General features: G+C 36.8%; 1 protein-coding gene and 1 long non-coding RNA gene across 2 annotated transcripts; both read left to right on the top strand.

Annotated features, from left to right (window-relative positions):
• The first annotated feature begins 18,519 nt into the window (after window positions 1-18,519).
• Pdha2 (pyruvate dehydrogenase E1 subunit alpha 2) lies at window positions 18,520-19,846 on the top strand. Its single transcript, XM_090356785.1, has one exon. It carries the CDS (start codon window positions 18,594-18,596, stop codon window positions 19,764-19,766), a length of 1,173 nt encoding a protein of 390 aa, XP_090212911.1. The 5' UTR covers window positions 18,520-18,593; the 3' UTR covers window positions 19,767-19,846.
• Window positions 19,847-22,749: 2,903 nt separating this feature from the next.
• On the top strand, window positions 22,750-30,401 carry LOC150047377 (uncharacterized). Its single transcript, XR_016539391.1, has 3 exons — window positions 22,750-23,015; window positions 27,744-27,842; window positions 30,130-30,401. It is a non-coding gene; the product is annotated as an uncharacterized LOC150047377 (long non-coding RNA).
• The last annotated feature ends 30,547 nt before the right edge of the window (window positions 30,402-60,948 follow it).

The following is a 60,948-nucleotide window of genomic DNA, read 5'->3' as shown; positions in this document are numbered from 1 at the left end:
CATCTCAATGCTTACAAAAGTATTGTTGTTTCTGTTTTGTGTTGATAAGGTCCCTATGCTGTTCATATCAGGGCCTGTGAAGGTGACTGAAGGAAGAATTTAACATAAGAAGCTTTGAATGGAAGCTGTCAAGGAAATACTGTGCCAAGCATCTAGTATTAAATGTTCTTGCCCCGTATTTCCAGTGGTATCTATGTCCATGAGAGTTGCGGCAGGATGCTTTTACCATTTAACTGATACTGAAGTGAGCCGCTTGATATTTTCATGTGAAATGTGTGGGGAAGCATTTTTGATTTAGCCTTGGGTGCGCAATTTCTTCCGTGTAATTTTATTTCTTTTCCATTTAAATTGGCTTACAAAGAGAAGACCATTAAGACACACTGGGTAGCTGTCAATCAATAGGCCCAGAAAGTTCCTAAATAATAGTGGTTGATTCAGCACACTAGCTGGTTAGAGCTCTGTGCATGGGGTAGATGTCAGCATGCCATTTCCAAGCTTGACTCCTGCAAGCGAGGAGTAACAGAGCATGTCCCTGCCTCTTCTATGTTTCTCTGGAGAGTGGCTGAGTGGCACAATCCGTTCTTCCAAGCCTTTGTATTTTACCTGCTGTTTACTCTCATTGTACCTTTTCATAATCTATTTCCCTTTTCCTATTTATTTTTCATGAGGATAATATCTTTAGTTCAAGGTCATAGAACATTTAATTAATTGCTCATAATGTTTTCCTTCTCCCAGTATGTACAAGCCTGTGCAACGTTGTTCTAATTACTGAAGTCTTGTCAGGCTCTGAATGGGCACAAAATAACCTTCTCTGAGTCAATACTGAGAGAATTGAGACTTGTCAGGTAGCGTTCATGCTGTAACTTCACTGGTCAATGACATGTACTTAAGAGAGATCAGGCAGAAACTTAACATCTTTTGCTTTCTGAATATCAAAGTCAAGGAACTCTTTCATAAATGAAAATAGCTTTAACCTTGCTGTAGACAATTCAAAGATTAAAAAAAGGAACTCCCAGGTTTTTCACAAATGACTAATCTGTTTATCCTTGGGTTTGTTACATATATCTTGTAAGTCACTTAATTAACAAGATAAGAATATCATTTCTGGGAGTTAAAAGTGGCAGTAAGGAAACAAAGCAGATATTTTTCTATATATTCTAATCAATATCAGCCACTGAGAGGAATGGTCACTCAGTCTGTGGCTTCTTTTGCAATAACATTGGCTCAGTAAATTATTTTTCATGATGATAACTGAAAAAAATTCCAAATGGTGTGAAGTAAATGTCATATTCCCATAATGCAATATAAATGGAATTTCATAAAGACCCTCTGATTCACAAGACAGGTTAATTAAAGCCACCATGTGGTATGTGCAACTTAGAACAGAATGGACTATGTATTTTCATAACTGAATAGAATGAATCATTTATTAAAATACCTGCCAGAGTCTATGATCTAGTATTAACCTGTTATTTGATCTACTTCTCACTTCCAGGAGGACTTCCTTATTGGCTACTTTTTAATATATACAATTAAGTGTTGACAAGAAAAACTCTATGAAATCTCTATCTCACAGAAGTGACAGTATCTACAGCCAGAGTGTCATGTGAGTTCTAGAGCCAAAATGAAGAAAGCAGCAGCTTTTCAAAATAGACTGTCACTTCTTACAATCTCCTTATGGAAACACACTTGGGAATCATTATTCCTGGCTGTTAAAAAAAAAGGTCTAAATGAAGTATTCTTCCCATGTAAATACTTATTCCTTTTCTGAACTATCTCTTCTGCATATTGTCTGATATTAATTCCTATGTTTAACTCATTTGATCTTATGTGACAGGACTTCTGCCTTGATCATCTTTCTATATTTTATTCTCTTGAATATTATTGATCATTTCTTATGGTCTCATTCTTCCTCTTATATTACTTTTTGTCATCTGTGACACTTTTATGACACATAGTACTGTCTATGTTTCCTTGTTAATAAGTTTTCTAGAACAAGATATCAGTCCATTCACTTACTAGGATAACCTGATTTTCACAATTAACCATGTATGTAGATTACCTTATCTCCCAATTCTAGTTCCCTGTGGTTAACTGGCAAATATATAAGAAGTGCCCACTGCATGGCATAGACCTCAGTGTTAAAGATAAGATCATAAATAGTTCAAAGCATGTAACTCTTCATGTCTGAAAGTATTCAAAACTCATTTACCCACTCGACATCAGTTAATAGGACACAAAGTATATGTCAAAGTTACATACTGGAAAATTCTGTGATAAAGGAAACAGAAGTCATTGTGTCCATAAGCTTTATGAAGCAGATAACAAACAAATGGGCAATAGAAATAGAAATGTACATTAAGAATACTAAATAGATTGATGTTTGGAGGATAAAAAGTATGGATGATGCTGTTTTTGTTTCAGTGGTGATCAGTAGATTTATATACTGTCAGCACAAGAATGAAGTTAGCATACGGATCAGCTTTCAAGGCTTCCCTCCTCTGTAGGAATGGTATATAAGGGAGGTGAAAAGTCAGACTGGAAAAAGACTCATCCAAGCCTATTCTACTAACTCGGGCATCTGAATGAGATGAGGCAGAAGAGCAGACTTCATGAGAGAAATCTCCTCAAAACACTCTCTGATGCTTGAGGGTCAGGCAGCAAGTACTTTTTCTCTTCCAAGTATTCTATTCCTGTTAGTAACAGACCCATAGCCTTTGCCCTTGATGATAGTTTAGTACATTTTCCCCACAGAAGAACTGACAGAAGAATTAAGTTGTCAATGTTAATCGTTGTTATAAACCTGTGAATAGTACACTATTCATGTATATGAACGCGTTAAATTGTAAACCCATTGTCCAGCCATTTGTAGATATTCTTAAGCAATGGAAAGCTCCTTGGCTTGGAAGAGGTCTTAAAGACAAACCAATGGCTGGGAAGCAAGTGATTCCTGTGACAAGTCTTCACCCACTGGGCTTGTAAAATTGATACCTAAATCCAAGCATTCTATGTAAGCCCCATGCACAAAACCTGTTTCAGACGGAAAGTTTCAGCTTCTTAAAACTTGAAACTTGAAATGTGGGACGTCTGAGAGAAGGAAAAAACTTTTAGTCCCTAAATTGAGCTTGGTCTAAGAAAGGAAGAAAGATAATAGGTCTCAACAAGAGTTCTTCTGCAAAAGAAGAAAAAGCATCCAAGGACCACTTTCTACTTGGTCTCACTGCAAGGCATTGAAAAGGAGATCACATCCAAAGTCAACTTCCTACAGAACTTTTGAGCTTCGGGGAAAGACGTCTTCAAGCTTCTTTTATGTGAAGCTCAGCTTCACTCGACCCCCGCCGGCCCTTTTCCTTTTCTTTTTGTCGGTCGTGTGACTTGAACTCTGGGCCTGGGCACTGTCCCTGAGCTCTTTAGTTCAAGGCTACGGCCTACTCTTGGAGCCACAGCCCCATTTCCGGTTTTCTAGTGGTTAATTGGAGATAAAGAGTCTCATCTACTTTTGTTCCCGGGCTGGCTTTGAACCACGATCCTCATAATCTCAGCCTCCTGAGATCTAGGATGCCTGGCTCAGCATCTCGGTCTCAGTCTATAGTCTAGAAAAAGGAGCAGAAAGGCAGAGCCAAATTCCTTCCAGGTTGTCTCATGCCTCTCATCTTGGGAATGAGAGAAGACCCTTCCTTCATGCTTTGCCATTTAGACTCAAATACAAGTAGGTATCACTACTGGAACAGCATTTCTCTTTTCTTTGTTTTTCTTCCAGAAACCATTCAGGCCCCTTTACAAATGGGAATGCACTGAGTTTCCGATGGAAGGAAAATATTTTCAGGTGAGAACTAAGCAGCTAAGAGATATCCTTATAGCACAAATTCTAGTTTTACATATGTTCAGCTTGTTTTCTGAAAACAATTTTTAAAGTAATTAAAAAAACTTCAACAATTAAAATAATTTTCTCCCAGCAAAATAATTTATTTGTTCCTTTCAAACTTTTGAGCAAAAATATAAGAACAACAAAAAAAGTCAAAGACTCAACTCAGTCCAATTTTCTGAACTGCCAATCTATGAGAATAGTGTCCTTTTAAATGTGAAAAATATATTCTCTTACTATTTAACTTAAATGCTGCTATAATTGTAACCATCTCAAACTTATTCCTCTAATTCTTTCTGTAGCATATGCAATTAAAATAAAGTGGTAATCTAAACAACGAAAACAAAATGGAACCCTGCAATTACAAAGTCAAATTTTTCTCTTGTTAGAATAGAATGAAGGAAACGTTGAATTTAATTAAAATACCAAATTCCATGAGTTAAAAACAAGCCCGTGGTTAAGCATAGGAGATAGAAGGTGACATTAAAGAGAAAACCACATGTCTAATATTTGACATAATGTATAAATATGAATTTCTCCCCAAAGACACATTCCTGTTCTCCATGGCAACTGCTAGGGACTACATTCTACTTCATTTTCAAAATATAGCTCAGTAAAAGCAAGTGTTGCCTTTATCTGAATGGTAAAGCTTCTCTCTCACCTGGACATAAGTTCTCAGGATCACGAGATTCAAGTTACAACCTGATGTTTGACATATAGCTTACTTGTCTGCCATAGTGTCCCTTTGAGAAGTTAATATTATTATTGCATCAATAATTGATAGAAGAGTCTAATGTCTTTTGTCAAATGTCTTTTGTATCTCATTTGAAGCAACATATTGTTTGATATTATGAATTTGTGGTAAGTGAATTTGTTACACCATAACTTTTCAGTTATTTGTAGCAAAGTTTGGTCAAATAATTAGTCGTTCACACTTAATGTTTATTTAATAAGAATGTAAGACTTATTTCTAAAATTGCCTTACTTGAAACAAATCCTCGTTTATCTTAGCGTAGGAGTAAATATACAAATACATACAAAAACTAGAACTATCTTGGCTAAAATGAATACTTGCATATTCTTGAGGTAAATATAGATTTTTCTGTTATGATATGCATACATTCCATTCTAAAAGACTGTAAAAATTTTAAATATTATATAAACTCATATATACTAAAATATTGTAATTAAAGTATATGAAAGTGCTTGTTTTGAATAAATGCTAACTGCTCAGAAATGGTGGCTCATACCTGTAATCACAGTCACTGAAATATGACTAATATTATCTCAGTTCTTTGTTGTCATGAGGTATGATTCATCACATTTTAAGGGTACATTCCACATTTGTGAGTTTATAATAGAAATTTGCTCATATACAATGACCAGCTCTTCCTGAACAACCCACCAGAAACCTATACACAATCACACCTTTGGTTACATTGGTAGTTTGCTTCATTTCTTCAAAACTGGTTCATGATGTTAAAGAAGATTGTACAGGGGCCGGGAGTTTGGCCTAGTGGTAGAGTGCTTGCCTAGCATGCATGAAGACCCGGGTTCAATTCCTCTGTACCACATACACAGAAAAAAGCTGGAAGTGGTGCTGAGGCTCAAATGGTAGAGTGCTAGCCTTGAGAAAGTCCAAGGACAGTGTTCAGGCCCTGAGCCGAAGCCTAGGACTGGCAAAAAAAAATAAAAATAAAAATAAAAAGAAGAGTGTGCAGCGACACATTGATCAAGTCTGAATAGGCTGTCAACTTCTATATATAATTAAGCGTACATGTTTTCAAAGCCTATTTTCATATGGAATATTTTCAAATTCTGCTTTTTTTAACCTATCCCTAGCAAAATTTCCTGGGCACCGATGGCTCATGCCTATAATTCTAGCTACTCAGAAAACTGAGATGTTAAGATCTTGGTTCAAAGTCAGACTGGGCAGGAAAGTCTGCAAGACTCTTATTTCCAACTAACCACCTACAAACTGGATGTGGAGCTGAGGCTCAAACTGGTAGAGAATTAGCCTTGAGGGAGAGAGAAAGAAAAAATAAAAAAAAGAAAAAGATGAAAGAAAGAAAGGAAGGAAGGAAGGAAGGAAGAAGGAAGGAAGGAAGAAAGGAAGAAGAAAGAAAGAAAGAAAGAAAGAAAGAAAGAAAGAAAGAAAGAAAGAAAGAAAGGAAGAAAGAAAGGAAGGAAGGAAGGAAGAAAGGAAGAAAGGTAGGAAAGAAGAAAGAAAAAGAAGCTCAGAGTTCTAGCAACATGACCATTACCAATAAAACCTACAACAAAGTTCTTAGAATAGCTTTTACTATAAGAAGGGGGTCAAATAATCAGTTCTGGTGATGGAGAAATGTGAGAAGAATTTGTTTGGGGAATCGAGTTCTATTTAACATAGACATCAGAGGAAAAGCGTACAGTGATGGTTATCTCTCATTGAAGAATTACCAATTTAATGACATATTTTCCTCTCAATTCCAAGAGTAACAAAGTATAAATCCAGCATATTTTCAGCATAAATCTGTAATTACTATAATTACATCTTTTCAAGTGAGATTAATTCACTTTTTGTGTTTAAGGCTCACTATAAGCAATTGTATAAACAGACCTCTTAAAAAATTCAATTTGTCAGGTTTTTTCCCCTCAATTTAAAAATGAAATCCCAAAGGCTTTTCAATCTACAATGCCAACATGATACACCTTGCCTGTGTCTCTGTAATTGCTTTTTTTCACATACTATTTTACCAACAAATATTACTGAATAAGTAAACTGTTGAATGTGCTACATTTTCAGCATTCTCGGAGAGGTGACATGCGAAGTTGTACTGAAGCCTTCCACAGATAAAACAATAATTGCTTTTGTTCTCTGTGGACCTCATTTTCTGCAAGGTTTGGGCACAGATTTTAGCAAGATGCTGTCTTGGGTATTTTCTTTGCAAGAGAAAAAATTGTCTCAAAATAAGAATTCCCAAATACAAGTTTGTAAAGTTTCCATGCACTGGATAATTATGATGGGGAAGACATATATTGGGAATTAAAATATTTTAATGTAAGTTTTAGGTCAACATTTACTATATAATGATGAATTTGATTCCCTAGAACTGAGCGAATGAAAACATAAGGCTATGTCAGGTATTTATTTAAATGCCTTTGTACACTTCAGAAATCTAGTGTAGCTATTCAGTGAAGGATGAATTTGGGGCCTTTAAGAAAAGGAATACTAACAGGTGACTATAATGAATTTAGTTAAATGGAGAAAAAAATTAACCTTGACCTTGCTGTTTTGTAATTGGTAGATGAAATTATAACTTTGCCATTCAGCATAATGACTTCATTTATGCAACTCAAATAAGATTTGGTTGTATACATTGTACAAGTGCAATATAATATAATATATAACATTACCTGGCTAATCACTACCTTTGGTTTTAAATAAAATATATGTTCCATTTCCCCCAATGTATAAAGGAATATGCATTGTTGAATCTATGCCTGCACATCTCTTTTGGAGTAATTATATTCCTCATATTCCTTCTCTTCTTTTGATAAGCAAAGTGTCTTTTTGCAAAAGACCTGTCCTTAGGCCGTACAAATCAAGATAAGTCTTTCCCACTTTACTGTTTGTTAATTAACTGAATACTTGTTAATTAACTGAATACTTTCATCAACAGATATTAAAGTTCTCCCTGTTGAAATTTTAATGACTAAGCAATGTGATATTGAGGCTTCAGTGCTTCTCAGAGTTGCCTGATAGCAAATGGGGAGATACCACAATTTAGAAACACTAAGGACATGCGCAAGCATACGGTAGTCCCCTCTTATGTGTGGGGGACACATATCAACAACTCAAGTAGAGGCCTAAAACCACAGATACCATTGAATGTATAAATACTATGTTGTTCATATACATATATATATACACATACATATGTGTAATTACCATGTTCTGTGGATAACATTTGAGTCTCTTATTTTTAAGTATAAAGTTTACAAGGATATTTCTAAGAATTAATACATTTCTCCTCTTCTCAACCTATCAGTTCACAGCACTCAATACCCACACAGAGAGAAATGAGTCTCCACTGCAGAAAAAAATCAGAAGCTGAGAACAACGAGATAGGAGCAAAAAAGATGGTCTCTTGGCAGCCTAGAACAGTTCCACAGGCTGGCCACGGAGGACCCATTGGTCAAAGAGAGGAGAACTTGGACCAGAGGCTGAAGCAGGAGCCTCTGCAGGTGGAATATTTTTAACACTTCTAGGTTTTCATTCATCTTACCCCAAAATAGTGGAGTGACATAACTCAGTGGCATTCTTGGGTAAAAACAAACACTTGAACATCATGTTCAGCTTCTACCTCTTCCCCCCTGACAGTTGGTGTCTATAGAAACATCCCTTTCTGTTCTTTCCACTCCTCAGCCCGAGGCTGGGCACTTTGGGCCAGGCATTGAATATATAGTAGACTGAAGGTAGGCTCTGAGTTCGGATTCTGTGTCCACAGCTGTTCTCCAAAAATCAGAATAATATATTGTCCTGAACTTGTGAATTCTTTCCTTATTGATTTCTTTTGAACTCACTCAGGAAAAGGTTAATGCAGAGAATGTGATTTGCTAGCCATTTAATAACAGTGGATTTTCATTAGTATAAGGTGAGAAGGGAGTCCTAAACAGGACTAGAACTTCATTAAAATTAAATGTGCAAAGTAATTTTAAGGCCCAATTTTTTGATGGAATAACTATAAGCCAGAGTCAGATGTGTTTTTTTGTCTATACCAGGATTTGAACTTAGGTCCTTAGGCTCTCATTCAACTTCATTCACTCACAACTAGCCTGCCAATACTTGAGCTAAGCCGCCAGGTGGGCTTTTTAATTTTTTGCTGATTATTTGGAGATATAAATTTCTCATATTTGTCTACACGGGCTTACTCCAAACTGCAGTTTTTCGTCTTTCAGCTCCTTGGGGAATTATTTGAATAGATAGGAAAGAATTGTGTGGCCGGGAGTTTGGCCTAGTGGTTAAAGTGCTTGCCTAGCATGCATGAAGACCCGGGTTCGATTCCTCGGTACCACATACATAGAAAAAAGCCGGAAGTGGTGCTGAGGCTCAAGTGGTAGAGCTCTAGCCTTGAGAAAGTCCAAGGACAGGGCTCAGGCCCTGAGCTCAAGCCCAGGACTGGCAAAAAAAAAAAAAAAGAATTGTGTGTGTGTGTGTGTGTGTGTGTGTGCGCGCACATGTGTGTGAAAATGAGTTTACAGGACTTCTCAATGGGAGAATCTAATAAATTGAACTTCCTATACAATGCAAGGAGAATTTGTTATGACAAAATGTGTAAATATACTTGTCTGTGAAGGTTTTATTTATATACAGTATATAGGTAATTTATGTGTATGTACTCATGTAGATGCATATTTTTTATATGCGTCCAGACTTCTCCTCTTTGAGAATACTCTCTACCTTGTTTAGGGAGTTGACTAGACTCCCAGAGGAGTTCTAGACTCACGGCAGAAACTTCTGTTGTACTGACAACTGTTGAACAAGCTTTGACAAGCTAATGCTCATGCATGGTGGGATGCACGTTGCAGAATCATAATTACATAACTAGAACTAAATAAAAAGCACTGACTAAATACAGGTGCAAAGAACTCTAAATCATTTCAATATAAAGACGTTCTGGAGACCAGACCTACTACTCGATGATAAATAACTGGTACTATCTCTTTCTTGAAAAAGCAAAAGAAAACATAAGCAAAAAAGTGATGCATTTGGCTATAAAGAACAGGCAAGTATGACTTTTGAGAAAGACCAACAATAGTCTGTTCCTACTGAACACTATCAAAAATCTTCATAAACTCTGATTGGACTACAAATAAAAGTGCTTTTTTAATCTATTCATTATTTTATTTTTGTTATTTAAAAAATTATCCCTACATACAAAGGGGTTTCAAGTAAATTAAATTATCATCCATAAATATTTCTATCCTACATGGAACCATGAACTTTGTAATGTATTTTTAAGTTCTACAAAATATATACATTCTTTGTGAGTTTTCACACATCCTGGAGTGGGTTTGAATGACTACATGCCAATGAATCAATTAAAAAGGACGTAATGTCAGCATCTTCATAACTATTAAAAAGATGTAGATATATTTTAACACATTTAAAGTATAGTAAAAATTAAATGTGGAACATTTACTTTGCCAAATATATGTCTGAATTTCAAAGTTACGTTTGTAGTTGTTGATGAAACATGAAAAGGTTTGGTTTATCTATGATTTGACATACAGTTTTTATTACTTCCTGAGTGCCTAGAAATACCTGCTATTAAAGTCTTGATTTTCTGATGTGTAACAACACAAAACAATTAGGCATATAGTCTACAGGATCTTCCCTGTAAGATGCTTAGCAAAGTACCTGAAACATAATAAGTCAACAAATCATTGTCAACCAGGATTTCTATCAATGGAGCTGCAAAACAACTTCACAGTGTATATGGGAAACTTATAAGAAAAAAAATCACTGAATAAAATTCTACAAAAGTTAAAAGCCGTGCTTTCTGGATTGGCACCACTAAACATCATAAAGGTAGAATTCTTTCTCATTTATATATCTAATGTAATCCAAACACAAATTTCCTAATTTAATAATATTAAAATGTATTCTGATCTTCATATGAAATAAAACATCCATAGACTGCATAACTTTAGAGGAAGCTTGGTATGGTAACTCATGCCTATGATTTCAGCTCCTCAGAAATAGAGATCGAGGGGATCCAGTTTCAAGGCCAGCCTGAGCAATCATTCAGCAAGATGATATCTCAATCAATAAGCCTTGGTGTTTCATGCCTGTCACTCCAGTTATACATGAATCATAGGTTAGCATACCCTGGTCTGAGGCTGTTCCCAGATGAAAATGCAATACTCTATCAGAAGCAAACCTGATTGTGGGTGTGCCTGAAACGATCCTGGTCCTGAGTTCAATCCTCAGTATTGCAAATTACAGCTGCAAGGACAACAGCCCCTTAGAAGATGAAATGATACTAGAATCACCTCACTGAAGTAAGTGCTTAACATTCAACTGACAGATAAGTAAGTTAAAAGGGCTAGAGAAGTGAGATGTCACATAGATGTAAAGACAAAGAAAAAGACATGAAGTGAGCACCACAGACAATAAAGACAAGGACTGCTCAGTACATGAAATCGGACAGAACTAAGTGGATAAATTAACACACAAGTCACTCTCGATGATCTACTAAGTTCTGTTTCTCAAAGAGAATGATCAGTGAAAATATAGAAACAGAAGATTGGTACAAATTAAAAAAATAGAAGGGTGAAAGTGAAGACTGACACAGTAAACACATTAAAGTTTATGTAACACCATTAAAAAACGAATTTCAAAATATCAATTCTTATTGTAATGCATAGTGTCTGGCACTTAGTATGAGCTCAGAAATAACCTGTTTTTAGTTGTAGTTCATTAAGGTATGTCACTATAATATAGATTTTTTGCAGTCAAATAATCTTTTAAATATTTATTGTTGATTTTAAAAATAATCATAAAATAATGCAATTCGCTGGGAAGTGCATGAAACTAGAGCAAATCATGTTGCGTGAGATAAGCCAAGACCAAAGGAATAAAAGGTATATGGTCTTGAGATGTGGATATTAGATCCAAACAGTACAAGAGCGATGATTCAATATTCATGTATCCAAGGTTATGGACATGGTCTTGGAGATATAAACACAATTACAAAGACATAAAAATCAAACTGCATAGACAATGCATTTTGAGTTAAATGAGGGAAAGGTAGGAAATCTTTCTTTTAAAAAGTACTTTGCAGTTGAAATAGATCTGAATGTTTAAAATACATTTTTTCTGGTAGAAAGAAGAGAATGAGAGGGAGCTAATGTTGAAAATAGAATTGGCATCTTCCTACTGGCAGGAATGAAATCAATACATCACAAAAGTCCCCATGGGTAATTGTTTAAGTTGGCATGAAGAGAACGCATATCATTAAGCCTTAGACCCACATTTGTTTTACTTTGGGTTCTGGATTATATATTAGGAAATGAAATCTGGGAAATAAGCAGCATACAAATACGAGTTTTAAAATCTGAATTGAGCGTTTAAGGAAATATCCACGGAGAAACATTTTATGTTGTGTGGTGGAGTTCTGAAGACTGATAATACTGAAGTTGTCATTAAATTTAGCCAAGTCCTTGATGTGAGAAATCTCAGTTCATTGTTGATGACACAGATTGCAGAAGCATATGGAAGTAATTAGAGGAAAGTAAATGGAGACTGTGGGTGCAGACTGCATATTTGTGGAGCTTGACTAGATAAAATGAATCATATAGGATGAGCTCTAAAAGAAGCAATGAGGACTCTGGTATCTGCTTTCAGACTGGAGGAAATTTGAGCATGAAAGAGAACCAGAGGAGAGGACAAAATGGATGATACACGAGTGGGGATGCAGAAGCCAGAGAATTTGAGTAAAACACCCTCATTGTGAGGAAATAAAAGATTCTATTATGAAGGTTGAGGGGTTAGATTTCCAGATAAAAAGATTCCTCCTCTGCTCAGATTAGCTGGAAGGACATTCTGATAGATGTAGCAGACAGCATGGGCCACGTATGCAAGAAGGATGGAAGATAAGATTCTGGTACCCCGTCAATTAAGTGCATGACTTGAGGACATGCCTTCCTGTTACTGGGCAATCACCATCAATGCATTTATTTCTCCTCTGATTAAAGGACATATACCTGACTCTACCATATAAGATGGGAACAATCTATACAAATGAAAGAAGTCCTTTGGAAAAGTTACAATACATACTATAAATGCTAATTTATTATGTAATGAGGTAGGAAAAGGGCTATATGGAATAAGGACAGGTTACAAATTTCTAGAATAAACTATGTCATAAATTTCAGGATAGTATTCAGGACTCTGGAGAGAGAGGAAGCAGCCTAGCTACATGGTAATCTCCAGATGCTAATTATTATTATTTAATTTGACAATTGTCAAGATCTTGCTTTCTGTATATGATCATATGAGTCACATTGGAGTGTAAAATCTCTTCTTACACACTATCTTATTCACTAAGGTGGTTGATGTGTAAATAAATGTGCCTTTATCATTGTCTCTTAGGCTTCCCTGTGGTAGCCTTTTGGATTCACAGAGCTGGGTACTACGGAAATACCTCAGAATCTAGATGCACAGTGGGTTCGTGGGAACAGAAAGATTCTCATTCAAGGAAAGCTCCATAAAGCATTGTCTTAAGCTGCTTGGAGAAACTTCATTCATATTCATAATGTATTGCATAATTATGAGATTCTGATTTTTGTATTTCCCAGCGTGCCTCTTCAGTTCTGCTGCATTGCCAAATTAAAGGAGACAACACAACTTTACAAAATTAGAATATTCTGTTTTGTATGTTGCAGTATGACAGTTCTCTATTTTTAATTTGCTCATCATTGATCCTAATAAAGACAAAGTGTCATTGTAACCACTGCCTGGAATGCAATACATTAGTTTTACTGCCTGGATAACAGCTGCTCATATGTTTCCTCCTCTGTCATTCATTGTTGATATACCATTTTCTCTAGGTAGTGCCAGAAGATCTGGGAGAGCTCATAGCACACCACCCCTGTAGCATAAGCATTCAAGAAAATGCTGGGAAAGGTCAATTTTATTGCAATTATTCCTTGGACTTCTGCGTTGACAGAGGAAGACAGCAGTGCATGTTTGTGATGCATTAGAACCCTCTTTCTGCAGGTTTTCTTTTTACCATAAATTCTGCCTAATACTCAAACACCCTAGGACTTGGTTTCCTCTTGTGGAAATTGTAGATGAGACCATTTGCATTACTGTGAGGGTCCAATGAGCAAAAGTTAGTAACTGCAGGTCTGTAGTAATGACATGAAGTTTATCACATGGATAGTCAATATAAGCAATGGTTTCCTACAGTCTCCAACTAATGCAGATAATAAACTAGAATTTTATCTTTAATATTTAAGTAGACTATTAACTTGTGGAAAAAAAATGTCCAATGTATCTATACATAATCATAGATACCTGTTGTGACCCTAGTATTATCTTACTAGGGTTAGAAGATGGCTAACAATGTATGCAAATTAGGCCCGTGTATGGCAAAGAAAATCAAATGTCAAAGAATATCACATCAAGGGTAGATTCTAAAGTGGTGTGCATAATTCATTCCCCGCCCCCCAGTCTTTTCCTCTAAATATTGTCTGTTGATTGAGTGTACTGCTTAAACATCCATCTAGGGGGCAGCAGTGTCCTGGAATTTTGCCAAGAACAGTTCCTTTCTAGTTAAACTCGGTGACTTCTTAGTTCTTACCAAAGAAGCAAAACCTAAGGAAGTAGATGTGCATACAGATAGTTGAAATAGGTAATTTTCTACCTGAAGCCATTTGAAGAAAGATTACAGGAGTATATTTATAAAGAAAAAAACCAGACAGTTCTGAGGAAACTAATATGTTCCAAAAGATTGGTTGTCTACAGGTGAGGAACCTACTGAATATATAAATTTCACTTTTGCTATCACATGAGCTGTATATTTATTGCTATTAAATTCAAAGTAGCTAAGGATAAATGCATACCTGTTTCCCAAATAAAAATTTTAGACATAGAATTTAAATATGAGAGAATTTAAAGCTGCTGAACAAAACATTTTCTTAACAAGTATAAATATGTTTGAACATCTTTATAACTCTGACTTGGGGTTGCTTAAAATTACTTTGATTTCTGAGGAACACTTAACAAATTGATGGTTTTTCTTTGGAATAAATGTTGTATCTTTTTAACATACAGAGTACAAGTCTATTGAGATCTCCTGACTTTTCTATTTGTCTTGTACTGATGGAGACTTTAGACCATAGTAAATATTGATACCAGATTTTATGTGGAATTTTATCTATTTTACTTTGTCACATTTAGTTATAGCTCTGAGAACAGTAGTACATGAAGGTGGTTGGAAAGTTGTCATTCATTTTACATTGTTACATATTATTATACTATCACTTTAAAACATGGTTTCTTTTTGTCTTCTATACTCTTGTCCCTAAGTTTAGGAATAGAAGTATTAAAGCCAGGAAGATTCAGCAATAGACTGAAGATGTCTCTTCTGAACTTAACCTTTTTCTCATCAAAAACTTATTTGGATAGAATGATGAGCACTGTTGATTTACCTCTTACTTCCAATCAGGTTTTCTACTCGTAGTAATATCTACTGAATTTTTAACTCACACCAATTCAGAAATCTAGTATCGACAATGGCACTTTCCCTTAATGTTCTTCTGCGTTGTGGAATAGTCTTGCTTATTATTATAATATCTGAGAGGAACCAAGGTTGTCAGTATTTTGCAAAATCTATGTTTTTTTCCTCTTTTGGAAGAAATGTAACAAATGGGAAAAATTATTTTCTGAGTTTCATATATATAACTTAATATTTGCACCAAGTTCTTACTCATAACCCTTAATTGCCAAATCTTAGACCTACAAAAATATACGTTGCTCCTAATCATATGAGGATAAAATCTGATAGTACTGATTTAGAAGATACTTTTTAACAGCTTTCATCACTTAACATTTGGTAAAAAGTACAATTATTGCTGAAGGAATGTAAATATCCACCAAACATCTTAACTGTTCTTTTTTTACATATATTTGTCTATTATTAAAAATATTTTATGTGTTATTGATATCAGGGAAATGATGCATTTAAAATAAACTCAGATATGTACCTGTAACATCTGCTCAGATATAAAATGGGAAATTCTGGCACATTGGAATGAATGACTGTGTCTCTGCCACTGACTCCTCTTTTATTAGGATTTTTATTAATTAAATCCAAAGCACACCATTGGCCTTATAAAGGGGCTCATTTGCTTTTCTTTCTGACTAGATTAAAAGTCAGATTTGGTATTAATTAAGCACTTAGGTTTATAGGGATATTAATTGCAAGCAATAGTTCAGAGGTGAACAGGAGAAGACCTCTTAGTTCTGTTAGAGAATTCAGTTCATTTAGAGCGATGGGAAGACAAAAGCTGGATTCTGTGAAGAAAAGATTACCATCACTGGGCTTCTAGTCCATGAATAAATACATCCTGTCTAAGAGGAACAGAGAGCAGAAGTTACTCAGCTGAGGATTTCTTTGAACACCTGTAAACTTTTTCAACTAATCTCACTTTCCCTCTGATAATGGATATGAGTTGGAAAGACAACGAAGTGTAAAAAGCCAGTTTAATGGAACTACTTCATGAACACATACTTTAAATAGCAATCCAGTCACCTACTATTAAATTGAATTTAGGATGTATAAAGTAACTAATGTCCAAGAGATCTCTGTAAGTTTTTTGTTTTATTATTTACTAACATAACCAGAGCTAGTTGTACAGAAAAAAGAAAAAAAAAAGCCATCTTCTGTGAGACCTACAGTACAGATATTTTCCAATTATCATCTTTACATGTTCTGCTCTGGCCTGACTCAGTTTTAGCCTTGTCATGCTGGGCTTTTAAGGGGAGCTCTATCTTTGCAGTCCAGGCTACATGTGACAAGATTAAATTGGCACACTTTGCTGTATAGCTCTTGTGTTGCTGGCAGAGCTAGGCTGCCTGATACCTCTGAGAAAAGGCTCAGCTGTCACTCAGTGACCCATTAACACTACCATTCCTTCCTGCAGTGTCATTTTTCTCATTCTTATGGAGATAATGCTCCCTGGAGATCACAAATACCTGCAGGAATGAAAAAGAACAGTGCAGACAGACTAAGTATCAAAGACAGAACAAACAACACAGCAAGACCATGAATTCCAACAGATGAATGTAAAATGGAGTAAAAAGTTGAAGTCCATTATGATGGCTGGGCTCTCATGGTGGGAAAGGGTCCATTTTTAAGAAGACTGGTCACCTCTTAACCGTTTTCTCCTCCCTGCCTGAAATATCAAAAGAAATGTCCAAAATAGCACAGGCAACTAGATACAGAGATGGCAGCTGCTTTGAATATGTACTAAAGGGGTAGAATTTACTACTTCCAAATCAACAGTGTCTATAAAGCAGAATAAATTGCTAAGAAGTGTACACGGAACAAGTTCCTGGGTTAAGGCTGGCTTATTGGTACAGGAAATCAATTTCCCAGTAAAGTACAAAATATGAAACAATAAACAAATAAAATAAAAACCTTATCTGATCTTTGTAGCCTAGGCCTAAGACATACTCCAGCTTATGACTGAACTGTCATCAGCGGTTTAAGCACACTCTAATTCTCTCACAGCTGAAACTGTAAATGGCTTCACAGTATGATTTTGTAAGAATCATGCTTTCTAATGGTGTCATAGAAAGGAATTGTAGAAAGAGAACATTATTTCTCTCATTTAGATCAACTTGAATGCCTAAATAAAAGCTTTTTGATGTTAGAGACACCTTGACATACACACCCCTCAAAAAATGGCAAATGAATCAGAAAGTAGGTACCAAACTGGGGAGAATCCAGAATTGTTTAAAAGAGAATGGAAAGGCAATGCATCACATTTTTTTTCATATTTTTTATTAAATGCTCAACATCTCTGGTCATAAAAGAAATGCAAATCAAAACAGCTCTAAGATTCCACCTCACTCCAGTTAGAATGGCCAGGGTCAAGAAAACTATTAACAACAGATGCTGGAGGGAATGTGGCCAGGAGGGATCACTAATGCATCACACCTTTTAATTCAGCTTATATATCTCAATCTCTAATTTTCCCAGGCCAATAAAAGTGTATTGTTGGGATTAGACAGCCGTCTCTGGCTGAAATTTGTGTCCCTCCAACCCTCCTTCTATTCAAGTGACACAATGCATCAAGTCAGAGGAGAGATGTAGCATTTTTTTTCTTTTTGGTGGGATCATTAACATTCTCTCAAAAAAAAAAATTTAAAAAGCTGAACACAGGTGGATCATGCCTGTAACCCCAGCTCCTCAGGAAGCTGAAATAGGAGGATTATAGTTTGAAGCAATTTGATTGCCAGTTTGGGCAGGGTAGTTCTTGAGACTACTAACTCCAATTTAGCCATCAGAAAACAGGAAGTATTGCTCAAAGTGACAGAGCACTCGCCTTGAGCAATAATGCTCAGCGACAACTTTGCTCAGCCTCTGAATGCAAGCCCCAGTACCTGCCAAAAACAAGGAAACCAGATGTGAGATAGCCGGGCTCTGGGGGCCCACGCCTTTAAACTTAACCCAGCTGGCGGAGGCATACAGATTATGGTTCAAAGCAAACGCCAAATCAGGACGGTCTGTGAGAATCTTTTCAACGAACCGCCAAGGAGAGCAGTCACCCTTGAACCCAGAATGCTCAGCATCCCTGAGTTCAAGCCCCAGGACCAGCATCCAAGAAAGAAAAAGAGCTCCAAAGGAGGTGTGAGAACAAAAGGACGGCAGCAACCACCTCTGAGCTACACCATCTCTGGATCTGAGGGGTTGAATTTGTGAGGATCCGGGGTAAGAGCCATCAGCCGGGGTCTGGTGACCACCCCCCCCCACCTCCTTCCCCAGAGACTGGGGTGGGGATGGCAGAGGAGGCGGTGTCCCTCTGTCCAGGCCGCACCCATGCGCGCACGCGGTGATTGTGGCGCTTGCACGCGGGTTGCCTGGAGACGGGACGCGTTCCTCCCCAGCTCGCCCGCCCGCCTGGGGGTGGTCGTTGGGAGCCATCAAGGTCGCCTTGTGGCCTTGACTTCATGAAAAAGATGCTGGCTTCTGTGGTCTCCCGCGTGTTGGGGGTCACCCAGAAGCCTCCCCTGCGAGTGCTGCTGACGTCCTGTAACTATTCCAAGGATGCCACCATCGACATTAAGAGCTGCGACCTGTACCGGCTGGACTCGGGCCCCGCGTCCTCCACGGTGCTCACCCGGGACGACGGCCTCAAGTATTACCGGGCCATGCAGATCGTCCGCCGGATGGAACTGAAGGCCGACCAGCTGTACAAACAGAAGTTCATCCGTGGCTTCTGCCACTTGTACGATGGTCAGGAGGCCTGCTGCGTGGGCATCGAGGCGGCCATTCGGCCCACGGATAACGTGATCACCTCCTACCGGGCCCACGGCATCTGTTACACCCGGGGGCTGTCGGTCAAGTCCATCCTGGCCGAGCTGACGGGGCGCAGGGGCGGCTGCGCCAAGGGCAAGGGCGGCTCCATGCACATGTACGGCAAGCACTTCTTCGGGGGGAACGGCATCGTGGGCGCGCAGGTGCCCCTGGGCGCGGGCATCGCGCTGGCCTGCAAGTACCTGGGCAAGAGCGACATCTGTGTGGCCATGTACGGGGACGGGGCGGCCAACCAGGGGCAGATCGCCGAGGCCTACAACATGGCGGCGCTGTGGAAGCTGCCGTGCGTCTTCATCTGCGAGAACAACCGCTACGCCATGGGCACGGCGGTGGAGCGCGCGGCGGCCAGCACGGATTACTACAAGCGGGGGAACTTCATCCCCGGGGTGAAGGTGAACGGCATGGATGTGCTGAGCGTCCGGGAGGCCACGCGCTTCGCGGCGCATCACTGCCGCTCGGGCAGAGGGCCGATCGTGATGGAGCTGCAGACCTACCGGTACCACGGGCACAGCATGAGCGACCCGGGCATCAGCTACCGCACGCGCGAGGAGATCCAGGTGATGCGCAGCAAGAGCGACCCCATCATGCTGCTACAGGAGAAGATGATCGGCCACAAGCTGTCGAGCGTGGAGGAGCTCAAGGAGATCGACGGCGAGGTGCGCAAGGAGATCGAGGAGGCCGCCCACTTCGCCACCACCGACCCCGAGCCCAGCCTGGACGAGCTGGGCCATCACCTCTACCACAACAACCCGCCCTTCGACGTGCGCGGCGCCAACCAGTGGATCAAGTACAAGTCCATCAGTTAGAGGAGGGGGAGCACCCTCCCCTCTGTGCACCCCCCCTCCACCCTGTGAGTTTACCCGTGGGTGGCTGCTGCCACGCGGAAGCCTGGAAGAAGAGGAGGAAGAAGCGGCTGGGGGGGGGGTAGGGATGGGGTGGGGTAGGGGATGGGGGTCGACTGGGAAGCAGCTGTCTGACCCACTTTATTAAGGAGGAATAAAAATCCATACAATCCAGAGTCTTGTAATGGTGTTAGATGGGCAGATGCCATAAAAAGAGGTTTGTGCAATTAGAAAAGGAGGGGGGGGGAAGAGGTAACAAATCATGTACCCTAGATACTTCCTTTTAATAATAATAATAATAATATTATAAAATGAATGCAAGACTAAAAGGCGGGAGGTTTGGGAGAAAGACTTTATTTTCGCTAGGTAGTTTGCCAGAATAGTTTCAGTTGGCTTACTTAAAAATATTCAATTCAATATTAAAAATTAAATCTAATCATTTTAAATGACCTTTAATAAATGTAGCGACATCACATGTTAATAACGTTAATGTTACTTTAATAGTTTCTGAATTAAAGAAAAAAGGCTTTATGTTTTTTCTTTCACTTTTCCTTCCTGCTATTCATGGAAAGTCACTCTCCCGAGTGAAGGAGTTGAGTTGGAGCTGCCCAGAGCCCACAGTGCATTGCTGTTTGCAGTAGCTCGCTTGAATGAACAATTACACAGTTTATAGGCCTGTGTGCAATATTAGAACCAAAGTTTAACACCATTTTCTCAGTAAAACATATTTAACAAGGCAAGAGAAGCAGAAGATTAAGGTTTCCCCCCCTTTTTTCTCTTTTTTATTGTGATTAATAGAAGGGTTACATTATATTCACCAGATAGAAGGTGCATAACTTCACAAACATTGATACAGGGTTTCCCCTTTTGTTAGAATGTTTTTAGTGTACTAACTAAAGTGAGAAGTAAAAAATATGGTAGAGTGCTTGCCTAGCATGCATGAAGACCCGGGTTCGATTCCTCAGTACCACATACATAGCCAAAAGCCAGAAGTGGTGCTATGGCTCAAGTGGTAGAGCCCTAGCCTTGAGAAAATCCAGGGACAGTGCTCAAGCCCTGAGCCCAAGCCCAGGACTGGAAAAAAAAAATCTGGGGGAGGGTTCATTTTGTGTTAATCTTCATGGAAACATGAAGTTTATAATCTATACGATCTGTAGTCTAGATTTAAAACCACCATTCTAGTGAATTTCTTATCAGAACATGCAAAACAAAGAAATAAAAAATATTAATACATACTTGAAAATAAAAACGACCTTAATTTTAGTTATAGTTATGGGTTCTATTTTAATCACCATTAACCAACAATTTAGTACCTTTCAATGCAATTGAATGCTCATAGAAAACTATCTCCAAAGGAAAATCTAACTGGCAAAGCTAACTTGGTCTCTCTCCAGCACTGTACCATAGCAATGAGCTAGTTATTGACTAAATTCCATTTGAGTGTCATAGTTGGAATATCTTTCTGAGAACACTTCACAGACAGCAGAAATGAGAATCTTCCATGATTTCAAAAGCCATTTATGGAACACAACAAAATAAAGATTTTTCCTAGATTGCACAGCATGTAGTTCTATGAATAGAACCCAAGTTCTAACTCTAATAGAAAAACCAAAAGCCCGTAGGGTTAATGAATGTGTGAAGTTAAGGGAACATGCATGTCCTCTCTCAGGCTTAAACAAGTGAGATAATCTCTATAATTTATACTCGGAAAGCAGAGGTAAATATTTGTGCTTAAAAATGATTCTATTAAAAAATTGTGGTGAGAATATTGCAGATACAATTTAAAGACATAGCAATTGAATCCCTGCCATTAGAAAAAAAACACAAAACTTTCTTCTAATAATTTTTATTTTGATGCATCTGTATTTCCAGAAGCATATTAGTAGAAAAACTGTTAACAGTAATTGTACATGTATAATGTCCCAAACTTATTTCAAAAGTTACTTTACATAATGGATCCTTTGATGGCAGCAAAATTAAGACACAGATTAAATTAGAAATAGAATAATCAGATTGTGATATAAAGATATTATGTTTCATTTCAGGAAATGTCCCACTTCTTATTATGTTACAGAAATAGCATATCTTTGCCAAAATCTACATTTTCAAATTCCATTAGAGTGGGAGTTGGCAATATTAAAAAGTGTTCGGACTTCTCTCTGTACCTTCAGGAGCTATAATCATATCACTAGTTGCATATAATTTTGTAATTATGCAAAGCAAATCCTACTTAAAGCCATCATTTTCAATTAGATCAAGCTTTATGGCTTGACTAATAGCACCAACAATTTATTAAGCTGTAAACCAGAGAAGCGTAGATATATCCAGTGGATTCTACTTCCTGGCTACAGGACAATTTGATAGATACTTTTATTATAAGACCTGATAAAGCCATGATAGTCACAATAAGACTCTCATTGATGAAACAATGATAAGACAAAAGAAAGCATGCATATATGTAGATTGGAATGATAAAGTTACATTATAACTTAAATGTATATATATATATATATATACCCATCCAGTGTACAAGAGAGAAGATATTGCTAATAAATTTAATAATGATAAGTTTGAAAGTTTTTGAGAGCTAGTTTTTAAACATAGGTTGCATACCATAATACCCTTCTAAAAATGTACAAGTTCTCAAGTCTAGAGAGTTTACCCACCACTTTTTAATTCTGGAATATTTTCAACATCTAAAAGAGAAAATGCATATCTATTTTTGGTCACTCTTGTTTCCTAAAATACTAATCTACTTTCAGTCTCTGGATTTTCCTATTCTGGCATTTATGGAAATCACACATTATGGAGTTCTGTATGCCTAGCTGACTTCAATTAGCAAAATGTTTTCAAATTCTGTCCATGCCAAAGGAAGTACTGGTACTGTACACTTTTATTCTAGCTGTGTAACATTCTATTTTATCCATCATTTGGCAGATACTTTGGACTTTTCCCCCATTTTGATGGTTATAATAAACGCTAAGAGTCAGTGTTTCTTTTTCTTTTTTCTTTTTTCTTTTGCCAGTTCTGGGGCTTGAACTCTTTGCCTGGGCACTATCCTCTGACATGTTTTGCTCAAAGGAAGCACTCTACCACTTGAATCACAGCACTACTTCCAGCTTTTCCTGTGTAAGTGGCACCAAGGAATCGAGCCTAGGGCTTCACACATCTAGACAAGCACTCTACCACTAGGCTATGTTCCTAGTCCAAAGAGTAAGTATTTCTGAGAAAAAGTTTCATTCCTTAAATACAAAGATGGACTGGAGATGTAGTTCAAGTGATAGAGTAGTTGCCTCAGAAATATAAAGCCCTTTATTAAATCCTCAACACCACAAGTAACAAGATCAAGAGAGCTACAAGAGCAGTTACCATTTAATCATGGAAGTCAGTATCTTGCATTCACTTGATTCATTGAAATTTCTGGTTCATGGTTACAGGGAGGTCTTCACTGGGGAAAAGGACAAAATTTGGGAGAGACTATTCCCCATATGCAGTTCTTGAAAACTTATTTTGTATAGGCAGGTCAGTGAAAGAATTGTCATGGACAAAAGAGTATCAAATGATAAACGTATTTTCTTGAATTCTGTTTCCTAGTTACTATTTCACTCGATTTTGGTAATTCTTTAGTCTGCATAGACACCAAAAATAGGACAGAAGATGCAATGTATTTGGGGAGTAAGACCAGATGTAAAGTTAATGAGGTCCCCAATTTCCACTCAAATTTGGTTATGGATCTCTTATTAAACTATCTGTTGCATATGGCAAATCAGGCAGGTACTGTCCAGATACAGTATTTTGATAAAACCAGAATGGGAAGTATAGATTTTACTATTTGATTATAATATAAATGATGGTATTTAATGTATTCAAAATTGGCATTCCTTATTTTAAGTAAAGTTTTAACCATTAGTAAAACAGATTAGGCTGGAAACAAAGAAAAAATCAAACTTCCCAATCCATATTGTAATTCATTCCTATTGACTAAATTCATATCTATTTGATCCATGAGGATGGTATATAGAACAAAGAGAAGAAGCAAGAGGTCCCTGCATTGGAACTTGAGGAGAGGTGGAAATTTTCTGCTGGGGTTATGCATAGAAAAAAGAACAATCAAATTAGGGAACATGGATAAACCACAAAGACAGTTCATATAATACTTTCCTTTTGACAGGCCAACAATACTCCAGAAAAATTTACCAAAAGCAAAAGGGCCCACTCAAACGTCCTGACCTTTTGAACAATAAACAGGGGTTCAATTATCCACAAATGTTCTAATAAAAGTCAGCTTTCTGTGCTGAAGTGTTATTTTAACAATCATGCATTAGAATTACGCAAGAAGGAGAACACTGCTTTTGTAGTTTTGTGCCCTGTTATAGTTTGTTCCTTTAAAAAAAAAATTTTAGTTACACAAAATAGCACTGTACCAACAAAAGAAAAAAATATAGGAAGGAAGCAATTATCTTAACATTGTTTCTGGGGAGAGTGCTGTTAGATTTCACTGGAACACTCTGAATATTACTGTCATGTTCAGTATGTAATTTGCTTCTATTAGAGACAGAGCAACATGCCAAGAGTGCTCAGAAAATGTCCTCCTTTGCCGTGCATATGGACTGCAGTGTTTCAGCCAGTGAAGAATTAATTGAATGGGTGCAAGTGTTAGTGAATCTGACTCTTCACGGATACAGATTATTAGCATTCCATCACTCAAATACCTGAGACAATGATGAGGAGGGAAGTTATATTTTAATGTACAGTTTCACAGAGTCCAGTCCATAGTTGAGTGGCTCTGTTTTGAGTGATAAAATAGAGGAGTTACCTGGGAGAGATGGCACTTTCTACTGGCTGAGACACAAAGAGGTCAATGTTCTAATGTCCTAACTTCCTTCCTGCATAATCCTCTATTGTTTTTAAGATAAAACACTATAGCTGTAATATATGGAATATGATTCATTTGTAATGGAGGTTTCCTATTACTCAGAGTGCATTTTGAATTTTGTTCTTATGGAGATTGCACATATTCTTTTTTTTAAATTCTCTAGTTGTAAGTTGTACCAAGGAGTTTTCATTCAACAAACCAGTTTATGAATGCAATGCATCTTACTTGACACCACAATTTCACACTTATTTCCAGATTTAAATTTCTCTTCAGAAATTCATTTGTCTTTTCATTAAAAAATTAAAGGTTAATTCATTTAACTAGTTGTACCAAGGGTTTCAATACAACATGTCAACTTATGAGAACAATGCATCTTATTCTTTGTCATCTCTCCATCATTCTCCCTGTCATTTCGGATCCTACCCATTCTGTCAATCTTCCTGGTTCCATTTTCACATATAATCATTAAGACTGTATTTTCCTAACCTGTTCTCTCTCCATTTGTGTGCGCTTCCCCCATTCCCCATTAAAATTCCACCCCCGCCCCCAGACAAAACTTGCCTCAGCCTCCTGGCATTCAGGAACGTATTTTTAAAGCCATAACAATTTAAGCAAAATGGAAAGGAATTTCCACTATTCTACACTGAATGTATTCATACCTAGTCCCTAATTTCTATTCAATGAAATAAAAAAAGATCTAAATCCTTATGAAAACATAGTCAATTAAGCTCTCAAATACATCTGATCAGACCCAACTGAAGTTGAATATTGCCTGTTTTTTTGTGAGTCAAACTCCTTTAAGAGACTGTCATATTTGTGGGGCTGTTATGAGGATTGGAAATGCCATGTTATGTACAAACATGCATAAAGTCTTTTTTGCTAGATATTTTTCTCTTCCTTTCCCTTATCTTTAACATGCTGTGAAAGCTTTGATTTTTCTCACATATCTTTAAAAACAAACATCCTCCTCCTTTACAAAAATGTCATTTCAATTGTGAACCAGTCATTCTAAAAGCCATGATTAGTCATGGCCTTTTTATTTAGTGATTTCAGAAACCACTTAGCAGTGCTATTATTACATTGTGTAGATAATCAGAACAAAATTTAAATGTCATCTAATTCTTAGAGACTTCCACCATACATACACCTAGTACATATATCACTAGCAATTGCTGTTCTTATTCTCCAGATTAATCTACTTTCAATTGCCCCCTTTCTGAATAACTCCATCTCATTCTATTTTGTCAGACTGTAGGCTGAAACAGCACCCTTGTCGTAAAGATTTGATCCATGAGAAACCTTTCAAATCCCCCCAATACTATAAATGATACATATATTTGCTAATGTAGAATGGAATTTGACATGTGAACAATAAGCTTTCCATGTGTGGAAATGTTTCCTTTGAGAATACATCTATCTTATGATTGTAGAAGGATCTGATTTTAGCATTAATCAAAATTATCAAGGCACAGGTGGCAACATTCTGACATGTATAAGGAACATAAGTGCAAACACTTCATTTGGTAACATCCTTCATAAACTTTCTATTGTAAACAGCATCCTGCTACTTACTATTCACCATAGGGTATGGAAAGCATTTGGCTGCTTCAAAATCAATGGCATGTTCCCCTCTCCCACTCTGTGGCAAAGGGCGAAGAAGCTACTTCTCAAAACTCAGCATGCCATTTTTTAATTCACACTTAAATTTCCACTTGAGGAGGCAAGCCAAAACAAACAGGTCCTCCTTGAGATGCACCCTGGGAATAAATACCCTCCCAACTTTAATAATTATCTGAGAAGAGTCTTTCTCCCACTCCCCTTTTCCATCTGAATAGGGTGTGCTTATTAGGACCTAGTTATTTTCTACTCCTCTATTTGCATAATTTGCAGATGTCAACTTGCTAGTGCTATTCTGCTCCACAGAATTATAGTCTTTGTTTGCTGAGTAAATTGTTCCCTCTGTGTAGCTGTAATTAGGGATACACTATATGAAAATTGTAAAATAAAAGCCACCAATGGCATTTAGATAGACAACTTATTTTCTTCAGTTAATCATGTCCTCATTCAATACTATCTCTTCTTTTACAAATTAAACCATGTGTATGCCTTCAAAATAGTATGTGCATTTAGAGAAATCTTTATTGAAACATAGGCTCTAAGATAACTAAACATCTGCACTTGTCACTTGGTTCATTATCCACACTCTCTAAAATCATACTACTGTAGATAACTTATCAGTATTTGTTTGAGTGCAGCAATAAAATTAGAAACTGTAAAGTTTTTTTTGTAATAAGACTAATCACAACATATTTTGATCTCCTGGATATTTAGGGTTTTTTTTCCTTTGTTTGCTGCTATCGGACATTCGTACTAATTCTTTTTGTTGGTGTTTTCCTTTTTTAGCTTGCCTGACTACCTGAAGGTCTGCCTGACTCCCTCCCTCCCTCCCTCCCTTCCCATTTATGTATTTATTTATTTGTTTATTTATTTATTTTTGGGCTAGTATTAGGGCTTGAGCTAAAGGCCTAGGTGCTGTTCCTTAGCCTTTTCTCTTAAGGTTGACACTCTACCATTTGAGCCATGGCTTCAGTTCCAGCTTTTTTGGTGGATAATTGCAAAGAGTCTCATGGACTTTCCTGTTGGTCTGACTTGAACTTCAATCCTCAGATCTCAGGCTCCTGAGTAGCTAGGATTACAGGCACAAGCCAACAGTGCCAAATATAGTTTAATTCTTCCACTGTTAAATGTCTCAGTATCACTGATCATATCAGTATTTCTTTTGTGTAAGTTTCTAGGAACACATTTTTCTGAAGAGAATGATATACAAAGCTACAGTATTGTAAGTAAAAGATAGGCATACACATTCAATCACAGACAAACATGACAGTGCTCTCTAGTAGAATTGCAGGAAAACAAGACTGATAGAAGTCATCACCTATGATAGTATTTTAGGACACAAAATATTTGTATTTCAACAGCATGCTATGAGATCTGATTTTAAAATATTTCCTTCAGGAGGGAGCTTTCTGGAGTCATTACATTTGAATTGTTCTCTACATTTTCAGCTGTGTTTCCTACAGATTGGTTCACTCAGCATGTGCAAAGTTTTGAGTTATATCAAAGTGCAGATAATCTTCACTGTTCTTGGTCATCTTTATGATTAAGTAAGTATTCTTAATATTGTATATCTATACTAATAACTGTCGCTGAATAGATTTGTGAACTTGGTAGTGTGGGGTCAGTTTTCTTGTCCAGGAATCACAAGAACTTTAACTCATTTGTTAAAAAAATAATTTGGTAATATGTGAAAAATTTAAATGAATGGCTACATAGATGCTAGTTGGAAGAGCTTTAAGGATAAATGTATAATTGTATTTTATGGATTGTTTTATGTCATTAAGGTAGTAAAAACAAAGCAAGGTATACAGATATATGGTTATAATGTCATTATCTCTCTCTACTTATATATATACACACAATAATATTCTATTCTATACATATAACTAATACTGATACCTAAGTTACTAGAATATTACTCTGTTTTTAGGGAGTATTGGAATATCTATGTCTTTCCTGGAGAAGATTGATTATTTCAGTCATGTAATATTTCAGTATCATTTGTGAGTTCCATAGTTGTACATTCTTTTGTCTATAGAAGATATGCAGTATTTGAGCCATCTGACATAAGTATAAAAGAGAAATGAGGGAATTAACTTACTTTGTTATGACCTCATGCTTTAAAAAAATGTAGTGGGTTTGACTAAACTACACCCCTCTTCCCTCAATTGAAGTACAAATGAATCAATGTTAATTATCATAAGTGTTACATGAGAACCAAACATAGCACATTTGCTCATTACCCTCAGCACTGAACACATGGTAGGAATACCATAAATGAAAAGTAAATAAGGAAAACATAGTTCTGCTGAATAAAATTGAACATTGGATATGTAGGTCAAAAACAAAGAGAGAAAAGTAAAAATTACTCTTAAGTAAAAACTGACTTTCTCCATCTGGCCTTTGCTAAACAGTTCCAAAGAGGATCTGAGGATAGAATTTCCCCTTTCATGGTAAATATGCACAAATGACGGAGAAATCAAAGAAAAGGAAGCATATTTTTGAAAAATAGATTATCAGCTAGACACCATTGGCTTATACCTGTAATCCCAGCTATTCAGGAAGCTGAGATCTAAGGACTGTGGGGTTTCTCTGCTAATAAATATGTAAGATGTACTTTTATCAAAGCTAATGTGGACTTAACAGAAGAATTTGCTAAGTCAGGTATTGTGTTTTCCTGATAATTTTATCCTGATCAATTTTATTTTGGAAAAATTTAACCTATTAGAATATTCTGAAGATAATGGATGTGACAAGTAGCATGACATTAAACTGTTCATAGAGGTGAGTAAGTTACAATCAAAAAGTGAGTAGCATTAACACGGACAGGTACCTTACCAAGAATCACGTACATCTGCAGCACAGGAGAGCATTACACATTAGAAGCATTAGAAAGACATAAAGTGTAGGTTAAGAAAATATTTTGTAACAACATTTACCATTTTGATCTAATAATAGCTAAAAACAAATATCTCTTTTTTTAAAACACATCTGGGGATGAGCAGAGTGTTCTGACATTTACAGTACTTCCATGGCAATATCAGCATAATTAATATATCAATTCAATTAAATTCCTATTGTGATGCAGGCTATAAAACATCAAAGTAACTTGAACAGAAATATATGAAAGATCAGTCCACAATGAATTCAAGTATGAAGTACATACACCATGTACTGGAAATATTGTGTAGATATGTATATTACTCCTTTCATCCCTTTTTCTCCTTTTGCTTTTTTATTTCCTTTCCCTCCCTCCTTCACTACTATCCCTCCTTCCCTCCCTCCCTCTTTTCCCTTCAACCTTCCCTCTTTCCCTTATTTCCTTCCCTCCTTCCTTCCTTCCTTCCTTCCTTCCTTCCTTCCTTCCTTCCTTCCTTCCTTCCTTCCTTCCTTCCTTCTTACCTCTTCTTCTTTTCTTTGCTTCTCTTTTTTTGCCTCATCTTCCCCACTCCCCCCCTTTTTTCTGATAGTTCTAAGGATAGAAATCAGGGTCTTGCACATACTGAGTTTCTTCATTTGGTGCTATGTTATTTTATCCATGCCTACAGCCTTGCTTTCTGCTGGAAAATTTTGGAATGGACCCTTGTGGGGTTTTCTTCCCCGAGCCAACCTCAAATCTGAACTTACTGGATCCACTTCCTGAGTAGCTAGAATGACAGGTGTGAGACACTATCATTTTGACCCCCGAAGCCAATCAATCTTAAAGCAAACCTAAACTTATTTTTAAATTATTGCTAAGATAAACATGATTCAATGAGCTATGATTGAGCAAATATAAGCTAGTAGAATTTCCTAATGTTTAACAAGGATATCATTCACCATTTGCATTTTCAGATGTGATTTGCCATAAACTTGCTCAGCAGTTTGGAATAAATGGCTATGGCTGAAATTCTTATCCCATAATTGGAAAGCTACATGTCAGAAAATGCATGTCCCAGCGAAGAGAGCAAAAGAGGAAAGAGTGAAACACTTGATTAGGTTTTCCTTTCTCCGCCACTTTGGAATAAGTATGATCATGCAGGACTTCACTGAAAAAGCCTTCTTGCTCGTGAAGGAAAATCGGATCTTAAATTAAGAAAGAAAGGAAATGCTATTTGTTTAGTTGCCCAAGCTAATGAGGTAGATCATGCTGGTTACATGGAATGTACAAGAAAATGAGCTTTTCTGTGGCTGATTTATAAAGAAATTTGTGGTCATATGAATTTTCTCCAAGTGGCTCTAAACTTTGTCATTTTGTAAAGTATGCTGATTTTAATTATGGTTTACTATGATATCTTCTAATCAAATATTTTGTAATTCTGTGGTAGAGGAAATAAAAACTAGCTCATTTCCTGTGTTAATAATCACAGACTAGTTACAGCTAAAGAAATGAGCAGTAATTAACTCAGAAATAAGAGACCTTTTGCTTCACTGACTCAAGTAAAATAATGTTTTGTGTGTGTGTGTATATATGTGTGAGTGCGTGTGTGTACCTGTGCATGTGTGAATTAGATTGGAAATGTCTTCTAAATTTTTCCAGTTAGCTGAAAGGGATAAGTAGATATTTTGCATGGGCATGTTCTCTAATAGAATTAGTAAATATTTCAAAAACGTTGAGGCGCGTTTCTCAATTTAAACTACCTTGAAAAACTCTACTGGAAATTTTAATGGAAAATAACAAATTAGGGAAGAGAACTAGTACGTGAATAAAAGTGAATCTCATTTGTGTTACAACAGATTTATCAGTTAAAATTGACAAAATCACATGTGACTCAAAAAACTCAAGTTACTGCAATTAATTAAAGGCAGGGACTTCTTTCCTCTTCAGCTAAGAACAATGTTTTTCTGTAACATCACTGAGCAAACCAAGAACTTTGTGTTTGTGTGTGTGTGTGTGTAATATTTTATTACATGATATATTAGAGCAAGCTTATATTCCATAGTCAACTTTATATAAAATTAAAAAGTATAGTTCTTTGCTAAGGATAAAATGACTAAAAATGTGCATGTGTGTATATGGTGTGAATGATGTAACGGTTTGTGAGGGAAAAACAAAATGACCGCTAGTATAAGCTATTGCTTTCTTACCCCTAAGTGATGAGAATTTCTTCATCATTGCTTTGGAGCCATGAATACAAGCATTTCACCGTAAGTGAAATAAATGATACCTTCCAATTCTGATGAACAGCATTTTGACACCACAAATCCCTGGAAGAGACCTTAGAAAGCCCACAGGACTTTGAGTCATGCACATCTAAAATATTTATAGATGATATCTGGCAATATAGATATTATTTCCTTCAAAATCTTTGGGGTGACTATATTATAACCAACATTTCAATTAATAAAAGTATATAGATCTTTAATGACAGAGAAGAAGTTATAATCTGTTTTTCCTGTCTTCAGAATGAGGTTAAAAATTGCTTCTCTGCAGCCAGGCGTGGTGGCTCACTTCTATAATCCTAGCTACTCAGAAGGCTGAGATCTGAGGATCAAGGTTCAAAGTCAGCCCGGGCACAAAAGGACTTAAGAGTCTTATCTCCAATTAACCTCTACAAAAGGGGAAGGGGAGCTTGGCTCAAGGGTAGGATGGTAGCCTTGAGCCGAAGAGCTCAGGGACAGGGCTCAGGCTGAGTTCAAGACTCATTACCCACAAAAAATAAACTAAAATAAAAATTGTTTCTCTGTTTGGTATTTGCATGCATTTGGACCTTTCTGTGGCAGGGAATAGTGTTTGAAAAGTAACCTTTCTTCATTTGGGAATGTAAGTTATGAACACAGTTGTGTTATAATAGTAATCAGTGCATAGAAGGTAGAAACCTTAATACATGATATTAGGATAATTCCTTATGTGTTGATAAGAAAGATCCATAACAATTTTTGTTTTATCTGAACTTTCGGCATATGTACAAAAAAGAAAAAGAATTAAGATTATGATATTGGATGACTCAGATCTATTGAAATATAACACAAGCAAACTGGAAAAGGAAAAATGGCAAGCATAAAGTCATAAAATCACTAAGATCCCAAATGTCCAAAAAAATTAAGAAATGAAATACCACCAGAAACTAATTCTTCTGTTTATTTTAATTACTGTAAATCTTTATGATAGCCTTTTATAACTGAGAGTATGTGTGTATGATACTGAAATAGATGATAAAGACATTTTTACGGGCATTAAATACTAGGACTATTAGAAGCCTCTTCTACCCCTCTTATTTACAGATGAGGAAATATCCAGTGAGGTACATATGGAAGTTACATTTCTCTACTTTCAATTAGGTGGCTTAATCACTCTATTTGTTCATTTGTTTTCATGAAGTAATGAAATTATCTGATTTATTATAATCACATATGATAAATTTTAGCATATAGCCATATAGATCACATTGACTACTCCATGAAAATGTAAATGGCATGGAATGACCTTTAACTGTTTGTAGCTGATATCTTTTTAAAACTAGGTTGACATTATTCCATTGAATAATGACTTGTTCAATTTGACAATATTGACATATTGCTCTCAATATACCGAACATGACACAGTGGTTAAGAACTTCGGCTCCAGTCCAACTGCTTCAGCTTTCATATCGCTTGTGTAACTTACTGAATAACTAAAAAGTTTGATGGATACCCTGTCTGCGTTCATTTCCTGATCAACATGTCACCCTGGTTCTTAAGGTGACTGGGAGAATTAGTGCCTACTTATAAAAGAACTCGTGAGAAAGTATGACACAGTACATACTTAATAAGTACTAGCTATAATTATCTTCATCATCATTTATGGCTGGGGAAACTTCTGGTGATTTTTAACAATTCCCTCTTTTGTGTCAGCTCCCTTTGTGGATTTGAAGCATGCCCTATCTTGCTTTCTGCAAAGGGCACAGGGCTGGTCTTCCTACAGAACTGATTTCCATACAAAGTCTTTAACAGGGTTATTTTCAGAATGTATCAAGTAACTTGATGAATGGGTCCTTTGTATCTTGTCAGTAAAACTTTGGAGAAAAGACTAAGAATCCGTTAGGATAATAGAGATCGAGTTGGATTATGATGTTAACTTCTTTATGTGAGGAGGGATTTACAACCTTTAATTCAACAGTTGATACAGGAGTAAGTCAAGAGCTCAAAGATACATGCAGGAGACACAGATAAGCTGATTTCATACTCAGATTGTGTGTTCATACACTCTCCTTTATCCTGCTAGCATTCTTCATTGTGAATCTATGTTCAACTTGACATTGCTGCTATTTGTTTCTTTGAAAGTAATTCTGGAAATACTACAGAAGCTGATGGGATTTATCTAAGACTAGCTAGGCAGTATTCTAAGGTCCCGAGAAATTGCATTGAAGTGGATATTATGTATGCATGCTCTGACCAAGATCTGCCCATTTTGAATGGGTCACTGGTGGCATATTACAATTTCATAGAGACTCTATATTAAACTTGGAAAATGACTCTCAGAAACTACAGTGACCTTCATGTTTCAGTATTCCTTCCCTTTGTCCTTTATGATCTTGAACTCAATCAAATTTTGGAGAGCTATCTCTTATCAGAAGATGATGAAAATGCATGTTTGGGCCTATTTCTTTCTGAACGACAAAAAGAGGGTATGAATATGAAAACTTTGTCACTCAGCATTTTAGCAACACCTAATAAGATTGGGCAATCAGAGTTTTCTTGCTCAAAAATTGTTTTCTAAAAGTATCAACCTCCCTGTGGATTTCCCTTAAGTAAAATTGTTGTGGTCGCTGACTCTAAATGTTAGCTCAAATTTTCAGTTTCAATGGTAGATGTTCAGGAGGCCCTAGCTCTATCATTCCAAAACTCGAATTATTTTTTCTAGAAAACTATAGATCAACTTGGACTTTTTACATTCTGCCTTTGCCAGGTTCTCTTCTACTGTTCACCAAACATTTTCTTTATCTACAATTGCAATAAAAATTGTATTGGACATGATCTTTCAATTTTAATAATAACCATATATCCTATTTTCTGCAAGTATGTGTTTGTCAGGTGACCAATTATGCATACAATTTTTTTCTTTTTTAATGTAAAAGATTCATTTTCACTATTTTATAGTACTTTGTGACTATTTTAATAAGTTCTACTTTTTTAACATTTAATTACTATTGTTGACTTTTTCCATGTTGTTCTATTTCACTAACACTGATTTTTATATCATATTTCAAATTAACACTGATTTTTTAAATTTATTTTTTATTGCAATTAATAGAAGGGTTACATTATATTCACCAGATAAAAAGTGTATTACTTCACAAACATAGATACCCTTTCTCATGACATGGTCCCCATTTCCCTCTCCCTCCCCCTGCTCTTTTGATTCCCCTCTTCGTATTCTTCTATTTCAAATGTTACTGTTTTTAGGGAAAAAAATAATTTCATGGAACTACTCTCTTGGAAAGTTCTGTACCTTGAATTGTAAGTGGAATAAGAACTATTAAAATTTAACATATATCTATATATACACATATAAATTCCTGTGCATAGACTCAATTTTATTGTGGCCAACTTATGGCAATAAATTTATATTATATCCTTTATTTACACTATATTCTTTTCATAAAATTAGGCAGTGAATCATAGTTTGAGAATACATCTTCAATTAATTACACAGCAATAAAATCCTCAATATGCATTATCATTTACAATTGTAATTTGCTAGATACACAGATGAGATATAGCAATGAATAACATAATTGCCTTTTTAATGTGGTAGTAGGTATGCTATGGTCATTAATTACCAACTTGACTAATTCTTATTGGTAGTGATGAAACCTTGCTCTAATAATGATTGCTGATGAATGTACATGTTTTGTACCCATTACCTTTTGCCATCACATGAAGATGATGTATATGATTACTAAACCATACATTGTCTAAAGGATTTGATATGGTAGAAGTGTCTTTGCGCTCAGATAAATTTTCATCAAGCTATTGGAGCTGTGAAAGGCATGGGAAGTAATTTTGGTTTTTTTTGTGTATATTTTTCTTATCTTTAAGTAATTGTACAAAGGAGTTGCTATTTAAACAAAACTTAATGCATGTGACGTATCGATGAACGTCACCTTTCAACATTCTCATCCAACCTTCCCATTTTCCCTTTGCCTCACTCTTCTTAATTTCATAGGGTATATATTGGATTCCTAACTGCACTATCCCCTTTTCTTCCAGTTCACTTTTCTTGACATCACCCCATCACTTTCCAGGACCTACTTTTGTGAAGTCACTTTTGGGTAATTAGGCTATTGTACACCTGACTTTATCTGTTTCTTTAATATTCATGATGCAATGACGCTGCCAACTGCCTTACGAGAAGGACACTAAGAAGTGAGTTACTAGACATGAATAGCAACGATGCTAGCACTGGATTAAAGGAATGGTAACAAAGCTATGACATGATAACTTTTCGAAATCCTTTGTAGTAAACTAGGTATAGGTGATCATGCCTGTAATCTTAAATTCTTTCTAGGCTCAGAGAGGAGGATTATGTTTCAAAGCCAACCTATGAAAACAATAGCTATGTGCAATAGTGTGTCTCGTGTGAAAATTTTAAGTTATTGTTATCATTACCAAGATTATCATTGTAATTACATGCAATGTGAATACTGTACATACTTTTGAAATCACATATGTTGACAAGTATAAACTAAAATACAATATTAAGGCAGTATTTTCAAAATCGACATCATATTCAATAATTCTCTTAAAGAAGCCATCGGTATGATTAATAAAGAGATTTTCATCTGAGATCACAGTTTGGATTGATATTCTTCTCTAATAATCTATGCACTGATTATGCCACCTTATACCTTTAGGCTATTCCAGTGTGATCTCACAGTACATCATCAGTACCAGTACCTAACTTGCTCTCTTTCTTGTTCAATCAATCCTTATCAATAACATTTCAATTATCATGTCTTTCAACACTTGACCAAGAATAAATCCTCCATTTCTGCTGGACCCTATAGCAATGATAGCATTAAAAGGTCTTGGCCCTTCTGATATCAGGTTCCTCCTTAATGGAATACAAGCTCATGACTTGGCAACTGTTAAAAATTTATCTATTTATTAACATTTTACTCACAATGATAAAACTCTTGAAATATTACAGCTCATTTTCAAGCATGTCCTTGGGATGGGAAGCAGATATATTCTTTCTCACATTACATTTTCAGACCTTGTAGGTCACTGTCATAAAGCAGTCACCAGAAAAGTTAAATGAAACTATATTATGTAATACATTCCCCTCCCACATTTTCAATACAGACACACATTCATACTTGACTACATTTTGATAGTAGGGTTAAAGACTGTGTTGAGAGAATGATAACATCTTAAGAAGGTATACAATTTTTGGAGTGAACTAAATGATTTTATTTTTGTAAAACAGCAATATTTGCATAGCTACTCATAAAGGAGTCTCTTTGATTAGTGTTAAGGACCAAGAATCACAGCAAATAAGAGAAAGGCTGGATAAGGGGGACTGCATTAAACTGCAGAGCTTTTGTATGACAAAGGACATAGCTAGTAAATTAATTAGGAAGCCTACAGAGTGGGAGAAGATCTTCACCAACCATACAACAGACAAAGGCCTCATATCTAAAATATATCAACAGCTCAAAAAATTGAACCACTCCAAAACTAATCTCCAAAGTAACAACCATCCCATTAAAAAATGGGCCAAAGACTTAAAGAGAGTCTTCTCTGAACAAGAAACAAAAATGGCCTATAGACACATGAAGAAATGCTCAACATCTCTGGTCATAAAAGAAATGCAAATCAAAACAACTCTAAGATTCCACCTCACTCCAGTTAGAATGGCCAGGATGAGGAAAACTAATAACAGCAGATGCTGGAGGGGATGTGGCCAGGAGGGATCACTACTACACTGTTGGTGGGAGTGCAAACTCGTTCAACCACTATGGAAAGCAGTGTGGCAGTGCCTCAAAAGGCTAAACATAGAACTCCCCTATGACCCAGCAAGTCCACTACTTGGCATTTATCCAACCATCCAGAAACTAGGGCATACTAAATCCACTAGCACAACACTGTTCATTGCAGCATTATTCACCATAGCAAAGATATGGAACCAACCTAGATGTCCCTCAGTTGATGAGTGGATCAACAAGTTGTGGTATTTGTACACAATGGAATTCTATGCTGCTGTCAGAAAGAATGACATTGCCCCATTTGTTAGGAAATGGAAAGACTTAGAAAAGATCATATTAAGTGAAGTAAGCCAGACTCAAAGGAACTTAGACTCAATGGTTTCCCTCATTTGTCATAATCAGTAGAAACCTTGGGCTCTACTAGCAGAGATCTGCAATAGAGCAAAACCTTGATACAGAAGGCCATATAGTATGAAGCTAATTGAAAAGACCTCCAGGATATTAAAACAAAAGCCATATAATGAATGATTGTTGTCCTTAATGTACTATGTTATCTCTCATCTCTTTTGCTGTCCCTTGGTTATCTCATATTGTTACAGTATCTCACTTTGTTATCTGATATATTGGATTTATTTGTATTTGGTTATTTGAAATTGGATAGGGAAGGGGGGAAAACCAAGACGGGGGTGGTGGTGGAGGGGAGCATAATCGGGACCAAGACATGTGAAAGGGTAGCAATATATGTGAATTAATGCACCTTCTATTTGGCTAATATCATGTAACCCTTTTATTAATTACAATAAAAAATATTAAAAAAAGAATTTATGTACAATATGGTAGAAATTCTTCTCTTTCTAGTCTTCCTGCCTGTCTGGCATACGATAGGCATGGAACAGAATTTAGATGGGGGAATGTCCATGTATTAATTACACAGAGATGAGTATTAGCTGTTAATCTTAGATGGCTAGAGGATGTTTTCTATCTTAAATACTATTGGATAAAGTATGTTAAGTATTAGGGTATATTTTAAAACGATGGTTAAGTATGGCTCTGTGAAAGCAAACTGAATAACATGGTACCTGACTTGCTTACCAAATTCATATAACTAGTGTATGAAAGAACTAAGTCCAAACCCAGACATTATAATTCTAGACCTTAAATTATTACCACAGGACTACTACACATATACAAATGAAAGTACTAACACAGAGTTTGCAATTATGTTCCAGGCACTAGGTCAAATGAATCATAGTTACTACTTTTATCAAAAGTAGTAACTATTTGATGAAAGTGAGTGGAGAGGTAGAGAAAGGTGAAGAATGAGACATTTGGGTTTCTTATTTACAGAGATAGGGAGCTTAGCAGATGAGCACAAGTTGGAAATGACAAATTTAATTTTACTCAGGTCTGTTTAGAACTGTGTCTGATTCATCCAAACAGGTAGATGGGCCATGCATATAGGAAGTAGGCCTCAGTGATTACTGACTGAAATGTCAAGATACAATGAGACACCCTTATATAAACACACACTCTAAAATGACTAATATTTATTTACTTATTCAATACCTAGTTAGTTCATTTGTATACCATTCCTGGGTCTTGAATTCAGGACTTGGTACTGGTCCAGAGCTTTTTATTTTGCTCAAGAATGGCTCTCTTCCACATGTGTCACAGCTATACTTCAGGGTTTTTTTTTCTGGTTAATGACAGAAAGAAGTTTCACAGTCTTTCCTGCCAGGTCTGTCTTTGAACCATGATTCTCAGGCTCTTGAGTAGCTAGGATTACAGGTGTGAGCCATTGGCATCCCGCAACTATTATCATATTAGCTTATGACTACCATTTTCAAGTTGATGATAAGGAACAGTGATGAATATCTGGATTAATGGGCCCTCTCCTTAACTGATTTGAAGTACAATTCTCATCCACTGTGTGTGGGGGAAGTTAGTTCCTTTTAGAGTAAACAGGCACCAAACTTTTGCTTGAATAATTTCTTCAGGTGTTGAAAAATTCAGTATCTAGTCAAAGCCAGCTATCTGTTTCACATATTACACTATATTTTACATATCACTCTATATTTTCCCATATCACAATATTTTATCTTATGGTGGAAAGGCTACAGGCGTCAAGTGAGTTTTGGCTAAAGTCCATACCCATTTTAACAAATGGTATGATTATAACTGGATATCTGTGGGCAAAAATGCAAAATACTAGGTTTTATTTCAAATTTTATGAAGAAAAAAAACTATACAAAATAGACAATAAAGTTAATGCAAAAAAAGAGATAAAAATTCAATATGAATGCTAGAGAGACATAAATGTTTGGAACACTGCCGCAGGAAAAAGGATTTGGGGCGGAGCAGTGAAAAAGAAATTTCCTAGGTCTGGCAGCCTTTTATAATGTAATAAACTTACCTACCTCTAGATGCTGGCTTCCTAATTAATATGATTGGATCCTTTTTCTTTCTAGAGATCTGAACCAACTAAGATACTTTCTACTGTTTGGAAGGCAGCAAAAACTGAGTTTTAGTCCCTGCTTTTCCTTTTGGGTGGAGGAAATATTTTATTCACTGTGATGTAGCTTTTTTTTTCCTCCTGCAACCCTTGTATCTAAATACAGTATGCTGCTTTATTTCCAAAATTGGAATGTGTTAGGAGAGTTGGTTCTATCCACTCTTATCTAGAATAGAATCTCCAATTATTATGAAACTTAATTTTAACAATGATTTGGTTTCAGTACTATGCCAACACAGTACTTAGTACACAATACCCATTACAGAAATATCTAGGTTTTTCATTTTTCTTTTTCCGTAACATGAATTTTAAAGCAAGGTTGTTGTCTGATGACAATAGGACATTATTCTCATAAGAGAAATTAATGAAGCTGTATTTTAAAAAATTAACCCCCTTATGGCCAGGAGTTTGGCCTTGAGGTAGAGTGCTTGTTTAGCATGCATGAAAGGTTCAATTCCTTGGTACCACACATACAGAAAAAATTAGAAGTGGTGCTGTGGCTCAAGTGATAGAGCACTAGCCTTGAGAAAGCTCAAACATAGTGCCCAGGCCTTGAGTTCAAGCCACAGGACTGGTAAAAGAAAAATTAACCCCACTCTGATGTTGATCTGATCTCTGCTTTTGTCAGTTAAGTGTGAAGTTTTTGCATAGTTTATGTATCCAACTCTTTGTAGCAAATTTTGGTTACTGGATTTCCATGAAAATGAGATTGAGCAATTTTGCATATAGGTAAAAATGAATAAAGTGGATATAAGTTGGGTGAATTTTTATATTTAAAACCATATGGGGGGGTGGGAGTTTAGGCTAGTGGTAGAGTGCTTGCCTATCATGCATGAAGACCCAGGTTTGATTCCTCGGTACCACATACATAGAAATGGTGCTGAGGCTCAAGTGGTAGAGCTCTAGACTTGAGAACACCCAAGGACAGTGCCCAGGCCCTGAGTTCAAGGGTCCATAACTGGCAAAAAACATATTGGGAAGAAAAATATTATCACTGGCAAGAAAAAATATGGATGCAGTAAAGTGGATGAAAATATTTTAAATGTCTTTTTGATAATTAGATACATACTGAAACCAAGGAAATACTGTCTTTAATCTGAAAGACCCATTTCTAGCAACTAATTTTCAAAGAAAAGCTTTTCTAAGTTCTATGATAAGAAATAGATCATTAAATAACTGTTTAATGCTATTTATCTGAAGCATAACAGTTTGAAGTTCCTTTCCCAATAAAGTCAATTTTACATTTATGGCCTATTTTCCAAATTTTAAATTAGGAACCATTGAGCAACATGTGGACAATAAACTCATGTTCAATTTACAATATTTGTTGCAGAATTTTACCTTCTAAATTATTCAAACTTTTATAATTTTAATAAATTTGGCTTTATGACATTACTGGTCATATACATGATTTATTTGATGCCAAGGTATTGTTTAGGAAAGCAATAATTAGCTATCACTTTTTCAGTGAAAGTCAGCTTCATCTATATGGCATAGTTTCCACTAGTAAATGGAGAAAAAAGTGAAAAATAGAACTAGTAACTATTTCTGTGCATAAAAAGATTCACTGAATGACTGAAACATGAATTGTCCAACCATCAGAATTTGATCAACTGCGCATTGGTGGCTCATAGCATGAAGCTAACCTATGAAGATAATTCTGAGAGACTCTCAATCACCAAAATACTGGAAGTGTAGGCATATTTTAGATGAGATGGAGAAGAGAGAGAGAGGGGGGGAGTAAGGGGGCAGATGGGAGGGAGAGAGAGAGAAAGGAGTTGAAAAATTAAATTATATGGCTCTAGATTAATCACTAGATTAATCAATTTTGTCATCAACATTTACTTCTTCCTCCTCTGATTTACCATGTGGTAGGTATCTCATTCAAAATCTCACCACTAAACAATGCATTTAGTTAGATATATGTAAATTTTGTGGTTTCTTGGCTCCGTATGGTTTCTGGAACTAAAAGGATCTTTAATCTGTACATTTGTTCTGAAAAAAAAAATGTAAGTTACACTTTCAATTGCTTAGGACTGGCAGTCATGGAAGCCCTTCAGGGCCTGTTCCTTCTTTCAGTTTAGTGTGCAGTACAAATTAGTACTTCCCAAAATAATACCAATTAAGCCCATGTTAAAAAAAAAAGTTGGTATCTATATTCATCTCAAGAGACAAGTTACAGCATGATTCCAGAAAGGCTGCTACCCCAGAACCAGGATCTCTCAGCTTGGAGAATGAGGCCACTCACATAGCCTCAAGGTATGATTTTATTAGATGTTGAGAGTATTGCTAATTTTACTTCTGCCGTGATTATCACACACACACACACACACACACACACACACACACTCACATTTGGGTATCTACACATGTAGACTAATACTTATATACAAACATCACATACTTCATCAATAAGCAAGCACAGGTAAATCAGCCCGTAGCTCCAAACACCAGAATTGCTTTCTCAATTATATGTTAGTACATCAACACCTCCTTGGGCAATCATCTTACTATTCTATGATTCATTTTCTGATTAAAAAAAATAAAATTGTCTTTCCAAATTAAAGACGGGCAAAGCAGAGTCCTTGATGGCCCTGTTTCCTGGAGAATGCTTTATTGGAACCCAGCCAAGCATATCAATTTATGCATTGTCTATAGCTGTATATACATGGCTCTGTCAGAGTTGAACAATTCCAACTGAGATCATGTAGCTCATGTACTTACATTCTATCCCTACTTTTAAGAATTCTGTCTACTACACTGGATGGTCAGAAGCTTCTGTGTAAACTTTGCATATTTATTACTTAGGATTTAGAAGGGGAAAAATGTTAGTTTGACCCACCTATGTGGGTCCCTCATCAGCATCTGTACTGTATGTGTCAGTCTCTGCATCTCTCCCTCCTTCTATCCTCTCTTGCCATCATTGTCCCGTGAATTGTATTATGAGAACTGCACAGAAATATTCCCACAATTCCCATCATTCCAGATAAGGTTCCAGCAAGATTATCACCACAGTTACAGTGATGGGTAATACTACTAACTGTTGCAGACAGTTGCTTTGAAAATAGTCAGAGATTTATTTCATCACACTTGCACTGCTCTAGGCTATATTTTGATTTTCAATGGCGAGGTGACTTCTTTGCAATTTATCATTTATAATTTGTCACATGCATGGCAGTGGGAAGGAATACAACGTACTCAATGGCTTGTGAAGGGAAGCTGCCCTGAGACATCCAGAGTCTTTGGAGAAATACTTGGTAGGCTATGGATTGCTTTTATATCACTCTTTTCAGGCTCGGGGTAGAATTAGAAATGTACCAAATGTTTAGAAAGCTCTCCTCACTTGAGAGATTTTGCTGTTTGTGTCCTCTAAGAAATGGTTGTTCTATAAGCACAAATTGAAGAGTAAATACTGGAAAGGAGACCCAAAATCTGATTTGCTAACATCCACGAGGGGAGGAGTGGATGTTACTAAGCTAGAAATCAATATGATACATGTTAAAATAATTTCTTATGTTCCACAGAAGAAAATATTTGGCTGTCCTATTCCTTGCAAAAAAAAAACAAGAAAAAAAGCTAAAATAAAAAGCCGTATTTTGCTTGTAATTAGATCTCAGAGTTAAACACAGTGAATATTTGGTATGTGTGACATGTCAGGGAATATCACACTTTGTCAATTTATATTTGATTCACTCATGGGGAGGGGCCAGAACACCAATATTGTCAAACACCCAGAAGGATCACAGACCTGCTCTTTATAACCACGTCACCCTGTAGCTTGTTATTTTTTGTTTTGTTTTGTTTTTCTGTTGTTGTTCATTCCTAAACTCTGTCTTCTTTCTTCTCCCGAGAAGAGAGGATTACTTTGTGAATTAAATTGTTGAGGACTAGACATAATGATGGTGATTCTCATAATGCTGCTAATGAAGAAGAAAAACACAGGGAAATAAAATCAATATCCGGGAAACTCACTATATATATATATATATATCACTTATATACAATTGTGAGAGTTGGTAGGTGAATAAACTGCTCTGCTTTCCAAGTCACCTAGGAATGAGTACAAAAATCCTTGTGAGACTTTTAGTCTCATATCTCTACTTATGGAGCAACTTTATGCTTATACCTTGCTCATTTTCCCCTTTGCAACTTAATGACTAAAATGGCCATGATAAAAATTCTTTCTGTAGAAGAAAATATTGAGTATCCACTTTGGATACTGGGGTTACATCTGCTGTAATCATTGGGTCTGATACTACTATTCAGTATACTCAAAAATGTCCCGGGTTTGAGGACAAATAACAGGGTCACCAAGCTCTGAAGCCATTCTTGGTGAGCTTGTTCTGCTCTCTGAGGTCTCTGAGGCCAGTGCAAATACCTCTGGGGAAGGGGATTCTGACACCTGTCCTAATAGCAAGGCCTGGCAGGTCTTCCTTAGTTATGTGTTAGGAATCCATGCTGTGTTTCATTCAATTGGCACACTGTATTCTCTTGGGAGCCTCTCTTTTCAAAATTACTTTAAAATAGAGATATTTGGGTATTAGTTCACACTTTACAGTAGTTTGTATAGTGTATGTTATTGGTATTCTCTTATTCTTCCATTTTCACTAGGGCCCATTAGTTGGACATGGGGGATATTTCATTCTGAAATATCCGTCTATACATACAGTATGCCTTGATTAGATTCACCCTTCTTGGACTCTCTTTCTTGTCCCCCTTTCACAAGCTTTATTCTTCCATTGTCACATGTGTCCATTAAGTATTTTTGCCAAATTTACATTCCTTCCCCATCTCCATTTACCCTTCCTGCTTCCACTAGTTCTGTAGGGTTGGAGAATATATATTTCTGGGCCCCATGAGACTATCAAAATCACTTGGTACATGACCCAACAGACACTTAATGCTTCTCTTATGAGTCTCTTCAGCTTTCCTTGACTTTCTGCCTGCATCAGTAATTCTGCATAACTTACAGATAATGCTATACATATCCAAATGGCCCTTAGCAAAGCATGGTCCCTTATCCTTTTAAACTCAAGGGTGGAACCTGCTCTCACTTTTCCAACTGACATTGCTTCCTAGTGGGGGGATGAAGTTTCTTCCCTCCAGAACCAAACACAGATGAATATATCTCAATGGTCAAAGAATCTACTGGCAACCATTGGAATAGTTGGCAACATAGAGCTGACTCAGGAAAACCAATCTCAGTCTCTAGAGCTCACCTGAATCCAGTCAAAACTTCTGTATGCTATTCTCTTTAAGATAATAACTGCCTGCCCATTTATGCCAATTTGAAGCACTAGTTTTAAAATGCTACAGCAAATATATGAAAAACACCTTTGGTGTTTTTCTAGTGATTTAATGAGAGTATTCATATTAAGAACTCAGTGCAGTTTTTATTTATTATTTTTTTCATGTCTCTTTGGATTCTCTTTATAGCAAGAACAAGACAGAGAATTGTCCAATCTATATGTGTATATATGTGTTTGGATATATACATATATACTATGTAGTATATATGTTTTATTTACATATATGAATGTATATAAATCTTATTATATATGTACATATAATACAATTTTCAACACCCAGGCGGGGAAAAATTAGTCTAGTAGTATGAAACACAATATAGGATTAAAAGTGCCAGATCTTGAAGTCATATACCTTTCTTTTTTACAATCGATACCTAGAGCCAAGATGCATTACATGAACAGGTAAGAAATAACAACACAGAAAACTGATTAGTTTTTTTTTAAAGAAAAAAATATATGATTAGAAGTAGGAGTGAGTGTGGAGGTAAGAGTCTAGAACATGAAGGGGAAATGCCAAAAAATGCTCCAAGAATGAAATGGAAAAGTCTGTAATGAAATAAGAGAGTGATTCTTCTTGAATAGGGTTACAAGGCAGTACCTATAATTCAACAAGTGGAGAACAAAGCAGCATGAATAATTGGATGAATGTTGAGCACAGTGACAAGGCAAAGCAGAAGTGCTGACATACTATGGAAGGTCTCCAACCTATCACCATCTGTCTTTCTCTCAGCATGAGGACATTCATAAGGCTAGGGCCCCGGTGCAATATATATGGGTCATGACATGTTAGTAAACGTTTCCCTCAAGAATGGATCTCAGCATGCATCCTAGACCACAAACGTTAGTTTTCTGAGTAGTAGAAAGACAACCTTTTTCCTCTTTGTAGGGATAAGTGAGATATGCAGGATCTTAATGCACCTGTTGTATTTTCAGTGCAGTTTTCTTTTTTGCCAGTCCTGGGCTTGGGCTCAGGGCTTGACCACTGTCCTTGGACTTTCTCAAGGCTAGCACTCTACCACTTGAGCCTCAGCACCACTTCTGGCTTTTTGCTATGTATGTGGTAGCGAGGAATAGAACCCGGTCTTCGTGCATGCTAGGCAAGCACTCTACCACTAGGCCAAACTCCCGGCCCCTCAGTACAGTTTTATATCAGTAAAAATTTAACAATATATTTACTTGTTTTTAACACATCTGGAATGCTACCACAGCAGATCGAGGTCCTGGTAACATTCTTGTTAAAATCAAATAGAGCTCATTATTTTAAGAGATGAGATACCCTTTATATCATATGTAAGGCAATCAAAATATAAACAAATGAAAGTTAGAACTTTCTCTTAATTTGTAATTCATTTAACTACATCATCCAGTTGTTTTCTTGAGTGGAAATGATGTGATGTTAGTTATCTTATATCAATTAACTAACTAGTTGATCTGCCTCCCCTTCCTTCCTTCCTTCCTTCCTTCCTTCCTTCCTTCCTTCCTTCCTTCCTTCCTTCCCTCTCTCCCTCCTTCCTTCTTTCCTTCTTTCCTTCTTCCTTCCTTCCTCCCTCCCTCCCTACTTCCCTCCCTACTTTCCTCCCTCCCTCCCTCCCTTCCTTCCTTCCTTCCTTCCTTCCTTCCTTCCTTCCTTCCTTCCTTCCTTCCTTCCTTCCTTCCTTCCTTCCTTTCTTCTTTCCTTCCTTCTTTCCTTCCTTCCTTCCTTTTCCCTTCCCTTCCCTTCCCTTCCCTTCCCCTTTCCTTCCCTTCCCTTCCCTTCCCTTCTCTTTCCTTTCCTTTCCTTCCTTTCTCCTCACCTCCCTCAGTTAATACTCATTATATAGTTAAATTACTTCCAGAAATAATCCACCAAATTTGAGGGGAAAAAAGTAGTCTATTCCTCTTCCTTATTAATCCATGTGATCTGGGGAGAGCTTCCCCCATTCTCCAGAGCATCACTGAATTGTGTTCAATGATTGGTTGTAATTAGCTCCTTGATATCAAGGCCAGACATGTTATTTAACTTTATATGTCCATGAAGATCAAGTATGGTGAAAATCCCAATACTTCTATGGAAGCAACTGCAGAATAGCTGAACTTAAGAGCATGCATGCAGCTACTACTCCCTTGAGGACATTGAGTTTCTTCTGTTTATTTAGCTGCTCTATTATAGAGAATCTGTGTCATCTCTTTCTTGTACAACCTTGCTAGAGCCTCAGTCTTCATTTTTTCATAACACTTCTACTTAATTTTTTTCATGGAAAAAGTCAATTTTTAGTTGGTCATCTGATTCATGAGGCCAAGTCCTGGGATAAATTAGTGGATAAGACATACAACCTGCTTGAGTAATTCTCATTTAAAAAATTGCAGCATGTGCAACCAATGTAAAAATAATAAAACATTGAATTGCTTCATTCCAAAAATGCTTTAAGTATATTGTACAATAGTTTCTCTTGTATAATTTATTCTAGAGACAGTTATAGACAGATGCAGATATAATTATAGATTGCTATATAGTCTCTGTAAATAATATACAGATTGATATAGCAACTCTAATTATGAATTTGACAATCAAATTATAGGGACATTTTTAAAGCCAATATTGATCTCGTGGCCTGTCCTTCACCTTTTGCAAACACAATTAGTACAGAAGAAAATCAGAAACTTATAAGAATATTAAGACCATACTACTGAGCTGAGGGAAAAAAAATGTCAGTATTAGGAGAATGAGAGCCACCAAGCATCTTGTAAGTGAAATGTCCTTGAAGACCTAGATTTAGTGGGAAGCAAGCAGGTTTTGGACTTGCAAAAATGCCAGTAGCTTAGCCAAAAAAAAAATTGTGGAATACATTTAACCTTTTAGAGTCTGATAAAAATTAGGAAAAAAATCCCAAACAGCAAAAGAATCAAAATATTTTTCTCATTCACGCACATAATTTTTCACAATTTGGAGAAGACAAATGTGAGCATCATCAACAAAGAGGAAAGTCTGAATGAATTCCATAAAATTGTAACAAGTTGCCTCACACCTATGGAAGGAGATGACAATAATAATGTTCAGAAGCTTTGCGAGCCAAGCGTACCCTCCAGAAGTGTTAACTTTCACAAGACGAATAGCTGGCTTGTTTTATTTTTAGGAGGAAGGTGATGGGTCGTCTCTTCAGATTTTCAGTTTCGAAGGTAGGGTGTCGAATATCCCTGAACTCTGGATGGAAATGAGCTCTTGAGTGGGCTGTGACTGCCTAGGAAGCAAAACTGCTGAAAGAGGAGAAAATGGCATGAATTAATGCTGCAGATTTTGCCAGAGGGGAAGCAGAGAGAGAAATAGATGATCTGATTATACAGTCAGAGATGACAGGTGAATGTTTGAAAGTTCAGAGGTTTCGATCGGATATCCATCTCAACATTTAGCTGCTCGTTTGAAGCTTGGCCAGCCACAATCCATTGTATTCTGCTTCACAGAGGTGTTGACAATGTCTCAGCCTCAGTAAAATCCAGCAGAAGTTCTCTTGGTCTGGTGTTTCTCCTTTCTAAGCCCCCTTAAGAACAAGCGTGGCTAGCATAGTGTATTCCAGTTCCAGTTTTCCTTGACTGAATATTTTACTATGGTTGCTACCCTTGATATTTCTAACTCTGGTGACTTTCAATTCACAGAGAACATGACTGTTCCTAAAACTTATTCTCAGTCTCACATCAGTGGAATCATGAAACAAAAGGCAGATGGAAATCTCCATATCAATAAACTAATTTTTATCCCTTACTTCTGTGGAAGTTTTTATTGGTTTTATTTGCTTGCCCAAAATAAAAATGTTTGGAAAGTTAGTGAACAATTGAATCATCTTCTTTTAACTAGGTTTTTGACTCTGGTGTCTTATTATAGTTGAAGAATATGCTTTTGTTCCCAGAGTTTGACAGTACAAATTAATTTTAACATCACAGGTTATGTAGTTCTTACCTTTGTCACACATTCAGTTATAGACAAGATACCAATTCTACTTTGGATGAAGATTAGCAGATTAAAGAAGACAATCAACAAAGTGTTTGTTTTGCTCATACACACTGTATACACAGAACAAACCCTAATCAAAAAAAGAAAAGAAAAGAAAAGAAAAAAGAAAAAGAAGCAGGGCACGGTGGCTCATGCCTGTAATCCTAGATGCACAGGAGGCTGAAATCTGAGGATCACAGTTCAGAGCCAACCTGGGCACTAAAAGGCCATGAGACTCTTGAATCAAGCACTAGAAAGCCGGAAGTGGTGCTGTGGTTCAAGGGGTATGGCAATAATCTTGAGCTGAAGAGCTCAGGGACAGTGCTCAGGCATAGAGTTCAAGCCTCAGGACACACACACACACACACACACACACACACACACACGCACACACAGACACAGTTCATTAGTTCAATTTTGGTTGCTGCTAAAATGAACAATTATCTGTATAAGTTTATGTACAGAGGTAGATCTGCACATCCTGCAGTGCCAACATGACATTGAATTGTTTAGAAATACAGAGTCCCAGGCTCTTTTCAAGCATATTTCATAACAATATTTCAGCAAATTCCTATGTAACCACTGTGTACTGTAAGCAATATAGAATATGACACTGTCCTTTTTCTTGATAGTGATGCCTTGCTGGTACATTCTAATGGTTTCAACACTAAATGCCTGTTTCCTTTGATGGCAAATCAAAGTCCCTATTTTCCTAATTATAAGATAATATTCTCCTATTTGTAAATCTAAATTAAGATATTCATAAGTTGACCTAAAGGAATATCAAATAACTCCTAATTTTGCTTCTTCAAGATGCTGCCTGTTAAGAGTATAAAAATCAATTTCCCCAGTAACATAGAATAATTCTAGATGGTTAAAGAGGCAGAAAGACCAGTTCCTGGCTGAAGGAGATTTTATCTAAAAATAGGAAAGGCTTACTTACTAAGTACAAATAGTGAAAAGCAAGGGCATGACTCTTGAGACTTACCCAGCACCACGAAAGTAAAACAAAAGCATAATTCACCTATCTTTAATTCACTTATATTAGAAAGGATCATTACTCCATGAACAAGTGTGAGAATGTTAACTTAAAAATTACATGAATATCTGAGTGTTATGCTAAATAGTAATGAGGATGTTGTAAGTTTTCTGGGGTAGAGTGATAATGTCTAATCCTGTAACATTTGTTCCCAAATGGTATACATGCATTGAATGTGGCATGATTCTCTGTCTTCTCTATTGTATGAAGGAATGCTACCTGGATACATAAAAATGAAAGCCCAATGGAATTGGTCTGTCTAAAAATGAAATGTCAGATGCCAAAAATTCAAAAAGGTGGTATCATTAGCATAGTGGTAGAGAGCTTGCCCATCTTGCATGAGGACAGGGGTTTGATTCCTCGGTACCACATACACAGAAAAAATGTAGAAATGGTGCTGTGGCTCAAGTGGTAGAGCTCTAGCCTTGAGAAAAAGCCCAAGGACAGTGCCCAGGCCCTGAGTTCAAGGCCCAGAACTGGCAAATACGGGTGGTATCAACTAAAATGAATGTCTACTTGGAGATGTTTATTTATTTCATGTTATTAAACTAAAAAACAGTTTCAAATATATAGTTAGAGAAAGGGATTCAGAGATTTCAATTTTCAATGAAACAGAAACTGTGTCATATTCATATTCAAGTCACCATCTCAGAGTTACAGTAAGGTATCAAGTAAATGCTCATGAATTCTTGCCAATATTTGGAATTTTGGCCCTGTGAAATTTATCATCATTCTCTGTCCTCTCAATATATTTTTTAAATCCTTCACTTTGTATGTGAACACAATGACAATCACCAGTAACCCTAATACTGAAGAATCAAGTCAGCTTTCTGTCTTCAATAATCTGTAGACATATTTATCAATTTATGTATGTAACTCTCATCTAGTGTAATGGATGTTTTTATACTTTTGGTCTGTCTCTTCTTCCTTCATTCCAATATATATCAAATGCCTTAAAAAGGTATTAAGATTATGTATATGAGTCTGGAAAGGCTTAATATCATGTTCATATAAATCTTAATGGAAAAAAAATAAAACAAGGTATAAGGGAATATATTTGAGCATTTGGCATTTCTATAACATATTTGCTAACTATGGTATTGTTTAGATGCATAAAGATGATTATAGTGCTATTGTAAATCTTGCTACTTAAGTGAGGTAAAAATTAGACTTAACCATATATGAAGTATATGGTTTGAAAAAGAGAATCACATAAAAATGGGAGGTGTTTTATGCTCAAGGATTTGACAGAAAGTAGATGTTTGACTACTATCAAAACACTGAATTTTCTTTTACTTAAGACAATTTTTTTTAGTATCATTTGTTCTTTTGAGTAAATGAAAGCTAAGGCTTATATATATTTTAAAAAGTACTTATGCTCGGGGCTGGGAGTTTGGCCTAGTGGTAGAGTGCTTGTCTAGCATGCACAAAGACCGGGGTTCAATTCCATGGTACCACATTCATAGAAAAAAGCCGGAAGGGGTGCTGAGGCTCAAGTGGTAGAGTTCTAGCCTTGAGATATTCCAAGGACAGTGCTCAGACCGTGAGCTCAAGCCCAGGACTAGCAATAAAAAAATAAAAGTAGGGTTGGGCGGAAGATGGCGGCGGTTCAGTTTGAGTCTTGCTGAGCTCTCACCAAGATACCAGTTCTGGCAGCGTAGGGGACAGTGCATACCTCAAATCGATCCTAAGGAAGTTTAGCGATACAGAGACCTCAGTCACAGAGGAAAAAGGCAGAAATCCAGCACAAAGAAAACAGTGGGGACCGGTGCCAGCCGCTCAGAGCGGCCCCGGAGACAAAGCGGCTCTTCTGAATCTGAGCAGACAGGGCTTCTCAGCGCCGCAACCCGCCGGCTGCAGACAGAGCCACACAAAGCCTGCGGGAGCCCAGAGCCAACACCCGGCGTGCACGGACCTGCCAGCTTCACGGAACCGAGAATCCAGCAATTTGTGAGTACATCCGAGGAGGAGTTTCCACTTCTGCTCGAGGATCAGCATTGGGAGGGAGCCCCTCCCCCACAAGCTGAGAGCAGCGCCATCTTGACTACTGGCAACAACCTGGCCAAAGCAATTGGAGTCTGAGAGGTGTTGCTGACAATGCCATCTTTCTTACTGGCAAAGGATTTCCCAGAGATCCCTTAGCCGGAAATCCGACCCCAGCGCTGCTGAAGTCCATCCCCCTGCACTGCCCTCAGATCTGGTAAACAAAGCCTCCTGATCTTTCAGCTTCCTTTTCCCAAACAAACAATCGGATCCGAAAAAAGTGTTCAGATCCCGAATTTAGTGGAGACACAAGTTTCCTATCCTGCCCTGCCCCCATCACCTCCCCCCCAAAATCCTGAAGAATACCTTTTTGTTGTTGTTGTTCTTATTTTTCTTTGTTTTTGGTTTTTTCTTTTTTTTCTCCAACCCTTTTTTCATTTGCATTTATAGGTGTTCTTATTTTCTCTTGACCATCCTACCTACACTTTTTTTTTCCCTCTTTTCTCTCCCGCATCCCTCTGTCACTGTGGTTGTTCCTGGAAACATAGTGACAGCTCTGGGTACAGTCTGAATACAAACGATATCTATATTGATACAGTCACCTGCTTTTTAATCTCCTGGTCTCAACCCTAGTATTTCTTAAGTAAGAGTTCACAATACTGAGGAATCTCCCCCCCACCTTTTTCTTTTCTTTCTTTTGATTTTGTTGTTGTTGTGTTTGCTTTTTTGTTTTTGTTTTTTGTTTCTCTGTTTTTCTTTCTGTATGGATTTTTTGGTTTTTTTTTGTGCTTGTTGTTGTTTTTGTCTTGCTTTCCTTTTTTTTTTTCTTTCTTTTAAAAATTTTTCATCATTGAAATCTCCTATATCTTTTCTAGATATACTCTTCTTTTTACCCTTCTTACTTTCATAAGTTTTATCTAATACTTTCCAAACTTTGTACTCAAATACGCTACCTGCTTATCAACTTAGGTCAGTTATCCTTATACTATACCTTTTCTTCATTACTATAATAATCTTACACTACTACGTTACACCTCTTGTACCGCCCCTGTTCTCTCTCATACTATTTTTCTATCTCTGGTCCTCTGTTTATCTTTCAACCCTTATAATGCACGGATCTACACTTGATGGCTGTTGAGCAATACTGTATATCTAGGTGTTCAATTATACTCTAGGTCCAGAGGGACTTAAATACAATAGAGATTGGATTGAGAGGCTTACTGTTATGGTCATAAATCGGTTATCAGTGGTTGTATTAGACTGGTCTGTAAGTGCACAAAAAGAAAGAGTGATAATACCAATCAAAAATTGTGAACATCTAATCTCTGCCAGCTAAAGAGGTCTAAGTTAGTTATATCTGAAAAATTATAATTGTGTTTAGTATTACTCTTGCTCCCATTTTCAAATGGGCAGAACAAGAAACTCAAGAAAAATGTCAATTCAATGAATAACATCCCCAACCCAATATAAAAAGACAATGGAGCAATCACTGGCAAACCTAGAGGAGAGTCTTCCAAGTGCTATACAAATGCAATTGATAAAAACATTAAAGAAAAATGTGAAAATATAAAGAAAGAGATAAAGGAGGAAACCATAGGTAAACAAGAGGAAACAAAAAACAAGGTGATAAGTGAAAAAGGAGAAGCCATAAAGGAAGCCATAATAAAGTTTTTTCAAAGAAAAATGGATGAATTCATAGAAACCACAAACAAAAAGGTGACCGAACTCCAGCAAATGTCCAAAGAGAATAAAGCTACTGAGCTAACCACTCAAATGGAAATCAAGGAGCTAAAGAAATCCATAAATGATCTAAAAGAAGAGATACAAGGCATCAAAAATGAGCAATTAGAAGCAAGGGAGATGAAGAATGAAGTAGATAGCTTTGATAGCAGGTTAGACAATGCAAAAGAGAATTTCTGGGGCTGAAGATAATTTAGTTGTTATAGAGAAACAACAAAAAATGAGTCAATCCAAATCTAGGAAATATGAGAGAGTGCTTCAGGAGGTCCAAGATACAATTAGGAAGCCTAATTTAAGGCTAATTGGTATTGAAGATGGTCTGGAGAAAGAGGTCAATGGTATTGGAAATATACTTCAGGGAATCATCTCAGAGAATTTCCCAAATATCCAGAAGGGCAGGCCCATCCAGATACAAGAAGCTTTTAGAACCCCAAACAGACCTGACCAGAAAAGAACATCCCACCACCACATTATAATCTGAACTGGATCAATAGAGACCAAAGAAAGCATCCTAAGGGTAGCCAGGGAGAAGGAATCAATCACCTTTAAAGGCAAAACAATCAGAATAACCTCAGATTTCTCAGCAGAGACCATGTAAGGAAGAAGTGACTGGAAGCATATATGTCATGCCCTTAAGTCAAATAACTACCAAGCAAGAATACTGTACCCAGCTAAGCTCTCATTCATAACTGAGGGAACAATAAAAACATTCCATTCCAGGGAAAAGCTGCAACAATATGTCGCAACAAAACCAACACTACAGAGAATTCTGAAAGATGTTCTATACATAGAAAACCAAAATGAATGCAATATAGGGAAAGAAATGGCACCTAAACATCATACCATCTAAGTACCACAAGAACTGTCAAGACACAGGCCCTAATTGAAGTTTTTAAAAATGTAGGAACTACCTAACTCTCAATATCAATGGACTTAACTCTCCAATTAAATGGCAGAGACTGTCTAGTTGGATCAAAAAGCAAGATCCATCGTTCTGCTGTCTTCAAGAGACACATCTTACCCAAAAATACAAACATTTTTTAAAAGTGAGAGGTTGTAATAAACTCTATCAAGCTAAACGCCCCCATGAACAGGCTGGAGTTGCCATCCTCATATCAGATAAAATAGACTTCAAACTAAAATTAGTGAGAAAAGACAAAGAAGGTTACTACATACTACTAAAGGGATCTTTCCTCCAGGAAGACATAACGATCCTAAATATCTACACACCCAATCCCAGACCTCCGAACTTCATCAAGCAAACTTTACTTTCACTGAAACCATACATAGATCGAAACACAGTAATTGTTGGTGACTTTAACACACCCCTCTCACCTATGGACAGATCAACAAGGCAAAAACTCAACAGAGAAACCTTAGAATTGAACAACTATATAGACCAACTAGATCTAACAGACATCTGCAGAATATTCCACAACAACAAAATGATTGTCTCAATAGATGCGGAAAAGGCATTTGACAAGATCCAACACCCCTTTATGTTAAAAGCTCTGGAGAAACTAGGAATCCATGGAACATTCCTCAATATAATAAAGGCTGTGTATGACAAACCCACAGCTAGTATTGTACTTAATGGTGAAAAGCTAAAGCCATTCCCTCTAAAATCAGGAGCGAGACAAGGATGCCCACTCTCTCCACTCCTCTTTAATATAGTATTAGAATTCCTAGCCAGTGCAATAAGGCAAGAAGCAAGCATAAAGGGGATCCAAATAGGGAAAGAGAAAGTACAACTATCCCTCTTTGCAGATGATATGATTCTGTATTTAAAGAATACTATAGACAATACTCCCAAGCTCCTTGAGCTGATTCAAAACTTTGGAAGGGTAGCAGGCTATAAAATTAACCCTCAAAAGTCAACTGCCTTCCTCTACGCCAACAGTGAGAGAAATGAAGCAACAATCAGGAAAGCAACTCCTTTCGCAATAGCCTCAAAGAAAATGAAGTACCTAGGAATTAGCTTAACTAAGAATATAAAGGACCTTTTTGATGAAAACTTTAAAACCCTAAAAAAGGAAATTAAAGCAGAACTAAGGAAATGGAAAAACCTCCCATGCTCCTGGATTGGAAGAATCAACATTGTGAAAATGACAATCTTGCCAAGGGCTATCTACAAATTCAACACAATACCCATCAATATCCCAATGTCATTCTTTAAAGAAATAGAAGAGGCAATCCAAAATTTCATATGCAATAATAAAAGACCCCGTAGAGCAAAAACACTTCTTAGCAGAAAGAACAGTGCTGGAGGAATTTCAGTACCAAACTTTAGACTCTATTACAGAGCTATTATTATCAAAACAGCTTGGTACTGGCACAACAACAGGCCTGAAGACCAATGGAATAGAACTGAGGACCCAGATATTAAACCACAGACCTATGGCCACCTAATCTTTGACAAGGGAGCCAAAAAAATAGAATGGAAGAAAGACAGCCTCTTCAACACGTCATGCTGGCAGAACTGGTTAAGCCCCTGCAGAAAACTAAAGTTGGATCGTTCTTTGTCACCCTGCACTAGAATGAACTCCAAATGGATCAAAGACCTGGAGGTAAAAGCTGACACACTGAAAACTTTACAAGAAGGAATAGGAGATACACTAGGCCTCCGTGGCACAGGTCGAAACTTTCTTAATAAGGACCAAGAATCACAACAAATCAGAGAAAGGCTGGATAAGTAGGACTGCATTAAACTGCAGAGCTTTTGTATGGCAAAGGACATAGCTAGTAAATTAAATAGGAAGCCTACAGAGTGGGAGAAGATCTTTACCAACCATACAACAGACAAAGGCCTCATATCTAAAATATGCCAACAGCTCAAAAAATTGAATCAATCCAAAACTAATCTCCAAAATAACAACCATCCCATTAAAAGATGGGCCAAAGACTTAAAGAGAGTCTTCTCTGAAGAAGAAAGAAAAATGGCCTATAGACACATGAAGAAATGCTCAACATCTCTGGTCATAAAAGAAATGCAAATCAAAACAACTCTAAGATTCCACCTCACTCCAGTTAGAATGGCCAGGATCAGGAAAACGAATAACAAACAGATGCTGGAGGGGATGTGGTCAGGAGGGATCACTACTACACTGTTGGTGGGAGTGCAAACTCGTTCAATCACTATTGAAAGCAGTATGGCAGTTCCTCAAAAGGCTAAACATAGAGCTCCCCTATGACCCAGCAAGTCCACTACTTGGCATTTACCCAACCATCCAGAAACTAGGGCATACTAATTCCACTAGCACAACACTGTTCATTGCAGCATTATTCACCATAGCAAAGATATGGAACCAACCTAGATGTCCCTCAGTTGATGAGTGGATTAACAAGATATGGTATTTGTACACAATGGAATTCTATGCTGCTGTTAGAAAAAAACGACATCGCCCCATTTGTAAGGAAATGGAAAGACTTAGAAAAAAATCATATTAAGTGTGGTAAGCCAGACTCAAAGGAACTTAGGCTCAATGGTTTCCCTCATTTGTCATAATCAGTAGAAACCTTGGGCTCTACTTGCAGAGATTTGCAATAGAGGAAAACCTTGATGCATAAGGCCATATAGTATGAAGCTAATTGAATGGACCTCTAGGATATTGAAACAAAAGCCATATAATGAATGATTGTTGTCCTTAATGTACTATGTTATCTCTCATCTCTTTTACTGTCCCTTGGGTATCTCATATTGTTACAGTATCTCACTTTGATATGTGATATATTGGATATATTTGTATTTGGTTACTTGAAATTGGATAGGGAAGGGGGGAAAACTAGGATGGGGGGGTTGGGAGGGAGGGTAATGGGGACCAAGACAATGGAAAGGGTATCAATGTATGTGAATTAATGCACCTTCTGTCTGGCAAATATCATGTAACCCTTTTATTAATTACAATAAGAAATATTTTAAAAAATAAAATAAAAGTACTCCTTATCTACATTGAGAAACTGGACTTCTAATGAGAGAGTAAATAAGCTTATATGTGGTACTTTTTTTGGGGGGGGTCCACTTAATATTCTGACCAAAATCCCCTTTGATCCATTCCATAGGTTGATAAAGATAAAGTTATACATATAAAAGGATTGGAGAATTTTTTTTGTAAGACAGGTCTTCTAATTTTCAAAGCTATGCTCTTTTCACTTGTATGACATTTGAATTATTGCTTTAATTTGTGTTTCCTTGAGGGCACTGGGCCATGGGTGATCCTGACAGAGGATATTTGTTTTCTGCCTGGGTTCCCTTGATTTCTGTAAAGCTGCTGAGCTGGGTGCAAGTCTCACATTTTACCTCATATCTGTTCCAGTGTAGAATAGCCAGAACTTCTCTTGGGGATGCATTTAATCACTTGTCTTCATTGAAAATGGCTATCCTACTGATATGCCCGTTCAGGTTGTGCTGGACCCATTCTCACTTTCATCACCACCTTCAATAGCCTTGTCCAAAGTGTAAGCCGTGGCTACTTGCAGTGTTTCTTCTGGCCTAATTACCCCATGTAAGAGTTACTCACCCTCTTGTGGCCTCTACTCCAGGGGAATTTTGAAAGGGCTCTTATCCGGATGATCATGTTGACCAAATTTTTCTTTATTGTCTATCTGGGATCTGAAGATCTCCTAGTGAGTGGTGTTCCTGTGTTCCAGAGTTGTAATAGTATTTCTGGTGATTCTGTGTGGAAGGAGATCTATGACCCAGCCTGGGCTTAGTTCTTTCTGGCCTTTGGTGGTTTGATCAGCTTGAATCAAAGGAATTCCTCAAGTAGTACAGCACCTACTTAGCATAAGACTCTAAGTTCGAACCATTCATGTGGTAAAAGCAAAAATGTAAAATGAGTATCACTGATACTGGTTGCTTAATGACAGAAGTTGTCTGAGATAACACAGACTTATCACCTAGAAATCATTATTTTACTTCTTTCATCCTAGGAAGAAGTCTTTCAAGTAGAAAATGCCCTTTCTGATTTCATTTGGCCTTCTCTCCTAGAAGATCTTTCAGAAAAATTAGTAAGAAATATTCGTCATTACTTGTATTCCATCGAGAGATACTATGCAAATATAAGGTAGCAGTATAAGGAGCCATTATTTTAAGATCAGGTAATTATTTGAAGGACTGTGAGACCTTAATCCACAGCTATGGCAATGTTTGTTGAAAGTTTGAAGTGATTAATGTTCAGGTCTGAAGGAGAATCATCACTTGTTCATAGCCTTGGAAAGTGTCACGGAGCAACAGTCTTTGTGTTGTGTTAACTGTCTTATAAATTTAATCATGGCTATTTTCCCACTGGAGAAAATAGAAAACAGTTTGCTTTAGGTAGTATGGAAGCATTTCCAAGGAGAGCTTTTATTTTTCTTGATAATTCACAGAGGTGTTTTATTACGATGCTCGGTACACAGCTCATTTTACTAGCTTTTCAGTGTCATGGATGTAAGGTTACCTTGGGTTAATTCTCCTGCACGTCCATCTGATTTGGCAGCTTTTTTTTGTCTCCTTCTTAAAACTGACAGCAAGATGACTGATCAAAGCCAAATGCAAGACCCCATTTGGAATGCATATCTTTTCCAGGAATCAAGGTAGAAATTCAGAGGACTGTAAGAAATCACTATACATTAATAATGAAAAAGACTTTAACACCTACTGACCATATGAACAGATCATCATCATGTTCTCTTGTTTCTGGAAATCATTTGCAATGGATATTCTTTCAATTACAGGAAAAATTATCTACCTCACAAGAATCAAATTAAGAAGTCCAGTGCAACGAGCTGGGAAGGTCTTTATGAATGGTATGGCCACCTGATGAGCAACAATTTCACACTTAATTACAATGGTGTATAATTTATTACTTTCCTTCTCTTCTTTCAAATTATGTTGCATTTGGTAAAGTTTCCAGCTGAGGGAGTTATTTGATGGGTGAAGATTATGCAGGTCAATTTTATCCCATGGCTGACATGCAGAAAGCAGTATATCTAGCAATAATCATCTCATTTTCTTCTGAGATATGTGTCTTCTAGCAAAATTCTTCACATAGTGCTCCAGGTCTATGGCTTTGATTTTATGCTCATCACAATTTCTTGTAGCAGGATCTAGGTGGTGAGTATTCACCTCCATTTTCTTATATTAGATAGTAAAGGCACTTTTTCCTTTGGTCAATTATATTATCTTTAAGATAAGATAAAGTAAGATAAGATACAACTATTTAAAGATAATTTAAAAAAAAGAAGTACTATATAGTTTTGAGGAATTTCACAATGATAACATCAGTGTTCTTGAAAGCACAATTGTATTTATGCTATAGCTGATTCTTCCTGCAGTAAGTAATGTTGGCAAGTTAAATTTTGTCTCATCATCTAGATGATTTTGTAATCTTTCACAAGAAATAACACTGGCAAAGACATCTGGACTATTTGCTAAAAGTGAGCACTGATGCTAGTTGCTGGTGGCTCATGTCTGTAATCCTTGCGACTCAAGAGGCTGATATTCTGGTTCAATGCCAGACTGGTCAGCAAAATACGTGTAACTCTGATCTCCAGTTATCCACTGAAGAGCTGATTCAACTGGTAGCCTTGAATAAAAAAGCTCAGGGATAGCTCACAGGCCCTGAGTTGAAGCCTTAGTCTCCTTCCCTCCCACCTCGCAGGTGTCTTCTGAAAAGTTAATTCTATGTAGCTTCCACACTCAGTTTAGTTAATGGTTTGCGTCTTCAGGCAGAAAGAGGAATTCTGGGTACAAATTTACCTTGTCCCCTGGAATTTACCACTGAACAAATTTTCTGTAATCCATATGGTGTACAGTATACTCTTCCTACTTAAACTTGCTTTTGCCATGATTGTATTTTGTTCTCCAAATTATCTTCTTTCCTACCTAGAACCTTTGCAAAATAGTGATATACCATTCTCTTTGTGTCTATTTTTAGTGAACATTTCTTATCCCCAAACTTGTAATTTTGTAATCTCCCTCAGGATATCTGTTTTTAGTTCTTGATGTTCCCATTAAAGTGTGAGCATAATAGTATTTTTTCACAATATTTTGTATCATAATTTAATTATCATGAAATAAGTCATCTAGTATTTATCTCCTACACTAATTATTCTGTCTTCATGAGTTCAAGGTTATTATTGATCACCATTAAAAATCCAGGTCCTGCCTATTAACTATATTATCAAAGACACATTTAATAAATAAGTAATTTCCATGTGTAAAGCAATTACTTTTC

Source organism: Megascapheus bottae, chromosome 23 (genome assembly GCF_031878675.1).
Source record: "Megascapheus bottae isolate mThoBot1 chromosome 23, mThoBot2.hap1, whole genome shotgun sequence".
NCBI classification, from domain to species: domain Eukaryota; kingdom Metazoa; phylum Chordata; class Mammalia; order Rodentia; family Geomyidae; genus Megascapheus; species Megascapheus bottae.
Note: the sequence above shows the minus strand (reverse complement) of the source record. Positions and strands in the feature narration are given on the sequence as shown.

Coding starts and splice junctions, on each gene's coding strand:
- Pdha2 (XM_090356785.1), top strand. CDS start 18,594: ATGAAAAAGATGCTGGCTTCTGTGGTCTCCCGCGTGTTGGGGGTCACC.